The sequence below is a fragment of the Periplaneta americana genome, chromosome 3 (assembly GCF_040183065.1).
Source record: "Periplaneta americana isolate PAMFEO1 chromosome 3, P.americana_PAMFEO1_priV1, whole genome shotgun sequence".
NCBI classification, from domain to species: Eukaryota; Metazoa; Arthropoda; class Insecta; order Blattodea; family Blattidae; genus Periplaneta; species Periplaneta americana.
In genome coordinates, this window is record NC_091119.1 from 20673694 (window position 1) to 20745782 (window position 72089).

Below are 72089 nucleotides of genomic sequence, written 5' to 3' on the forward strand. Positions count from 1 at the left end.
AGATACTCTCTCTCGAGCCAATACTGAAGAGAACCACGCATGTAAATATCTACACCACACCGCCATTAAATATATGAAAAAGACCCAATCCCACTTGATTAATAACTATAAATATATTTGATTTTTAATAATGTTATTATCTTACGTCAATTGTATAGCTTTCAGTAACATATACTATATATACCTACTATATAGCTGCCACTCAGTAAAATATAGAAATCAAAATCTAATTTAAGTTATTCTCTACATCTACTTATATAACCCCAAAACGTTTCACTTTCATATCATCAATATAGCATTAATATGTATAATTAATGAAAAATAGTCACATCATGGCATTAACTGCAATAATATTTCATTTCTAATGGTAATAATGTCATCAAACCACCTCAAGTTTTCTAGACTTTAATATCCAATACACAGCTGTACCCAGAAAATTACACACCACAGAATCAGACCTGTAAGTTATTTTTAGTAAGTTAAGTTTTTAATAACAAAGTTAATTTGAGCATTCTTGCAGATCATGGCCTTCGTGTAATATTGTTTACTTTAGTATGAGTTTTGTTTTATTCTGAAATGCAACACGGCCGACTTGATGATCGCTTCGCTTCTCCTTTACAAAAAAGCGAAAGTTATATCAAGTCGGCCGTGAATGCTATTAGCTAGTTCTCAAAACTGACGACAGATGGATTTTGGAAAATAGGAAAATTATGTTTAAAAATTGACATTTCACTGAAAACTACAATTTTTCCGAAAATCATTGAGTTCCAAGCTTCAAAATGAGGGGTCATTTATTAAAATCCATTCAGCCTTTTTCCCGTAATTTCCATTACCAGTTCAAATTATATATATATATATATATATATATATATATATATATATATATAATGTTACAATTATTAGCAAAAATAAATTCATTTGTATTTACATTTAAATGAATCCTACATTGTACCCCGAGTGGACGCAAAATTTATGGAGACTCGAGGAGGATTGGGCAGGGGCAGTAAAGACCAATGAATCCTAACACTCTAATATTTGGTATTGTGATGATTATTATTACTACTATTGCATCGTATAAGATTCTCGATTTTTGAAACACGCATCTACATCTATGACATCGTGCAAAAACCAAATGATATTGCACGATGTTGAATAGTGCTGAAGACTTAAACCATACTTAATACAATGAAGTTCATGCAATATATAGTTATGTCAACTTCCGAGCATTACGTCCCTTGGTCTCTCTTGTTAATTTTGAACCGAGTTTGGCCATACATAAGTAATGTAGTTCTCTGTTTATGTCGTCAGAGTGGCAGAAGAAGGCAACGCACGAGAAAGGCAAGCGATTCAGACGAAGTTCTTAAAGGAGGAAATAAAATCCTTATACTTCCCTATTGAGAATGTAATTAGCGATTTTTCTCCACGTTCAGTTTTACGGCATTTTACAACACTAATGTTAGAAACACAGTGCACTTAGAACTGAAATTTTTCATCATTCTTGCAAAGGAATGAAGCTAAGTCCCAAACTACAATCAGTGTTCTAGTGCTTAAGACTGTTTATTTAAAACTGCAAAATCTTACATTTTTATTTTTATATATTTAATCTTAAGAAATCTACCGCTGTGGAGTACCGGTCAGCGCGGGCCCAGGTTCGAATCCTGGTTGAGACAAACAACCTGGTTGGGGTTTTTCCCTCAACCAATTGAAGTAGAATTGCTAAGTAACTTTCGGCGTTGGACCTCGGACTCATTTCGCCATCATTAATTCACATACCATCATCCATACCATAGCGCGGGTTAAGTTTACGGTGTGGCGTGCTGTACTTGTACAAGAGCGCTGCCGTTCGGCTACCCAATCATTCACAAAATAGGAGTGGTAAGCACAATAAGCCTTAGGCTGCCTTTGGGTCCCTCAGCCTTATAACAGGAGGAAAAAAATCTTAAAAACCTTTTTCTTTTATAGGATAAGATAGGGAAAAACTGTTTTTACAGCTTATTCTGTGTTATTTTGGGAGTAAGACCAGCGAATAGGAAGTATTATATAGAATGGACACTGAGCGAATTTTCCTGTTATGTTTTTCTGCGTTCATGCTCTACGGCGGCGTTTAGTTCCACTTCCAAGCGCTAGAGGTTAGTGTAATCTAGCACACGCTGATAATAATTGAATATAGTTGAGACACAGGATCCAAACATCGCCTACCTTGTTGCATAATCCATTAAACACTTCGATTCCAATAAATTCAAGTTAACAGCTTTTCCTTATTTCTCAGTGATAAACTAGCTGTGATGATAATTTTTATGTTTCATATATAATAAATTATATTATAAAATAATGTACAGTAATACATAAAAAATTTATGTATCAAATTCGTTTAATATTTGTATACAATAGACATATATGGTTTTATCCTCATAGGAGTTTTGTTTTTCCATTTTCAGTGCTATCAAATCATTACATATTTTAATTGTTGATGGAGTCAACGTCTCAACTCTCATTATAAAGAAACTCTAGAGTCTAGACATTACACATAATGACGGATTTATTATTTCATCGGTCCGATTTATTTTATTTGAGTACATATTGTACATGGGTGGCCGGGTAGCTCAGTTGGTAGAGCAGCTGGCTGCGGACTGGAAGGTCCGTGGTTCGATCCCAGGTGGTGACAGGATTTTTTCTCATTGCCAAACTTTCAGAACGGCCCCGAGGTTCACTCAGCCTCCTATAAAATTGAGTACCGGGTCTTTCCCGGGGGTAAAAGGCGGCCAGAGCGTGGTGCCGACCACACCACCTCATTCTAGTGCCGAGGTCATGGAAAGAATGGGGCTCTACCTCCATGCCCCCCAAGTGCCTTCATGGCATGTTACGGGGATACCTTTAACTTTACCTTTTTACATATTGTACATAGACATATTGTAGCCTATCTGTTATATTCCCGCGGTGTCGACTGCTAGCTGGTGTGATATTAGCGCCAACTAGGGATAAAACAAAATCTCGCGCTCAAGCTGGTTTGAAGGTCATTGAAATCAATCATGATACATCAAAGGTACGCTGGTAAGAGTGGAAGAAATTTTGTTCTAGCATAAAAACTGTGGGCCAAGGACTAAAATTAACAAATTACAGTTGTCGCTTTAAAAATTGCTTTCCTCTCTCCCCCAAAATATTTTAGGGGTTTATTTTGTGTGAAAATTTTTAATTTTTTGTCAAGTAATCGGGGGAAAAAAGAGTATATAAAAACTGGATAAAAATTGCCATTTTTTCTCTTAAGGGTAGATAAGTACCTTAAAGGTTAAATTGTCCCACGAAATGGGAAAAACCCCTTTAAGTTTACTTCATAAAAGCTCATAACAGAAGTTCTCAAACTCGTTTCATAAAATTACCAACAAGAAACAGGACCGTTAAGACGTTGATACTGGCCACCAGTTTTACGTTGAGATTTGCTAAAAATGTCCAACCGGGTCGTGAAATACCAGCTAATGCCAACCCTAATCTTAACGCTTCAAAATAACAACTAATTAGATTTACGTATAGAAATTAACATGATAATTTATGTAGGTACTCAATTATAATAGCCCTATAGAGTCCAAGTAAAGTCATGACCCATTTTTCTACGTCTTAAGACTATAAAAAATAAACTTCATCTCCAGTCTTTCTCCCGTGTTTCACTTTCTATTCAAATGAATAATAGGAATAATTCTCAGCCGAACTCCATCTATGGCGAATATCCGAACTGATTTAAAATAAGTATTGATTTGTTGCGTCAGATACACAATTGGGATTCTTGGAAGCTCTGGACGGGTGTGCCAACGTGATACGATTCATTAAATGCTCCGTGCGTCTTCCCTACTGGACGGAATTAAGTGTATTGCGATGTGTTAGGTTTCCTAAGCCACATTTCTGTCCTTCAGTAAACAAGCGAATTACGCAAAGCGATTATACAGATGAATGAAGCAAACAAAGGACTTCTCGTGCTGCGATAGCTGTTGAGGGGTGGAGAAAGGGGAAATTCAAGAGATTTGTGTGCTGTTCAGTGTTCAGACTTATACATAGATGTTGCTAGTTCACAACTGTAGTACTTTTCTCAAGAAATCGTGCATGAGATGCGTGCTTGTAATTCTTGCATGAGATGCGTGCTTGTAATTCTTGCGTGAGATGCGTGCTTGTAATTCTTACATGAGATGAGTGTTTGTATTTCTTGCATGAGATCCGTGCTTGTATTTCTTGCGTGAGATGCGTGCTTGTAATTCTTGCGTGAGATGCGTGCTTGTACTGTAATTCTTGCATGAGATGCGTGCTTGTAATTCTTGCATGCCATGCGTGCTTGTAATTCTTGCATGAGATGCGTGCTTGTAACTCTTGCATGAGATGCGTGCTTGTAACTCTTGCATGAGATGCGTGCTTGTAATTCTAGCATGAGATGCGTGCTTGTAATTCTAGCATGAGATGCGTGCTTGTAATTCTAGCATGAGATGCGTGCTTGTAATTCTAGCATGCGATGCGTGCTTGTAATTCTTGCATGAGATGCGTGCTTGTAACTCTTGCATGAGATGCGTGCTTGTAATTCTAGCATGAGATGCGTGCTTGTAATTCTTACATGAGATGCGTGCTTGTAATTCTAGCATGAGATGCGTGCTTGTAATTCTTGCATGTGATGCGTACTTGTAATTCTTGCGTGAGATGCGTGCTTGTAATTCTTGCATGAGATGCGTGCTTGTAACTCTTGCATGAGATGCGTGTTTGTAACTCTTGCATGAGATACGTGCTTGTAATTCTTGCGTGAGATGCGTGCTTGTAATTCTTGCGTGAGATGCGTGCTTGTAATTCTTGAATGAGATGCGTGCTTGTAATTCTTGCATGAGACGCGTGCTTGTAATTCGTGATGTCTCAGAAAGAAGATATTTCATCAACTTCCCAGCCTAGTGACACTGATCAGAAAGAAGCATACCATCTTTTGCAGGAATCACATAACAAACGCCAACGAGAATCTAACATTCAGTCTAAGTTGAATGGAAATAAATTCCAATTCCGTTTAAAGAACACGACCATTTGAGTCATAGTAATCTCGAATGAAACGTAGGCGAATTCAGCTTTTCACATTTTTGTTTCATATACACAGTGGAGGACTGTACTCAATAATTCAGTGTCATAGAAACGTATGGCCTGTGTATTATATTTAGGAAGCATATCGATGGCTAAGAAGTGATATTTCGTATCTATGAATTTGCGGGTGATTCAGAATAGTATATCACGATACAAAGTTGGGAAGCGGTGTTTACAAAATCGAGAAAAAGTTTGTTTCCGAGATTTTGTAACACACTTCACAAACGTGTATTGTACAACATTTTTTGCATGATCATATTTTTAAAATTGCTAATACAATACATTTTACATTGAAAATTTAGATTACTTAGTCATACGTTAAAAAGTGTTAAAATTTTAAAAAGGTATATACCTTCGACAGATCGCCCGTTTCGAGTTATGTCTCGTCTTCTTCAGTGTCTCCTGAACTGTCTGTCGAAGGTACATACCTTTTTAAAATTGTAACACTTTTTAACGTATGACTAAGTAATTTTATGTTTTTAACAAAGTGTTAACGCGAACTTTAATCAATGAAAATTTAGAGCAATATCATTCGAAAAAACTTCGCAAAACTGCATTGTAATGGTAACTAAATAACAATAAGTGCACTGCAATGGAGCAGCAAGTTTCTGTGTGAGAATTCTAACTTTCAAGACCTAAGAACAATAGCTGTAAGCACAACAAAAAACACGATCTCGCGAAAAAGGCTTTTAAAAATTAATTTTTCTCAAAATAGATAAACTTTTTGTATACATGTTTGTGTTTTGCAAGATCTCCTACTCGAGAACAAAATATTAGTTAACTGTCTAATTTTGTGAACATAAATGCAGTTAATCTTCTTCTTCTTCCTATCACGTATTAAACCTAGTGGCCTGTTATGGTCTCACGCCATCGTTTCAGCGAACGGCCCACAGATCTTGTTCCTAAAGGTCGGTAATTTAGTGCTTGGCGTGGTATGTTTGCTCTAGGCATCCTGAGTATATGGTATGTCCAATTCTGTCTATAATTTTTAATTTTCTCTAAAATTGGGTCAATATTTAATTCTTTCAAAATATCCAAAATTTTCTTCTTACCTAATCTAGTATAGCCAGCAGTTCTTAAAAACTTCATTTCATTGGCAGTGATTCGGTATTGAACACAATTAGCCTACGTATGGTCCAAGCTTCACTTCTATACATGAGAACAGGCCAATGTTTTTTAGACTTTAATGTTGGTATGTTTTTGAACAAGAGAAGGTTTAAAAATGTTATTGTTTTAACTGCATAGTTGAAGTAGCTAATTCAGTTTTGTGGAAATATATTTTTAGTGTTCATACCTTAAATGATAAACGAGATATTTAAAATATGAGACCTGTTCTACAGGTTCATTATAAAGGTAAATATGGGTTATTTATGAAAGGGCCTAAGTCATTATTTTGTGAAAAATAAGTTTTCAATGTAATAACTGCTCTTTGGGTGTAGATACATCGATTTAGTATGAAGAGAGTAAGTTTCACACTCTAAATGCTTTGTAGAATTTATGATAACATTTTTATTTCAGCCTTAATTTCAAAATTTCGGCTTATAAGCAGTTTTTCTTTCATTCCTAACAATTTGGTATTCAAAACTTAGGCCCTTTCATAAATAACGCATTCAGTGAAAATGATTTTTACCGATGAATCCCATTGCGAACGTTCGAGGCCATCTTCAGAATCTGCTAATATTATTACATCGTCTGCAAACAGTTAATCTGAAGTTAATCTAAATAATAATATAATGATGATGATAATAATAATAATGATAATAATGCAAGTAGTTAAACTAAATGACCATAGATACAAGATATCGCTCTTAACCATCGTTATTTATATATTTATTTACTTCTTTATTTATTTATTTTTATTTATTTATTTATTTATTTATTTATTCATTCATTCATTCATTCATTCACTTATTCATTTGTTCATTCATTCACTCACTCACCCATTCATTCACTCATTTATTTATTTATTTATTTACTTATTGATTTATTTATTTATTTATTGATTTATTGTTTTATTTATTGATTTATTGATTTATTGATTTATTGATTCATTTATTTATTTATTTATTTATTTATTTATTTACTTATTTACTTATTTATTTATTTATTTACTTCTTTACTTCTTTATTTACTTACTCACTCACTTATTTATTTATTTATTTATTTATTTATTTATTTATTTATTTATTTATTTATTTATTTATTTATTTATTTATTATCGTGGAGTTAAGGCCATGAGGCCTTCTCTACCACACCACCAGAATACAAATAGACATATACAAGAAACAAATGCAGAGAGAAGATGAGAGGAGATGGGATGACGGGAGAAGAGAGAGATTGAATGTTTGAACTCGTAGTGGACGAGCGTGAATCGCGTCCCCAGTGCTGGCAACGTAACAGAAGTTTAGAAATGTCCGAAGTTCCAACCATGTGATAAAGGTACGCCGTGTCGTGTGAATCTGAATTTATAATGCAGTTAGTAGCGTCTTGTTTGAGATACAGTCAGAGCGTCAAACTCCATACGGTGTTTGGCAAATTATTATGCAGGGTAAATTAATGTTCACTTGTTGCAAACTTTGGAGTTATTTTCGCTAGAGAACCGTGTTAAATCACTTGTTCTTTGGCGGTAGGTTCAGGGAGTCCACAAAGTTGTAGAAACGGCTGTCGATTTGGAGAAAAGCTGAACAACAGGAACGTATTGATTTTCTGTGTTAATTTGAATAGATTTTATTGATTGGCTTCTATTTTCTTTTCAATAAAATCAGAATAGGCCTACGTTGTCGAAAGTGAATAATGATTCCAACTATTCCTTTTAGTAATGGAGAGCATGAAATCGACAAATTTCGTCCTCATATTGGATTGACAAATTAATTAATTAATTAATTCATTCATTCATTCATCACAGTTTTCTGCACAAGAGCAGTTCTTTTACTGCAAATCCAGCATTCTCCAACTTTTCCTATTTTCTGCCTTCCTCTTTGTCTCTGCATATGATTCTTACATCTTGTGGGGTTAGGTACAGCTTACAGAGTAAAATTTTGGAAATATGCAACTTCTTTTTCTCCATTACTGTATCTTGTACAGTAATGAAAATTGATATGTGTAAAACACTGTCCTTCTGCTATATGAAAAAAAAATTGTACAATAAAAAAAAATTAATTTCCCCCCCCCCCCCCAAAATTCAGTTCACTATGTAGAGATGAAACCTTTTCCACATAACTCAAATAATGTCCAACATTCTGTGATGAAATTTTTTGTGTGCATTTATACATATCATGTCAACAATATGATGCAAGATCACTCCTCTACCTTTGAGAGATAGTCTGATAAAAAATAAATTCGTTTAAAAAATGGTCAAATATCAGTATTTTTTTCTAACACAAATTAAAAAAATATTTATTGAGGAATGTAGTTGAAAGAGCATGATATTGTAAGTATAAGTTTCAGCAATAAAATAAAAGAGAGAACATGAAAAACATGAAAAACATGAAAAAGCTAACAAGTTTATGAGTTATGAGGGAAACGCTTCATCACTGCACAGTGAACTGCCACCATTTTTAATTTTGGAAAAAAAAAAAAAAAAAACTTTTTTTTCTAAATCGTAAAAATATTTTTTTCATATGTTAGAAGAAGTACACATACCAATTTTCATTACTGTACAAGATAAAGTGATGGAGGAAAAAATGTTGAATATTTCCAAAAATGTTACTGCTGTAAGCTGTACCTAACCCCTTAATGTCTTCTATCATCTGATATCTTCTTCTGCCCCCAATACTTCTTCCGTTCACCATTCCTTCCAGTGCACCCTTCAGTAGGCAGTTTCTTCTCAGCCAGTGACTCAACTAATTCCTTATTTCTCTTCCTGATCAGTTTTAGCATCATTCTTTCTTAACCCACTCTTTCCAACACAGCTTCATTTCTTATTCTGTCTGTCCATTTCACACGTTCCATTCTTCTCCATATCTACATTTCTAAAGCTTCTAGTAGCTTTTCTTCATTTGGTCGTAATGTCCATGTTTCTGCTCCGTACAGTGCCACACTCCACACAAAGCACTTCATTAGTCTCTTTCTTAGTTCTTTTTCCAGAGGTCCGCAAAAGGTGCTTCTTTTTATACTAAAAGCTTCCTTCGTAACTGCTATACTCCTTTAGACTTTCTGGCGACAACTTATGTTATTGCTTATAATTCACCCCAAGTATTTGAAGCTGTCCACTTGTTCTACTGCCTCATTTACAATTCGCACGTTTATCTTCTTTGCTCTTCTTCCGATAACCATGGTCTTCGTCTTGTTTGCATTTATTGTCATCCCAGTTATATCAGGGTTTTTGATCCGATGAGAGACCTGGAAATCCAATAAGTCTTTGCCCCCGAAATTTACATTTTACTTCAAAATAGGTTGCAGCCGCCAAATTACTCTGCAAGGAACGACCACTCATATAAATTGAGCGAAAGAAGACAGAGGACGGACACTGGAAAGTTTTCTTTTCTCAATCGTACTATCAGAGACTGGAATGCTTTACCTGCAGACTTACTAAAAGCTTTACCAACAACCAAAAATGTATTTAAAATAGGCTTAAGGACTTTACTAATAGACGGTAATTATACACAGTATTTAAAGGGTGTAAATGATATTTTGTTATTGAAGTGTTGTATCAGTGAAGAATTATGTTGTGTCAGTGAAGTGTGTTGTATCAGTGAAGAAGTATGTCGTGTCAGTGAAGTGTGCTGTGTAAGTGAAACATGTTCCTGTCAGTGAAGCTTTATAGTTTATAGTGGCAGTGAAAAGTATTTGAACAGTGAAATGTTTTTGAAGTGCTAGTGAAATCAGGATAGAATCAGTGAAATGTGGCGTAGTTCCAGTGCAGTGAGTGAGTTGACAGCGAAATGAGTGTAATGTTGAAAGGTACTTGTGCAGGTATGAACATATCATACTCGTGGGTTTTAGTTCGAACTTTGGTTTAAGATACAAATTAGATTTATTTCAAATGTTATTTTAAGTGATCGTTTTATTTAATTTAGGATATTCTCTGTTATTATTATTATTATTATTATTATTATTATTATTATTATTATTATTATTATTATTAATTATTAGTAATATTATTAATTGTATTTTTAATTTTAAGTTTATTATTGTCATTATTGATTGTAATTAGTTACCACTGCCAACGGGTATATACCCATTGCAGTGTGAATAAATACGTACATACATACATACATAATAGGTCAATTTACAATATAAAGAGAACAACATCCTAATATCAATGAAAATTTTTGTCACGTGCCTGTAGATAAAATTAAGTAAATATTCAAGTCTAGTACAATATTTAATTAATAACGTCTTAATGTTTGCAGAGCCTATATTAATCAAACTAGGAACTTGAAGCCGAAATTAATGACAGCCTTCTCCACTTACCAATTAATGTCAACGATATTGGAACCATAAATCCACGTAACATCCGTAAACAACGTCGTGTCACTTCTTATAATCAGTGGAACGCATTACCTGGGAAAGGTAAAGGAATTACATTCTACTCTCACTGGAAAAAAGGTAACACCTGGATTATCAATAAGAAAGGTCTGTCTTGTGGCCAATGGACCGAGGCCATTAAAATGAGCACCAATGTCATCGCAGTTAGATCTCTCCCCGGTAGAAGCCTAGGCAATACCCATTGCAGGAGATGCAATGAGCATGAAACGTTACCCCACGTGCTAGGTTTCTGCCCTCAGGGCGAATTACTGCGAATTGACAGACATAACACAGTCCGCTCAATAATTTCTAACAGATTAAGGGAACATGGTGAATACGAAGTATATGAGGAAGTTCAATGTCTTTCTACGGAAGGATCTACACGGCGTGCTGACATCATAATAATTGACCGAGATAAAAAAAAACTGGTCTCATTCTTGACCCCACTGTAAGGTTCGAAATTAATGAAGATCAACCAAAGCAGGTACATGAAGAGAAACGCGCTATTTACCTTCCATGCTGTGATGACCTCAGTCATAAATATGATATTCGAGATTGGAATGCCATTGGACTTATGTTTGGTGCGCGAGGAACAATTCCCAAATTTATATTGGAGATCCTCAGAAAATTAAAGGTTTCTGAAAAGACTCTTCAGGCAATTGCATCAACCAGTTTAAAATCTTCATTGAACGTCATCAATCACCATCTCTATTCATCTTTATAATATTTAATGTATATTATTTATTTTCAATAAATTTTTTATCGTTTTGATAGCTACCAAATCTTGTCGCAGAATACTCTTTTTTAAAATTTCATTATGTATTTTTTAAAATTAATTTACATTTTCTTTTTTGTTCATTTGAATTGATTAGGATGCCGATATTTTAAACCCAAGATTTGGACGGCTATCATTTCGATCATGTATGTACAGTTTTAATATATTTAGTTTTCTAATTAGTTAATTAGGCCTATCACTTTCTATAAAAAGTAAACTGATATGTAAGACTAAATTTTACGTGAGATTTAATACTGAACTGTTAATACAGAAAAATTAATGTGTAATATACAAATTTTGATTAAATTTTAATATGGTGAAGAATCGGTAGATTTGAGAAAAATTCTCTCTGGCACCGGGACTCGAATCCGGGTTTCCAGCTTTACTTGCAAAATTACTGCCCATTTCATACGCAAGAAACCCTAAGCATTTGCTGGACAAAATGGAAGTTACAGGACAATAGTCTGCAAACGCAGATTAAAGCAAAAACTAAAGAGTAGGCCCACTCTTTTATAAAGACGATCCTATAGAACATTATAAGTCATGTACATCATTAAATAAGTTGATACCACGTTTAGAGCAATGAATGACACGAGTTATGGAGAGTTCAGTTTTTAGTATTTATATGTATGTCGACATTTTGGAAATATTTAAAATCCTGTACGACAGGAGGACAAAGTCAAAGAAGAAGGACATGTCCTTCAAAAGCCGGAAATCTGGCCATCCTTGGCACAAAATATATAAAATAGGCTACTAATAATGCAATTTTCGGCTAACATGTGTGACTGAAAAATCATCTGTTAGGAAACGTTAAAAGAATTGAATAACGTGATGAAGGAAGTATTATGACGTATAAATTTTAAGCTGTTGGTCGTGATGTGCGCAATTTGTCGAGGCGCTCTAACCTCCTTGAAGGTCACGGTCGTCATGATTTGGAATACAGAAGTCTTGGTAAACGGCGCTGATACTATCACCAATAATATCAATCATGGTACTTAACAATGCTCCATTTTACCTTCAACTTTTATAACATACTTGGAACTTCTCAAGTCAGCATCAGAATAAGAAAAATATAACACGTGAATATAAATCATGGGGATCTAGGGCATTTCGTAACCGGACATTTCGTCACCGTTATAGTTTGTCACCTATTTTTCGTCATTAGTTTTTTGGTCATCAAATGCATTTTGTCATATTATTTGTCACTGAGAAGATTTTGTCACCGAAGATGTTTCGTCGTCATATATATTTCGTCATTAATTTTATACTGAGGAGATTTCGTCACTAAAATAATAAAGAAAATTACATTTAGGCTATTTTTGTTATGGGTCGAAAACCATCATGCATATTATTTTAATACTCTGTATTAACATGAATTTTGAAGTTGCATGCATTCTACAAAAATTTCCACTGAAGTTATGACCTATGGCACGTAGGGAACCAAGGATGTTATCTTCTTTTTTATAGGCTTCATACCTATCGATAATTCGTGCAATAGGGATATCTTATGCGAAGTTTTACCGTTAGATGGCAGGAGCGTTCCATGAGGGAAAGGGCTATTTTATGTCATATACTACAGTTGATTACGTACTCTCGCTTGTTGGTTTTCTGTGCGTGTCAAAATTATATTTATAATTATTTTGTATAACCTAGTATAATTTAATATAATTCAGTATTTTCTTATCTCATAATTTAATTTAATTTACAATAAATAATAGCGTAAACTTGTATAATACTTACCGATTTCCCTTTTAAGAGATGGATGGGGAAATCTGCAGTGTGCAGAATATAGATACGAGTAAATTGAATGTTCATGAACCTAAATGAGAACTTTGAGAACGAGGTTCACGAATAAAATAATAAAAAAATAAAATAAATAAAGGAATTTTGTCGAAGATGAATATTATCTCTTTAATCATTAGTATTGTAAGCACCGTACGCTAAAAACAGGATATGCAGCCAGCAATGTGTTTTTTTTATAAAGGAAGAACTGTCGAGATTGAATTCCTCGTACTTTTTTCTCTAGTTGCAGAAAGATCAAATGCAATGTTTGATAAGATGATATAATATGATCACAGTAGCATCACGATTATTCCTGTGTTTTGTAGGTTAAGGACATGCAGTTTTGAATATGTGTAGAATGATTTTGAAAATTTGAAGTAAAAAGATGGTTTTAATAATTAATCTACAGCACATTAAAAACATTACTCACGAAATGGATTTCACTATGGATCGTCCTGGATAATAAACATCCCAGTTAATGGAGAGTTTACTGCAGGCGTAAACTTCGGAGACTCCTATATAATAATCTAAGCTAATATAGCTTGCTGTGGAGATTGCTATATTTTTATTAATTATTCTTTTCCCCTCTTCTAAAATTAAACTGTAGCCAGAAATTCCTTACTTGAAGTAGTTATTTTTGTTTAATAGCTAGCACTTTCGAGGCGGAATTTAATTAGTTAATTTTTTTAAGGTTTAAAGCATAGATTCAGAATATTTCGAGACCTGAATGAAGACAAAAGGCTTTCCCTGGTTTTTACACATAGGAACACAACAAAAATTTGGCATTTTGAGTTGTTTTTAAGAGTATTTAATGTACTAATACACTACGTAAATCCTCAATGTTTATATACCGGAAAACAAATGCACACGCAAAGCGCATCCCTCAAAGTACACGCGCGCTTTCTGTTGGTGCTAGTTCAGGATATCCCTATTCTGTTATCTAAGGACGTGTATTTCTTCTTTTTTCTGGATGAAGACTGACCTGCTTGTAATTTCTCAATGTCTTGATGTATCCTTCCAGTCTCCTCCTGTAGCAACTGAAGGACGTGGTAAAAGGAGTGATTTGCTTTGCCCATTAAAGTATTGAGACGTCTATGCCACGCTTCATAAGCATTTGTTGTTGTGGGCAGGTTTTCTCTGGTACGAATGTAACAATTCAATGTATTTTGAGGGACATGGGCTGCTGCCTATCTCTGCCACGTCTACGACCCATGATATAATTATCCTCAAAGTAATAGGAGATTGGGGTTAGCTCATCCATAACATTTTCTTGGAGAATATCGAAGGCGTGAACTATATCATTCTCTGGTACAAATTCCAATGCAACCAAGGAATGAAACTGGATTCTTAGTTCTTCAAGATATTCTCCTGATAGTCCCTCTGTTAGAATACATAGGGTCTATTATTATATGAATCGTTCAGAGCAGAAGTGATGTAAGTCAAAAATGGGTAATGAAGATTAAAGTAAACATTCTGTAAAGTACAGCGCAAAGTAGGAATTAATAATAATAATAATAATAATAATAATAATAATGATAATAATGGCTTTATTTAACCTGGCAGAGTTAAGGCCGTAAGGCCTTCTCTTACACTCAACCAGGATTAAAACTTGCTTACACAGGTGAACATAAAACTTGATCGGAATTAAGTAATTACATACTGATACATAATGAGATCAAAAGAGGTAGTTACATAGAAATTTACCTCATAAAATAAAAATAAACATAGTAAAATACATATTAATTTGTTAGAATCAAATACGAATCACATAAAAACAGAAGCCGATAATTCAATAAAAAAAAGAAAAATGTACACAGTAAAAATAAAAATAAGCACATTAGTATACATATTAGTATTAGATTACAATTAAGTAGGATTTACATAATTAAACCAGAAACCGACAATTGAATAAAATGTACACAAAAATTAGATTAATAATAAAAAACAACAACATAGTGGGATACATATTGGCATTAAGTGATAAATAAACACGATTTAGATAATAAAAATAAGAAAAAAAAATAATAATAAAATAAAAATAAATACAGTGGAACACATTTGCAACACGTTAGGTCTGACAACTCATCATAATATTTACTTTATTTAAGCTATTAGTAGTCATTGGATAGCACGAAGGACATAGTAATTGCTACTTTGCGCTGTATTTTACAAAATTTTTACTTTAAACCTCATTACCCAATTTTGACTTACACCACTTCTGCTCTGAACGGCTCATATGTAAATATCAAGCGAAGCGACACGAAAGGGAGAACAATTGTGCTGACGAATAGTGATGAAATTAAATTGGTGACAAAATATGGTGATGACAAAAGTTTATTGGTGAGAAAATGTTTCTGGCAAAAGTGAATCGGTGACAAAATGTTGCAGTGACAAAATGTAATATGTGACGAAATCACCGGGTGACGAAAAATCGGTGACGAAAATTCCGGATCCCAAATCATGGTAGGTATAGACACGTATGATTCCTGATTATTTGGCATTGTTTATTATCTAGTTGTCAACAAGTTAAGAATAGAGCTATCAATCATTTCTGCCATTGCAACGCTCTCTACCGACGAAGAATATAACTTCATGTGTCAATTATTCCCCAATAGATGGCAACGTAGTCCCTGTGAGAAACGATTGCAGATCGTTCCAGAAAATTCCGTCTGGCGCCACCAACAGGCCAGCCAGTCAGGTTGAGGCAGCAGTTCTGTAGCGTTTATGTAGCCTTGTAGCCTCTCTCTCTCTCTCAGTGTTGTCAATTCAGCGGTTTTCCCTCTAGATGTTGCGTTTTCAGTGTTGGTTCAGCGGGTGAAATTTGTATTGCTCATACAGGGATTTAGCGGTTTTTTTAACACTCATAGCGGTAAGAGTCTTATTTTGTATTGACAATATATCAATTTAGCGGTTTATGCACCGTTTCTTAGCGGGTTTTTAACAATCGTGTTGGCAGCAATGCTCCCTCTTCAATAAGTATGGATGCTTGCTTGACTTGGATGTTGTGACTTAAGTTAATTGTCGAAACGAAAATAAAAATAATTTTGAATGTAATAAATAATTTCCTCGAAATGTGACTCCTGCTAAAATTGCGAACGCCTTATTTCTCTTTCCCTTTTGCAATACACCACAAAAAATCGTTATCAATTTCGAGTTGATAGCAATAATTGTATCTTTAACTTCGCATAGCATTGTGAATACCCTATTATACACTATTGTCACTAAATATGTCATTCCATAATTTTACACTCAGAATGTGACATCATTTTTTCCCTTTCTTCGTCGAATACTACGCATGTCTTCATTTATTTTGCCTTTCCTTATCGATTTATTTCGTCTTTTGTTATCGATTTATTTCGCCTTTCATTACTTGTTTGTTTTGTTTTTCGTTATCGACTTATTTCGTCTTTCGTTACCTGTTCATTTTGTCTTTCGTCATCTATTTCAACTTTCGTTTCATGTTTATTTTGTCTTCCATTATCGATTTATTTCGTTTTTTGTTATCTATTTATTTTGTCTTTCGTTATCAGTATATTTTCTCTTTCATTATCAGTATATTTTGTCTTTCGTTATCAGTATATTTTGTCTTTCGTTATCGGTATATTTTGTCTTTCTTTATCGGTATATTTTGTCTTTCGTTATCAGTATATTTTGTCTTTCGTTATCGGTATATTTTGTCTTTCGTTATCGCTATATTTTGTCTTTCCTTATCAGTATATTTTGTCTTTCGTTATCAGTATATTTTGTCTTTCGTTTTCGGTATATTTTGTCTTTCGTTATCAGTATATTTTGTCTTTCGTTTTCGGTATATTTTGTCTTTCGTTATCAGTATATTTTGTCTTTCGTTTTCGGTATATTTTGTCTTTCGTTATCAGTATATTTTGTCTTTCGTTTTCGGTATATTATGTCTTTCGTTACCGGCATATTTTGTCTTTCGTTATCAGTATATTTTGTCTTTCGTTATCAGTATATTTTGTCTTTCGTTATCAGTATATTTTGTCTTTCGTTATCAGTATATTTTGTCTTTCGTTTTCGGTATATTTTGTCTTTCGTTACCGGTATATTTTGTCTTTCGTTATCGGTATATTTTGTCTTTCGTTATCGGTATATTTTATCTTTCGTTATCGGTATATTTTGTCTTTCGTTACCGGTATATTTTGTCTTTCGTTATCAGTATATTTTGTCTTTCGTTATCGGTATATTTTGTCTTTCGTTATCAGTATATTTTGTCTTTCGTTATCGGTATATTTTGTCTTTCGTTATCGGTATATTTTTCTTTCGTTATCGGTATATTTTGTCTTTCGTTACCGGTATATTTTATCTTTCGTTATCAGTATATTTTGTCTTTCGTTATCGGTATATTTTGTCTTTCGTTATCAGTATATATTGTCTTTCGTTATCGGTATATTTTGTCTTTCGTTACCGGTATATTTTGTCTTTCGTTATCAGTATATTTTGTCTTTCGTTATCGGTATATTTTGTCTTTCGTTATCAGTATATTTTGTCTTTCGTTATCAGTATATTTTGTCTTTCGTTATTATCAGTATATTTTGTCTTTCGTTATCGGTATATTTTGTCTTTCGTTATCGGTATATTTTGTCTTTCGTTATCGGTATATTTTGTCTTTCGTTATCAGTATATTTTGTCTTTCGTTATCAGTATATTTTGTCTTTCGTTATCAGTATATTTTGTCTTTCGTTATCAGTATATTTTGTCTTTCGTTATCGGTATATTTTGTCTTTCGTTATCAGTATATTTTGTCTTTCGTTATCAGTATATTTTGTCTTTCGTTATCAGTATATTTTGTCTTTCGTTATCGGTATATTTTGTCTTTCGTTATCAGTATATTTTGTCTTTCGTTATCAGTATATTTTGTCTTTCGTTATCAGTATATTTTGTCTTTCGTTATCAGTATATTTTGTCTTTCGTTATCGGTATATTTTGTCTTTCGTTATCAGTATATTTTGTATTTCCTTACCGCTATATTTTGTCCTTCGTTACCGGTTTATTCCGTTTCTCATTATCTGTTTATTTTGTCATTTGCTATCGATTTATGTCGTATTTCTTTACCTGTCTATTTCGTCTTTCCTTCCCTCTTTATTTCGTCTTCTGGTACATGTTTATATCGTCTTTCATTATCGATTTATTTCATCATTCGTTACCTGTTCATTTTGTTCTTCATTATCGATTTATTTCGTATTTCGTTCTCATTAAGTTTCTCATTCCCTTACTTCTGGCATATAAGATGAGCGGCAGATAATTGCTGCCCACTCCGCAACCGTCGATTTCTGTCGCAACTGCAGACTACTTAGGGCGAACTTGTACTTACTGTTGAGAATGAGATCTAATGGACGACATCCGGCTCTACATGAGGTCTGACCTATTCTTCAAGCGCAATCTCTTTTGTGGGCTCACCCTTAACTGCACTCAAGTGACATTGCAGTTCACGGCGCGAGGTGAACTGCAGAATAAAATTACCTTCTAATGCAGCGTTTCTCAAACTTTTTTGAAGTGGGGACCACTTTTTTAAGTCGGAACAGTTCCGCGGACCACCTTACTCTTGTTCCCTTTGAAAGAAAATTTATAATTTTTGTAGTATATTTTAATACCAGTATACTTATATTTTAAAATAAATAGTACATTATGCAACGAACATATAATGATAGTAATTAAGAAGCGAGTATGGATGTTTATGAAACGAGCGCAAGCGAGTTTCATAATTTTCATACGAGCTTCTTAATTACCATTATAGGCGAGTTTCATATGACTTTTTTATGCTCAACCATATTTCTAACTTGAAATTATTCATTTTATTTGTATCTAACTGACCTTGAGCAATACCTCGTAAATTGTGAGATGTGCGCAGACGCGGAAGTATTGATTTTTTCCGAGGAACAGATGTCCACATTGACCTTGATAGCCTATAAGAACCTACAGAGTAAACTAAATATTAACTTTGATATAACATTGAAATTAAATTAGACATTGAAAAACGAGATGACAAATTGAATTTATGTGAATATTATTTACAATTAACGCTAATTATTATAGTAACAGAACATAACCTTCTGCGACAGTATTGGATATCCAGCCTCCGTGACTTTTCGCTAATTCTCTTTCGATTGCATATCCGAGAATAATCGATACTTGCGTTTTATAACGGTACAAAGCTGACTTGTCATTGGCTGAACACCTGTACTTTAATGAGTAGGTGTACTCTAATGACATGCATTAAAGGACTGCTACCAGGTGTATAATTACTACATTTCGGCATGGTCGAGCATAAATTAATTAATTTAATTAAATTAATTTTATATTAGTATTAACTAATTAAGCCAATATTAATACAAGAAAAATCATTTTGTTTCTTTAATAATTCTAGGCTATTAGAGTTTGGATAATCTTTAACTTATTACTAAAAAAAATAAATAAATAAATGTTGGTACTCATATTAATGAGATGGATAAGCCTGCCGATTCTTACACAGTTGTTCTGTATTTGGACGTACGCTGGTAAGCTTAAGTCGGAGATCGTCACATACATCGAGTCGATTTCGGTAGCCTACTTTGTTTTTATTAGAGTTAGTGATGAAAACCCTTTCTCACACAGATACGTACAAGCAAACTGAATTATAATCTCTAAAGCACCATTGTATAGTTCACTATATTCTCTTTTCACTTGTGATGAGATCCAGAAATTAACCATACCTTCCGCTTGGAATTTCATTTTAAGTCGGTCTCATTCGAGAGTTCAATTAACTGTTCTCTTTCACTCAATGAAAGTTTGTTAGTTTCAATTATCGCAATGAAAGTGATCACGAACCCATGAAAATTCGTCATATTTACTTGGAAAACAAGTTTCAAGTGTGACCTCAGAGTTATATTATTGGTGTACGACGTACAGTACGTGACCATTTCAATGTGCAGACTGGGTGTCGGCAAAACTATTAAGAAAATCATCAATATATAAAAAGGTTGGGTCCTCTGTTATGAATTTGGGTGGTCCCTGGCTGGGTTACAGGTGCGGCGCCAGATGTGCAGGGAAATACCACATTCATAGTGCTTTAAATCCCTCTTTTGTTGTTGAGAGTAGAGTGGGAAGTCGGTAGACGGATAGGGTAATAAATTGCCATGTGCCATTTCCAGACTCTGAGATTTTCAGCTATAAAGTGACATGCAATTCGTTTGAATTTTATTTTTTCTTATACATTTTATGAAGGACCACAAGGGCAGACCTCGAGGACCACAGGTGGTCCGCGGACCATAGTTTGAGAAACGCTGTTCTAATGGAACCAATCACGACCACCATCAACATCATCATGATTATCTACCTTTAAGTATTGAGTTCTCTTCAGTGGATTGTGAATCAGTATTAAACATTTACACATCACAGAATGTCGTGATAAACATGACAAAGGCCACCACTTCAGACAATATAGAACATATCCGTTTTCTATGGGAGGCAGATAAGTCTCTACCCGTCCTTGCCCAGAATTGAGAAAGTGCAAGCTGAATTTGTAATCATAAACACTTATTTTAAAACTAATTTTATGCTCGACCATGCCGAAATGTAGTAATTATACACCTGGTAGTAGCCCTTTAATGCACCTCATTAAAGTACACCTATTCATTATAGTTCAGTTGTTCAGCCAATGAGAAATCACCATTGTAACATTATAAAACCGCAAGTATCGATTATTCTCGGACATGCAATGGAAAGACAAGTAGCGAAAAGTCACGGAGGCTGGAAATCCAATACTGTCGCAGAAGGTTATGTTCTGTTACTATAATAATTAGCGTTAATTGTAAATAATATTCAAATAAATTCAATTTGTCATGTTTTTCAATTCTAAATCAATTTCCAGGTTATATCAAGACTAATATTCATGTTATTCTCTAGATTATATCAAGGTCAATGACATTCGTTCCTCGGAAAAATCAATACTTTCGCGTCTGCGCACATCTCACAATTTAGAAGGTCAATTCCGCTCCTCAATTACATAACCATAACATGAATACTTATGAATAATTTCGAGTTAGAAATATGGTCGAGCATAAAAAGTCGTATGAAACTTGCCTATAATGGTAATTAAGACACTCGTATGAAATTATGAAACTCGCTTGCGCTCGTTTCATTAACAAACATACTCGCGTCTTAATTACTACCATTATAGGCTCTTTGCATAATGTACTATAATATGATATTCATTGTGTTAAAACACACGTTATAACGTCTATGTAACTAACATAACTGGAAGAATATGACTTTTGTACTTTTATTTTCTTCGCGAAAATTATAGGGAGTTCTTGAGTCCCTCTAAATCTACAATTCATCAGGGTAAACAATCAGGACATGATATTAAACGCGCAATACTTCATGTAAAACTTGATAATTAGGAAATATTACATCGGTTTCGAACAATTCGTCACAGAAAATTGGTCACAGGGAAATCATGATTGCCTGAACAACATTTCATTATGTGAATTTAAATTGGTTTCAAAATCTATAAATTTAAGGGGAGGCAGAGGTGAAATTTTCGAACAAAACTGAAGAAGAAATGAATTTTTTTTTCATTTTTATTACCTTTATTTTGATATTCCGATGTTAGTTTTTGATTTTGTGCCCTTAAAAGTATGAAATTAAAACCAAGATAACTGTATTACTATATTATTCCCATAATAAACTAATACTTATCATTATTTATATACCTTCTCTGAACTTATAAATAAAAAGAAATATTGAAAATTTCTTACAATATGGTGCATGGAGCATTTTATACCAAACGATATAAAGTTTTATAAAATTATTAATATTTACAGAACTATTGTACTTAGAAAGTAGAAACTTGGTATGTCCATTACTAATAACATACTTAGTATCCATGATCAATTAAAAAAAATCGGATAAATTTTTTGGGTAACAACTGGATAATACCCACGGCAGAGCAATGTCGATAGTCGACGTTGCTCGCTGGCCACTAGTCACCAGGCCGTACCGAGCCATGCCAAACAAAACACAATCGAAATGGTGGTAGTAAAATTCGCGACTATATTCTTAAATAATTCACTGCATTAGTCAAGTGCAAGACTTCTGGCTTCTGTTGCATTCAAACAATTATAAAATACGATAATTTGGTCCAGGGAGCATCCGTTTTTGATGCAAAGATAATTTGTTTGGCTTGTTTCTTAAATAAAATTACGAAATGGTGTTCCTGTGCTAAACATTTAATAAAAAAAAGAAATATAGCAAAACTGTTTTGTCTCGAGACTCTCATCTAAGTCACGTAATAGGTCACGTAATCTACTTCAATATATTTGCGCAAATATATCTTGTAGCTAACAGTTGTGCTATCTATCTGTAATGTTCAGAACGAAGGAGGTAGAGAGAGAAAAGAAACAAATTTCTCCCTCCAACGACGCCACACACCAACGTCGTGTTCTTATGTTGGCGAGATTGTGTATTTACTTAAATTTGGTGCTAAACGTAACGGCACGGTTCAAAGATACCGTGGAAATTCTCCAGTTTAGCGTTTTGTGGATTTTGAAATATTCACCTCTGCCTCCCCTTAAATTGGTTTAAAAATGTCCTGCCTGGTTGTGGCCTGTAGCTCTTAGGTACTGGATGATGGTGCCTTCTGCCTTGTATTGCGGATATTTTTCAACTATACGTAATATTCGTCTGTGTATGTCAACGTACTTTCGTTTCTTTTTGGTAGGATAGTGACCTCCTTTCAATCTCTCAACGTTCCTGTCCACTTCTTAAACTTCAGCTGTTTTCTTTTGTAATTTTCTTATTGGCTCCACTTGTAATCCGCTCCAACTCATTTTAAACAATGGCAACTCTTTGCGGATTTTTTCTGTGTCTTGTGAACATGTAGTCCATGCTTGTCAAACTCGTGCTCCCAAGCCGCGAACGAATACCAAGGGGGTGGTTACTAGTCTCCTGACGGCTTTATATCTCTTGCATTGACTCAACGTAAGGTAGAGCCGTGCGCGTGAACGTAAACAGAGCTGTTGTACTAGTAACTGTGGCGGCTGGTATTGTTCATAGACCTATACTTTGCACCCATATTTTGGTATAGGCTATACTTTATTACTGTAATAATTTTATCATCCTCGTCTTTCTCAGTAGGCCTATTGGTCCGCAAAATGCATACAGGGTGATTCACAAGGAGTTACCGCCATTTACGGAACTTATTTCCGAAGATATTCTTAGCAAAAACTGTCATATAAACATTTGTCCTAATCTCAATATTTTCAGAGTTACACTAAATTTGAACTTGTTAAAAAATACTCTTCTTCTTTAGTTTTAAGAATGAAAGATTGTAACAAATAGAGAATGAACTATTCAGGAGTACAATTTCTTTAATTGGCTAGTGTTCTGAAGCTGAAAAGTGTTAATTTCCTAGTTGCTTTGTACAGAATATTTTTTTCCAGTTTTTAACTAAAAATTACATTATTCTTACACGCTTATCACAACAAATGTTACAGATCATACGACTTCTCGCAACTTGATTCTTTACAGTTCAATTTTGCATTCTAATGTGCAGTCTTAAAGAGTGTACAGTAGTGGCAAAAAAAAAAAACCGGACCGACCCTTCTAGCTAATTTCAGAGCCTTGTCCAATCCACAGCAGGATAGACTGGTAACTAAGACTTTCGTGGTTCGAATCCTGCCTGGGAAGGAAACTTTTTTTGTTCCTTATTCGACTTTATTTCCAATATTTTTCGATTGCTGGTAAAATTCATGTTCTGGGAATAATAAGTTAATTAAGTAGTAAAATATCGCTGCAATCGAAAAGTATTGGGAATAAATTTGAATAAGGAACAAAAAAAGTTTCCTTTCCAGGCAGGATTCGAACCACGAAAGTCTTAGTTACCAATCTATCGTGCTCTGAGTGAACAAGGTTCTGAAATCAGCTACAAGGGTCGGTCCGGGGTTTTTTTTTTTTTGCCACTACTGTACAAGAATGACGTGATTTATAACGAATGTTGTGATAAATGCGTAAGGAAAATGTAATTTTATAGTTAAAAATTGAAAAAAAAAAAAAAAAAGAGGAAAAAGATACCAAGAAACATACAAATAGAGAAAGAAAGAAACGAACAACCATATTTTACTCTACAAATTGTTGTTTACCATATGTAAACTAATTTGATAATAAAGAAAACTTTTATTGATTCGTAGTTTAACCAGTGAAATCCCACTACATCTCATGGTAACACTTAAATCTTAGAGTTCTACAGAGAAATTATATTTTGAAGCTAGAATAATTGATTATAATTTAAAATTTGAATATACATTTTTTGTCACGTTATACAGTTCGTTTCATTTACAGATTAACTGAATCTTCATTGTATTAGACTCGCATAAGTTACAACTAGTTTAGAACTTTCCACACTATGTAGCTCTCTGTTCGATTCCCAGCCAGAATCCACCGTCCACAGTCATGTTGAAGCCTCGCCTTGTGATCTGTATTGGAATTGGAGTCTTGGACACGACTTTGAGGTTGAATCGCGTCAGCAGATGAACAAGTGCAATCTTGGCTTCCATTAGTGTAAACCGATTCCCTGGAATTAAATTATAATGTAATGTTATAATAGGCCAAATATATAATATTACATGTAATATTGTACAGGGACATCATTTTATTTTTACTTCAATTTTTATTGTACCTGAGTTTTTGAATGTACTTCACTCCCACCCCTTCTACTAATGAAGTTCAACCGTCCTCCACACAGATCCAAGACCGCATATATAGTACGTCCGCTCAAATGAGAGCCACTTGCACCTACCTTGAGCGGGAGGCGTCAGGTGTTTCAGTCTTGAAGCACGTGGCTAGTTGTTGGTACGCCAGCGCTGTTGACAGATCTAAGTCGGTGCTCCGAGAACAAGTTCATATAACTTGGTATTTGGTTTCAGACGAGCCCGGAAGTATAATACAGTTAGCTCAGATCGAGGCAGAGGATAGTAAATGTATATTGTGGCTTTTGTGTTCCATATAGGCCTAATATAAATAAAAAATAAAATAGCTCCAACGTTAAACTTCTCAATGCAATGCGTAATAAAACACAAGCTACCCAGTATGAGTTTCCGTATCAAAGAAATACTTTACTGGAACCATTACATTCAATGGGGTTTAAATATAAAATTCATGGATCTCAACCAGCAGCAATGGAATCATTACGAATACGGATGTGGCGTTCCTCGTATTTACTGAATATAGAGTATTATCGACAACTGGGTTATGAAGAGGTATACTTAGACGAAACATGGTATCATACCCATGACGGAGTAAAGTGTCGTTGGTGAGATGGTTCAAGTTATTGTGACGACAATTTTTCTTCCGGTAAAGGACAACGAATAGCAAATTTACATGCGGGGGGGAAGAAATGGTTTCATTCCAGGAGCATTATTCGTTACCCACCAAAGTATGTGTGATGCCTCGGCTGATTACCGTGGGACTATGAATTCTAAAATCTTCGAAGAATGGTTTGAGGAATGTTTGCTAAAACGACTGGAAGAACCGTCTGTCATCATTATGGATAATGCCCCATACCATTCCCTTATTGTAAATCCTGTACCTACCACTAGATCAACAATAGTTGTCATTAAAACGTGAAAATAACTTCCCTTTGCCCACGCCACTCCCAACAACAAAGTTACGTCTGCTACAAGAGATTAAACGTAGCCATTACAGAAAAAAGATGTATGTAATTGACGAACTATCATCAAAATACGGCCATGTTGTACTACGACTGCCCCCCTACCACTGCCATACAATTCGTTTAATCGGAACTGAATTGAAATGTCCGGTCAGAAAATGCATTGGAAAATAAAACTGTTCAAGAAGTACGCGATTTAATAGTAACTGTGATGGACGACATTAACAATAAAAAGCATTGAGTAAAGTATATCCAACATGTAAAGACAAAAGAAAATGATTATCGCTACTTAGAAGCTAGCTGGAATCTTGTGTAATTGATTTAAATAGTGAACTCAACAGACTTTGAATAGGAGGTGTTCGTGTTTTAGTTCTGTATTTACAAGACGCACACGAAGGTTCATTCCAGTCTGCAGAAGGGAGATATGGCAACGCAGCGTTGTTTACATGGAACCTGCTCGGAGTCGCGTGCCTACTTGCTCCCTGCGGTAAGTGTGTCCAATCGCACATTCCAAGTGGCTCTCATTTGAGCGGATGTACTATACAGTCATAGTAGCCTTACGGTCATAGTAAACAGTACGTTCCAAAAATATGTTCGCGTTTTTCAGTGACGATAGAGTTATCAATATTGCATCATTTTCGCACAGATACTGTCGTCCATTTGCCTACGTCGCATTCCGGTTTTCCCCACCTGCTTCTATTCGCCTCTCTGCAAAGGCTAGTGGCTGGGCTGTCTTAGCTCTTTTCTGAGAATATTAATTTCTGTTAGGAATTGGACGTCTACGTAATATTATACCCATACAACTGTTTAAAAAAAACTTAAATAAAAGGGCCTCGTTAAGTAATTAACTATCACGTGATTTCCCCCTTTCTACGACCCTGCGACATAACCACTTGGACGGACAGTAGTTAGCATGTCTGAGTAATTTTATCTTTTCGGATCGGGCAGAAGTGAAGATTGAATTTACAACTCTGAGAGTAGATATAGAATTATTTGAACATGAGTTACTAGTACGAAGGACGAAACTGGTAATTGGAATTACACACATTCGAACTGAAGCCTGTATCTAAATGAACGGCCACCATTTTGAAAATGTGTTTAAATATCCATATTATAATTTTTTTTTTCAATTTAACTTCATTCTCTATATTGTACGCTAATGTGCTGTAGACAGTATAATATACACTGCATAATGAATACGTCCGCATGGACAGCTCAGTTCGTGAGTAAAAAAAAAACTTATTGTTAATACTGTACTGTATTTTGATTAAACAAAAAACCTAATGAAAATGATCAAACTAAAAAGCGTGATATTTCCTAGCTTACGTAAACGGATGAACTACTTTTCTTCCCTCCTATTCCTAGTAGAGTGATTTGTTTGTATATTACGCCAGTATGATCGAACTCCAGTCGTGGAAGGGGGTATCAACCATTGATCCAAAGGTATAGCCAGATTAATGTTAAAAATGTTAGTAAAAATAAAATGATGTCCCTGTACATAGTCTATATTATAAGCGTCATATTCTATTAGCTGAATTTATTTTTCCTTTCTTATTATTATGGACCATATTCTGCTCCAGGACTTTCGGAGATAAGGTTAGTTGTCCATGTACTATATTGACGTGACGTTATATTTGGCGCGTGTCACAGGTACTATCAGGGAACACTTGCATCTTCTTTGTGCTGCAGTTGATGTTCTATCCGTGATTCAAAACTAGACCTCATACAGTGTTTACAATGCATTATAGTGACTATTACATTTTACTACGTTATACTACTTTTTACCAATAAAACGGTACGAAAAGACGTGTCTCAACCAATCATGGTTGTTTATCCTACAATTTTTATTACCTCCCTAGCATTTGTTTCTTTCTTTGTCAACATTGTATCTTCAATAATTGTACCTTTCAAAATGATTCGTGTTTATTTCATCATCCTTAATTAAAACTTTTCTTTCATTTTTTTACTGGCTTTTAAGGAACCCGGAGGTTCATTGCCGCCCTCACATAAGCCCGCCATTGGTCCCTATCCTGAGCAAGATTAATCCATTCTCTATCATCATAGAGGTCTTTTTCCCTCCGGCCTCCCAACTAACATTCAATATGAATTTCTGGATTCGCCCATACGTGCTACATGCCCTGCCCATCTCAAACGTCTGGATTTAATGTTCCTAATTATGTCAGGTGAAGAATGCAATGCGTGCAGTTCTATGTTGTGTAACTTTCTCCATTCTCCTGTAACTTCATCCCTCTTAGCCCCAAATATTTTCCTAAGCACCTTATTCTCAAACACCCTTAACCTATGTTCCTCTCTCAAAGTGAGAGTCCAAGTTTCACAACCAAAAAGAACAACCGGTAATATAACTGTTATGAAATTATACACAAACTATATTTGACTGCTATCAAAGTCATCAGTAACGAATTACTTACCGATGCAGTTCCTTGGTCCCGAGCCAAAAGGCAAATATGTGCCTTGTTTGATACTGTCTTTATTCTCGTCACTGAATCTCTCTGGATCGAACTTCTCAGGGTTGGGGAAATATTTCGGGTCGTGATGGAGACCGTACACGGGTATCCATATACCTTGACCTGGCTTCAGAGTGCAGGATGGATCACATTTTATGGTGTAAGTCTTGATGCATTTCCTGTCTGTTGCCACTGCTGGTGGATACAGGCGTAGGGTTTCTGCAAACAAAAACAATATAAAGTGTTTACTACAACAGTCATTTATTTACTTTTTTTCCTCAGTTCTGCGTTCTTTTTTGTAATTTTTATAACCGCCATGACGGCTCTCGTGTTTGGATTTATAAGCCCCAAGTTCAAATTCCGGATGATAGACTCTGGATTTATAACTTGTGCTGAACAAGCTCGTAGCCCAGGGATTTTCTTCAGATACTACTCTTACCTAATGCCAGCTCAACAATACTTCATCATAATTAATTACGAGTGCAGTGTAGATATCACCACCTGTGATGCATTCTGGATAGTCTCTGACGAACTAAGTGATCTATTGTTCTCGACACTAGCGACATCTAGTGCACCCGTTAGAAATAAATATAAAATAATTACATAACTAAAATAGGACATTTGATCCAGGGAACATTCGTGTTCGATATAAGGATAAATCGTTTATTATGTTACTTAATTTAAATTGTATTTGCATAATTAAAATGCGATCATTTTGATCCAGAGACCACTCATTTGGTCATAAAAATTATTTTAGGAAATACAGGAAACGAATGTACAGAATAGTCTATCAAGCTTTCTGTGCATAAGAAGCTATTTTAATCTTACCTGTCCTCGATTCACTAAGAAGTTACTGTAATAACATTATAGCATTATGTCCATCTAGAGAAACTACACTTTCCAATGGTGAATTAATAATTAATTATACAAATCGGTTAATTTAAATTCTGATATTAATTCATACAAACACAGAAACATTATCTGTAGGCTATCTTTCATAGCTTTCGATTGTTGCTGTCCAAGGCCCCTTATAGACGAAGTCATTTGTTTTTTAATTCATTACACGGCCTTAGATGGCAGTTATCTTAATTTTAAAACTCATTTATCTCATTAAATATCAGTCCTATCAAAATCTTTCAAAGAATAAAACTTATCGGAAATTATTTTCAAAGAAACTTTTGCTATGTAACATTTTTCACAAAAATCAATAATAAGCGAGATATTTCGATTTATTTAATTCAGACCCCCTTATAACCCCCCTTTTAAATAACGTATTTTGAATGTCATATAGCCTAAAATCTAAGTTACAACGAACTTAATTTATATTCCAATTTTCATCGAAATCCGTTCAGCCATTATCGCGTGAAAAGGTAACAAACATACAGACAGACAGACAGATAGACATACAAACAAAAATAAAAAAAAAACGATTTTCGGTTTCAGGGTGGTTAATTGTATATGTTAGGACCAATTATTTTTGGAAAATCGAAAATTACCAGAAAAATTTCGGCTACAGATTTATTATTACCAGGGAAAGGATTTATATGTAAATACATATTTACTTATAAAGCTAATATAATTTATATTTTGCATTATCTTTATGTTTCACAATGTGTAGGGTTGAAAAATCCTACTTTTATTTTCCATATTTTTCCATATTTTAGAGTTTAGTACATATTTTCGTTAATTTCCATATATTTTCCATATTTCATATAAAACAGTCCATATTATATTAGGTTTAACAATAAAACAAAACAAAATTCCATTAACTTTTAAAAATACATTTCAACAATAGAGATTTAAACACATGTTCAGTAATCCCTTTAACATCAGAGTTATTTGAAAATTAGCAGTCCTATCAACAATGGGAAAGTAAGTTACAAAACTGTATTAATTTAATTTAAAATTTTTAACAGACTTCAGTTGTGCAGCTCAACAGTTAAATGCCAGTCAGAGTACACATAGGTTCAGTTTTGTAAATCATACTATAAAGACGGTAAATATGCCAAAAGTACGTCATTCAGTCAATTTAAAATCAAAACTAACAAGTTACATTTCAGAATTTAAAGAAGATGGTTTATCAACTGACAATAAAATATTATTTTGTAATTTGTGTCAGTGTGCAGTATCATCTACACAAAAGTTCCTGGTGCAACAACACATTACAACTAGTAAACATCAGGCCAACAAACAACTAAATTCCAAGCAGAGACAATTGTTTTTAACACAACCAACAACATCGAATGTAAGATCTGAGTTTAACATCGACCTGTGCCGTTCTCTCATCTCTGCTGATATTCCTCTCTACAAACTAAAGAATAAGGTCTTCAGGGAATTCCTTGAAAAATATACTCAACATACAATCCCGGATGAGTCAACACTTAGGAAGACGTATGCTCCATCCATCTACGATGAGACAATACAGAAGATAAGAGATGAAATTAAAGATAGTTCAATTTGGGTTTCCATTGATGAGACTCCCGACAAAGAAGGTAGACTTGTTGGTAATGTAGTTATCGGTTTGTTAAGTGAACAATATTCTGAACGAATTCTTTTACATTGTGATGTTCTAGAAAAGTGCAATAACAAAACTATAGTTAAACTGTTCAACGAAGCTATGGGTATCCTGTGGCCAAAGGGTATTATGTACGATAATGTGTTATTCTTTATTAGCGATGCTGCCCCTTATATGGTCAAAGCTGGACAAGCATTATCTGTTGTATATCCTAAATTGACTCATTTTACTTGTGTGGCGCATGCATTTCATCGTGTGGCAGAAGTGGTCAGAGACAATTTCCCTAAAGTAGATTTGTTGATTTCATCAGTGAAAAAAGTATTTCTCAAAGCTCCCAGTAGAGTTAACGTGTTGAAAGAAATGTACCCTGAAATTCCATTGCCACCAAAGCCAATTTTAACTAGATGGGGTACATGGCTAGAAGCAGTTGAATATTATGCCGAACATATAGACTCTATTAACAATGTTCTCCTTGCATTGGACTCTGAAGATGCAGTCTCAATTGATACTGCGAAAACAGTTACCTGTGACATAAGTGTGAAGAATGACTTAGCTCACATTCAGCATACATTTTCATGCATCATAAAAACGCTCAAAAGTCTCCAAAATAGGCACCTTTCACTATCTGAAAGTTTTGAAATTATAAATAGTACTGTGGAACAACTGAATCGTGGTAGAGGTAAAGTTGCAGATGCAGTAAGAGCTAAGGTGGACACTGTACTTTCAAAAAACCCTGGATATGAAGAACTACAAAAGGTTGTTGCTGTGATGAGTGGTGAATCAACAGTGAAGATTAACTTGGACTTATCCCCAGCAGACATTGTGAAATTGAATTATGTACCAGTTACTTCTTGTGACGTCGAACGCTCTTTTAGTCAGTATAAATCTATCCTCAGAGACAATAGAAGAAGATTCACTTTTCAGCACTTGAAAGAAATGTTTGTAACCTATTGTTATGGTAACAGACAATAAAAATTGTGTTTTGTTGAAACTACATTGGAAGATAAGGTACGTCCATTATATTTTTTGTTTAGTTTGATTAAAATGTACCAATATTTAACGTACATAGTCATTTTTTTATAATTTTAAGTCCATATTTAATTCCATATTTTGGTAAAAATCCATATTTAATTCCATATTTTGGTAAAAATAACTACATATATATTTACATATTTAATATATTTTTAGTCCATATAAATCCGTTCCCTGATTATTACTATAGATTTTATTTTCTCGTGTGTCGAGCTTGGGGGGGTGCAGGTATAAGAGGTAACAGCTACCATCTCTGTCGCTGACGAACTAGGTGCAAGTAGAAGGGGAAAGAAATGCCTTCGCATCCTCTCAACTTTTATGAAATGCCGTTTACATACAAGTGGACTCCCATCAAGGCTCGCTCTAAATTTTAATTCCGTGTCTGTACCTTATTATGTAGACAAGGATAAAGAAAGTTGTTCCATATTTATGTGTAATGTAGACTTGGAGTTTTGTTGATACACCCTTCTGACATCGACATGTATTGTTATAGAGAGTGAATCGTAAGTAAAGCCATTTATTTCAGGGGTTATTCTTTGAGATATTTCAAATAAAAAAGTTTAATACAATTTTGCTCGTTTTTACTTCCTTTTCGAAATAAAAAAACGTTTATATAAAACATTTTTCTGAACTGACCAAGATAGATGTTGCGCAATTAAAACTTTCGACAGTAATTTTCCAACATCGTTCTTGCACATACCTGATACCACCATGTCCAGGTACTTCATGCCGTGGACTGCCTCATACGTCAGCTTCCCTCCGTCTTTCTCAAGCGTCTCGTCTATCTCTTTCTGGAGTCGACTTTGTACGTCTGGATGTGTAGCCAGCAGATGTGATGCAAAGCAAAGCAGCGTGGAAACTGCGTCAAAACCCGCGAAGAAGAAATTTACAGCTTGGGCAGTTAGGTCATCAGCATCCCATTCTGTAATTGGTCAAGAAAAAAGCCAATACATAAGCATCTCTGGTTTTGGGAAACCATGATGGTCTTACATGATGCATTTCAGAATGTTAGGTACAAACTTATGGGGACCTGACTTATTTAATTATAATATTTCAGAATGCTCTGCCTACAAATTAATAATGCCAGCATAGATAACTTGTACACTAACGTTTCAACTAATCTTTCTAAGTTATCGTTCAACCATTTGTTCACAATGTACTATTAACTTACATTCTTCAATACTCCTTTGTACGATAAAAAGCCATAACTGCGGAATTATTTCTGACTGAAACACGTTCTCATTATTAGTAAAAAAAAACAGGAACAGGTGGTGTTAAGGTATTTAAAAAAAGTAGAAAAGTAATAATAATAGTAGTAATAATAATAATAATAATAATAATAATAGAATGTTTTATTTTCGCTGGCTGAGTAAAGCCATAAAGCCTTCTCCTCCACTCAATCAGCCTTAATCAATATAATACATATTTAAATTACGAATATTTACACTACACTTAAAAGATTCGCCAGCAATTTTCTTCAGTTAAGTTTTAAAGACTATAGTCGCGACGCTGTTATTCCCGGCGTGACTCCTCCTCTTTGCTTACGTCTTAGGAAGTGAAGGCTCTATAAAGTCTAGGTAGGTAGTATCGTTCGCCATTTTTGTTCTTTCGTTGCCGAGCTACCAGACGAGGAATCTATTTGCCACACCGTTAAACATTATCATGTCGTAGCTCCTATGATAATAAATCAAACGCAATGTAATTCAGCAAATAATTGAGCGGCAAATAACGTCCTTGTGTGCTTTCTGCGAACGCAAACGAAAGAGCGAAAATGGCGGGCGATTATGATAAGTATTTATCGAGCCTTAAGAAATGAATAACGTCTTCATAAGCGGATCACAAGACGCACACGTTTAAATGTAGCCGACCTGCAACGCGATTGGCTGCCGGAAATTAGAGCGACGGGACTATAGTATATGTTTATTTAAATTTAGGTAAACCTATAAGATAAAGTAATAACTTAATTTATGAGCTAATTTAATGCAGTCAATTATAATTAAGTTGAGACAGTAAAATGATGAGAATTAATTTAATATAAGTTTACTAGAACTTTGTTATAAGGAGAAAAATATAAATCTAAAATATAGTGATATAATGAGAATATTAGTGTAATTAAATTTTGTCGTTAGAGGTTTTGTATTCTATTTAGAGAAATTAATGGTAATAATAAGAATGGACAGATGTTAGTTTCGTTATAAGTAACAAATATTAATCAGTAATTAATCTGTTAAGTAATTTATTTAATTTTGATCTAAATCAAGTTATTATCCAACAACCCTTTTCCAATTTCTAGGAACTGAAACTGTATACTTACTTACTTACTTACTTACTTACTTCCATTCTCTATCATCATATCCCACCTCCCTTAAACCCATTTTATTATTATTTTCCCATCTACGTCTCGGTCTCCCTAAAGGTCTTTTTCCCTCCGGCCTCCCAACTAACACTCTACATGCATTTCTGGATTCGCCCATACATGCTACATGCCCTACCCATCTCATACGTCTGGATTTAATGTTCCTAATTATGTTAGGTGAAGAATACAATGTGTGCAGTTCTGTGTTGTGCAACTTTCTCCATTCTCCTGTAACTTCATCCCTTTTAGCCCCAAATATTTTCCTAAGCACCTTATTCTCAAACACCCTTAACCTATGTTCCTCTCTCTAAGTGAGAGTCCACGTTTCACAATCATAAAGAACAACCGGTAATATAACTGTTTTATAAATTCTAACTTTCAGATTTTTGACAGCAGACTGGATGATATAAGTTTTCAACCGAATAATAACAGGCATTTCCCATATTTATTCTGTGTTTAATTTCCTCCCGAGTATCATTTATATTTGTTACTGTTGCTCCAAGATATTTGAACTTCTCCACCTCTTCAAAAGATAAATTTCCAATTTTTATATTTCCATTTCGTACAATATTCTCGTCACGAGACATAATCATATACTTTGTCTTTTCGGGATTTACTTCCAAACCTATCTCTTTACTTGCTTCAAGTAAAATTTCCGTGTTTTCCCTAATCGTTTGTGGATTTTCTCCTAACATATTCACGTCATCCGCATAGACAAGCAGCTGATGTAACCCGTTCAATTGCAAACCCTCTCTGTTATCCTGGACTTTCCTAATGGCATACTCTAGAAGTCTAGAGCTAAGTTAAAAAGTAAATGTGATAGTGCATCTCCTTTGGTTTAGCCCGCAGTGAATTGAAAAAGCATGAGATAGAAACTGACCTATACGAACTCAGCTGTACGTTTCACTGAGACACATTTTAATTAATCGAACTAGTTTCTTGGGAATACCAAATTCAATAAGAATATCATATAAAACTTCTCTCTTAACCGAGTCATATGCCTTTTTGAAATCTATGAATAACTGATGCACTGTACTCTTATACTCCCATTTTTTTCTCCAATATCCGTCGAATACAAAATATCTGATCAATAGTTGATCTATTACGCCTAAAACCACATTGATGATCACCGTAAAAAAACAGCTTGTTACGAATCCTCGGAACTGAAACTGTATAGGATGAAGAATACAAAGATGTCTTGTGGTAAGGTATAATGAGTAAATTTTTATGATAAGACGTGGTACTTAGCTGATGATATGCGGGTAGAGATTAATTCGTTAATAGTCTGTTGCTTCGTTTAGACGTCAGGTACGTGGATAGTGGTGGATGTGAAATAATTGTTTAGTTATGGATGATGAAATCCGAAAAAGACAGCAGGTTGAGGAGAAGGTGAGGAACAAGTAGAAGAAAGAAGAGGAAAAATACTTGGTATTGGCTGTGATGCTGAGGATGATTGGTGATAGTAGAGCTGATGAATAAGAACAAATTAATAAGCCAGATTTTCATAATATACGTCACTGAACAGAAACACAAATCAAGTCACACAGAGTTTGTGTGCACTCAATGTTGGGTCTTTGACGTCTTGTCAGTCCACTTGAGGTATGTGGATATCAAGTGGAAAATTGAGTCGGTGTCTGGTATAGTTCCTGGGTAGCTCAGTCTGTAGAGCGTTGGCGCGCTCAGTCAAAGGTCCCGGGTTCGATACCCGGCCCCGGAACATTTCTTCTCTTGAAATTATTGAAACCAAGAAGAGGATACGAAGTAAATAGGGAATTGACAAAGGAAACTGAAGAGATGTATAATTCTTGGAGTACTAAATTGAATTACGAGGTTAAAAATAAAGTAAAACTTTATGTGGAATATGACTTTGGAAACACTTCAGCATAAATAATACGAAAATAATAGCGATCACTCACTCGGTTTCGGTGTCTTTCCTTCGATTCCATTGGGATGCACAGTTTCCTTCTTCGCCTGCATGAGTAGGTGAATCATATCTGGCCTATATATATCCTTAGCTTCTCTAGTTGCCATAGTGTCGTGAACCAGCGATCGGAAAAAATTCACCGCATAGTTTGACATGAGTTTTAGATTCAACAACTGAAAGAGATGCACTCGAGTTAAAGAAATACAATTCGTTGTGTGGTGTATTTACAATAATAATAATAATAATAATAATAATAATAATAATAATAATAATAATAATAATAATGATAATAATAATGATTTATTTTAGCTGGCAGAGTTAAGGACGTAAGGCTTTCTCTTCCACTCAACCAGCAAAAAGTGTATATACATATGCATGAACTTACAAAGAATTCAACAATTTGATTTAGATGAGAGTTACATGTATACAAGAGTTATTTACGAATTAAACAACAAAATATTATGAACTATTAATTAAACACTGAAATACAAACTATGTAGCAGAATTAAGCTAAAATACATAGAATGTTAATATATTTCAAATAATATTAGATAATAGAAACAGATTATTATGAGGCAATTTTGAAAATACAGCACTATCAGGATGATGTCTAAAGAAAGAATTAACATTGTAGTCAGTGATAGTTTAAATCAGTATGATTGGAGTGAAATGCTAATAAGGTTATATTTTAAGCTGTTTTTAAAGGTGTTTATTGTCTTGCAGCCCCTAATACTTTGTGACAAGGAATTCCATTGACGTGAGGTGGATACTGTAAAAGATGATGAATAACAAGATGTTCTATGAAGAGGTATACTTAACGTGCCACAGATAAGTGATCTGGTATTTACGTCGTGGTTAGAGTACAGATAAGAAAAACGAGACGAAAGGTAGTTTGGTGTTGAGTTGTGCAGAATTCGAAAGAGTAGAGACAAAGAGTGTAAAGTTCTGCGTTCTTTAAGTCTGAGCCACGAAAGACTTGCGAAGGACGGTGATATGTAATCATATCGTCGGATGTTGCACACGTATCTGACGCACATATTCTGAGCTCGCTGTAACTTGACTGACAGTTGAGAACTTAGGTCACTTAACAAAACGTCACAATAATCGAAGTGCGGCATTACTAGGGTTTGTACTAGGGTAAGTTTTAGTTGCTGGGATAAGAAGTTTCTCAAGCGACTCAAACAGTGAATGGAGGAACAGATTTGTTTATCGTTTCTTTATTTACCACAATGTTTCAGACCCACTGTAGAATACGTATTTCTTGAGCACTACAACGATGTTATGAAATGAAACATATTCTCGCTCAACATATTGTCTCCTCAGGAAATGGCAAAAACTACTACGTTATGTTACTTTACGTTATACTGTATACTGATATATTATTAAGTTATGTAATTTTAGTATACCTTCATAAGTTTTGGGCTCAGCATTAATCCAAAAAATATCAGTGATCGAAGACCTCCAAAATTAGTTACATCTCTGCCCATCTCATAAAATTCATTCTTGGGTTTCTTAAGCGAATCACAGCCAATTCCAAAAGCCGACGTTGCGATCACATCATTTGTGTATCTTGTGAACAAATCTTTCATTTCAACCACCAGCACGTCGCCTTCTGTAAAGCAAAGCGAAATATACATTACAAAAATGAAAAGCCGCAAAAGTTCAAATTGTCTTTAAAAAATTTCGTTACAAAGTTTGGACACACACATCTGAACTTTCTGTTATCGGACTACAGACATTGCTTAACTATATTTTTAATACATTTTCCATACATTTTTTTTTTCCATCAGAAAGCAGAAATACAACATAGCATACAGAATAGAAAACACACTACAAAGACATCTCAACACACAACACAAACAAATAAATACAGGTGTATACAGGAGGGTAGCTGCGAATATATTGAATAAGCAGTCGTGGACAGCCGATAAGGGGTGGTCCTCCAGCTTGGGGGTTGGGCGAAGGGCTAACAACCCATCACCGTAAAAAAAACAGCTTGTTACGAAACCTAACAGTAAGCCTCGGAATGGGACTGATTCTCCGGCACGACCACAACATTCTTGTATATGCGGATGACATGAATATGTTAGCAGAAAATCCACAAACGATTAGGGAAAACACGGAAATTCTACTTGAAGCAAGTAAAGCGTTAGGGTTGGAAGTAAATCCCGAAAAGACAAAGTATATGATTATGTCTCGTGACGAGAATATTGTACGAAATGGAACTATAAAAATTGGAGATTTATCCTTCGAAGAGGTGGAAAAATTCAAATAACTTAGAGCAACAGTAACAAATATAAATGACACTCGGGAGGAAATTAAACGCAGAATAAATATCGTCGGTTTATTGGTAAAAGTGACCAAATCACATTCCAAGGCTTCCAAGCATTATGAAAATTTAAGACATAATTTCATATTAAAAACTAATAATATAGCATATTTACCTTCAAAATAACTTATTACTAACATCTAGAGAAGTACAGTTATCTTTAGATGGATCACTAAACCTTTAAATACCTTTTCCCAACAATTTTGCATTTTGGACTTGGTCACTTTTACCAAGAAACCGACGGTATGGGAAATGCCTGTTATTATTCGGTTGAAAAGCTTTTGTCATCTAGTCTGCTGTCAAAAAATATGAAAGTTAGAATTTATAAAACAGTTATATTACCGGTTGTTCTGTATGGTTGTGAAACTTGGACTCTCACTTTGAGAGAGGAACAGAGATTAAGGGTGTTTGAGAATAAGGTTCTTAGGAAAATATTTGGATCTAAGAGGGATGAAGTTACAGGAGAATGGAGAAAGCTACACAACGCAGACCTGCACGCATTGTATTCTTCACCTCACATAATTAGGAACATAAAATCCAGACGTTTGAGATGGGGAGGGCATGTAGCACGTATGGCGAATCCAGAAGTTCATATAGAGTGTTAGTTGGGAGGCCTGAGGGAAAAAGACCTTTGGGGAGGCCGAGACGTAGATGGGAAGATAATATTAAAAATGGATTTGAGGGAGGTGGGATATGATGGTAGAGACTGGATTAATCTTGCTCAGGATAGGGATCAATGGCGGGCTTATGTGAGGGCGGCAATGAACCTCCGGGTTCCTTAAAAGCCAGTAAGTATACTGTACAAACTCACATGTAATAGTTGCGACAAATTCTACATTGGACAGACAGGCAGATCATTCCAAACACGCTACAAAGAACACATTAAAGCAATAACCAGAAGACACAATACATCTACATATACCGAACACGTAACTAATGCTAACCACACATACAATAACATAAATACAGACATGGAAATCCTACACATACAACCCAAAAACCAAAAACTCAACACACTAGAACAATATGAAATATACAGACACACTAAAACACACCCTAATCAATTTCCCAATACACAGATCAATTTTAGAACACACACACTATTTGACTCCACTCTTCAACACTCAACCGCACCCCTACAACAGGCAGCGATGTCGAGATGACGCCGAGATCTAGTAGGCTCTGATGATGGTGTACAGTATACACCGAAACAGCTGTAAGCCACACGTGCTTATATAATTAACACTAGTAAGTTTGACATTTAATCAATCATTTACATTTTCCATGTAAATATCTTTCTTGTCTGTTCCTATCCTATTAATCTGGTTGTGCAGTTTTATGTGCAAGTATAATTTGCAGTCCACACCTGTGGAGTAACGGTCAGCGCGTCTGGCCGCGAAATCAGGTGGCCCGGGTTCGAATCCCGGTGGGGACAAGTTACATGGTTGAGGTTTTTTTCCGGGGTTTTCCCTCAACCCAATACGAGCAAGTGCTGGGTAACTTTCGGTGCTGGACCCCGGACTCATTTCACCGGCATTATCACCTTCATTTCATTCAGACTTTAAATAACATAGATGTTGATACAGCGTCGTAAAATAACCCAATAAAATAAATACAAGGTTTTGTCCCAGCTGATTAACACGAGATAAGGAAGCAAATGGAAGATAGAATTAAACTTCATATAAAAAAATACTTAGGAATGTTGCAACATTTCTTCAGTATAGATGCTATAAAAATATAAAATGGAAATTAATACTAATAAAACCTAATGTGACAATTCCAAATTTACTAGTGGGATGAAAATTATAACTGGAAGAAATAATATTGAACAGGTATGAGAATTTAATTATCTGGACATTCATGTAACAAATAGCGAACTCACGACAAAGGGAGGAGTACATATTAATTCGCAGGACAAGATGCGACAACTCGAAGTGACAATGTACGATTAAAATTAGGTATACACAATCTACCAACAAGTAATTGGGCACCGTTTTTGCCTCTTTAGAACCTTGTGGTACCGCTCTTGTTGCTATAACAGCAGCCATCCTGTCAGGCATGCTCTCCACTAGTTTGTGTAGGATATCCACTGAAATGCGTCGCCATTCCTCTTGCAAGATGGCACTCAGTTGGACAATGGAAGTTGGCCGCATCTCCCGAGACCTCAATTGCCGTTCCAAATGAACCCAAAGTTGCTCAATGGGATTGAGATCAGGACTCTGTGCAGGCCAGTCCAACAGGTGAGCATTATTGTCTGCCGAAACATGGGGCCAACTTCCATTGTCCAACTGAGTGCCATGTTGCAAGAGGAATGGCAACGCATTCCAGTGGATATCCTACAAAAACTGGTGGAGAGCATGCCTGACAGGGTGGCTGCTGTTATAGCAATAAGAGGTGGTACCACGAGGTTCTAAAGTGGGGAAAAAACAGTACCAAATTACTTTTTGGTAGATAGTGTAGCTTTAAAATTTGTCGTGAATTTGTTCAACTGCACTCTGATCCAAAAAATTATCATTGTTAAAATCTGTCGATTTCACCAAGTTAGAGCTATAATATTTTGATTCAATAACAAGAAAACATTCAGTGAAATTAACTCATGCATGTCTAAGTTTTAAAGTCTTCCAACTTCTTGAATTTCTCCGTAAACTTATTACTTTCTCCATTTCATATAACACAGTTTAACTTCTGGTCATATTGTAACATACTCCACTGGTACTGACCTCTCTCTATCTTGCAGCCTTCCACTGGCATGTTCTTATCCTTGATGCAAGTCTTCAGGAAATCTCCTAGCTGTTCCCCACACTCTGTTATCAGCGTAAACATAGTCTTCATCTTGCTTGACGTGAAGGCAGGACTCAGGGTAGACCTCATGTCTTTCCATTTCTGACCTGTAAATACGTTGCAATGTAGCATCTACAGTGTGATTCCCCCGCTAGAGACCACAAACTTTGTCTATAAAACTGCCATTTAAAGTTTCTCTCGAAATTTTGTATGCACATACCTTCAACAATGTAAAACAGGACCTAACCCCTTGTAATAGGTTTGGACTCTTCCAATGACCTTGATTGATTTTTGTTCCGCTACACTGCATCTCGGTAGTGTTGGCTCGATTGCCTAAGGATTAACAATGTAGGGCCTACACAATCGAAGAGCGCGTGTTCTTCTTTAGTAAATATTGGCAAACGGGTTCATTTATGGCATGTAAAAGGGCATTTCAGATTAAATTTGGTGTGAGACGTGTGCCTTCAAATTATTGTATCCAGAAATTGGTAAGAAAGTTAGAGACAACGGGAAGTCTTGTCACAAAGCATTCTGGGAGGCCAGAAACTGTCTGAAGAGACATTACAGGATGTAAAGGAGCGATTACTGGCGTCACCGTCAAAATCACTGCGAAGGTTTTCCCAAGAAACTAATCTCCCAAATTCCATGTGTCAAAAAGGTGCAAAAAATCAAAAGTACTGTACGCGCTTACCGTGTGTCACGTGTTCAAGAATAGTAATTACAGCCAATAACTCCAACACATTCCAATCTTCAACAGAAGAAATTCTCTTCAAAATATGTGAGTGATTCTCAGTCAATAAATTAGTATTAAATTGTAACAAAACTAACGTAATTCAATTTAAATCATGTCCAAATTCAACCTCACAAATTTCAAGAGCAATAATTAACAATAGATCCCCATTAGAAACAACAACAACCAAATTTCTTGGCTTGAAAGTCGATAATGTATTAAATTGGAAAAAAACATATTAAAGAAATTATCCCCAAACTAAATTCAGCATATTTTGCTATTAGATCTATGCAAAAGATAGTAAATATCATTACCTTAAAAAGAATATACTTTGCACACTTCCACTCGGTAATGAGTTTTGGAATAATATTCTGGGGAAATTCCACAGATATAACAGTATATTCCTATTACAAAAAAAAGGGTAATTACAATAATAGTAGGTGCCAAATCTAGGAAATCTTGTAGGACTATTAAAAAACTACAAATAATGTCCATGGCTTGTCAGTATATTTTTTCATTAATAATCTTCCTCGTATGTAATCGTGAAAACTTTGTAACTAATTCAACAGTTCATAGCATAAATACACGTCAAAAAATGACTTTCATACTCCATCGGAAAGTCTATCGTGTTATAAAAAGGAGTGAGTTATATGGCAATAAAAATTTTTAATAGCCTCCCTATCGATATAAAAATGAAACTCAAAACATAAAACTATTTAGGGCCAAATTAAAGAAGTACCTAATTTCTCACGCCTTCTATTCTGTAGCTGAATTCATGACATTCAATAACGCTTCATGAAATTGTTACTAAAACCTTGTGTTGTACTAGTAGACTATATTGCAAATCTCGTCTGTATATATTTCATCTAGACTGTGACTATAAATTAAGACATTATAAAAGTATTAAGTTTTTTGACTTGTTCCATATTCTAGCTGTGAAGCAATGTATGAATACAATGGAATGTTAATAAATACAATACAATACAATACAAAACTAATGTGTCGTCGTCCAGAAACATAAACAAGTAGCTGATGGAGAAAGGTCTATTACAAACGAGGGATCCTGTGCATTGTAAAGTAAATATAAGTTGAATCACTTAGATTAGTATTTACTCTTATTGCTATTTTCTGAATCTTTTCTTCACAAAGTACAAAATACTGTAGTTATCAAGTTAGACTAATTTGGTTCTTACCTTTAAGGTTGAACAGTCCTTTCCCAAGAAGGGGATCAATTTCTTCACTAAAGGGATTTCTGTGGTCCAGGAAGAATTCAAAATCCTTAATAGTTACAAGTTTTATTAACTCAGGATCTCTAATCATAATTACGGGGTTCAGAAATTCATACAAGCCGCCATATTTATGACCTTCCAACCTTTTGTACAAATCATTGATGAAGTCGGCGAATGAGAGCCTGCCCAAAACCACAGGTGCCATGTTACCGAAGAATGGTATGGGCTTAAGATGGTACACGTTCATCTTATAGAAGTGATTGTGAGTCCATGTGCCAATGACGTAAGCTATTAACGTGACGATGCCTGCAGCCAGGATCCACTCTGACAGAGAATCCAGCATCTTGACGAGGAACTGTTTAAATCAACTGAAATGTGAAAAAATAAAATTACATGTTATACAGAGTGGAAGGGGTATACGTGCAAATATTTTGATATTTGTTTAAGAAAAATGCAAGTGACTTAACGTCCTATTTACGTTTTCTTTTGCCCTTATACTTTTTCCATAAATGTGTCACATATTTTATGGTATGTTGTTTTATGAATGGTAGTACCACAGTCTAGTATATACAGTGACGAAGCTTGAGTTTTGAGGATACTAGGAACAATAGACTGTGCCGGTACTATTTCACATTGTCTGTAATGAGGCGATAGTAGCGATCCTAGTGCATATTTACTACGTATTGAGCTTCGTGACTGTATATACTAATCCCCATTTCAGTTTGGTTGATAGGCTTTCCCCTCTACTCACACTCTTTACCATCCGCGTGAAGGGGAAGATGCTACTGTCTATCTTACTAACGTTCGACTAATTGACTTTGAACATAGTGAAAATTGTTATTATTGAAAACGTTTACCGGTAATTATATTTCGAAAATCTATACTAACCGTTTATATTTCATTTTATTGTTGTTTATATCAACTGGCACATTACTGACAGCAGAAGATAAATGTTTTCTGCACTGCTAGTTGCTACTCGGACGGAACAATCTGCACTGTGTCGCTCCCCCCCCCCCCGACTTCATAATACAAACTAACATCCCTTTATGTAATTAATTATTAGTTGAAAATTTTGTAAAAAAGACACTAAAATATATTGAAACATGTAATTGTCAAATATTTGTGTCACAGTATTTTATATCCATTTATGTACTTCCTTTAATATTTTATTTTCTTGTGTGCACAACTTGGGGGTGCAGGTATAAGAGGTAACAGCTACCGGTCTGTCACTGACGGACTCAGGGCAAGTAGAAGGGGAAAGAAATGCCTTCGCATCCTCTCAACTTGTATGAAATATATATATTTTTTTATTTAAATTTAAATATACAGAATATAATTACAAAACAAACACGAGAAATAGAAATAAAATAATAAAAGCAATATAAAAAGAAGATACAGTAGTATTAACAAAATTTGAGACCGAATGAGCAGCGCTCGTGCTCGGTCGCAGTTCAGATATAATATTAAAATAAAAAATAATAATATAAATAAATAAGTAAAATAAAATAAGAACTAAAATATAATTACAGCGGCAATGGAATTATATAATATAATATTAACACTAGAGAAGAATAATATCGCACGTGAAAAGTAGGACTAGTATATATTTCAAAATTATAGAATACAAATATAATATAGGTTGATTAATTAATACATATAGGCTATAAATTTATTTAATCAACTTGAAAATATTAACACGTTTCTAATTTTCTTGTTGTATGTTAGTGGGTTACATGTTAGAAGTTCTGGGTGTAATTTAGTTAAAGCATTGTACAACCGAGGGCCAAAGTTAATGCTATGCTTTAGACCAGCAGATGTGAGACATTTAGGTTCTATTAATGTTGAATTAATATTTCGTCTTGTGTCATAATTGTGTGCCTGTAATACAAACTTATTACGATTTTTATGATAAAATTTTAACAGCGTATACTTATAAATTTGTTATATGTCGAAATGTTTAGAATGTGGTAGTGCTATGAAACGCCTGTCAGTTTAGACTATACGCACGTCTTTCGACATTATTATACTCAAGCATAAACAGTTAAGGGTGATTAACCTTACAGGAACCTCACTTGACTTAATGGAAGGATTCACTGATGTTGAATTAGCCAATATTCATTGTTAATGTACGGAACAGTAAGGGAATCTGCAATCGTGGCAAGGAAGCTCTGTTAGCTACGATTTCCAAATAGACTATTGTTCGTTGCTGTGAACCAAAGACTCTATCTCGAACCGAGAATCGTGGACCGCAACGTGACGTTGTTTATTTTGTAAGTAAAATCTTTCGTATCCGGCATCCAAATAACCGGCAATACCAAAATAACAACACTTCTGGCTAGGCCAAGAAACAGTCATTCATGCGAAAGGAAAGAGTCGGACGAAGATGTGAGTGGTTTTCGTGGATCGCATATGTCGCATATTGTTTACTCTTTACATTGTTCACGTGTGAAAACATAGAAAACCCCGTTATGTCCCTGGAGTAGATCGGGTAGCATCGGTAAGCTGTCACTTGGGCCTTGCAAACATTGCGCAGAGAAGACATCTTTAAATTTACCACTTGAACTCGCCCGTTTCGAAGGGGTGTTGGACGAGTCTAAATAGGAAAGTGTGAAATTTTCTGTTCCTACAGGGCGTAAAAGTTTAATTCTAGTGGTAGATAGTATATACAGAGTGTTTCAAAAATACGGGGCATGATTTCAGGTATGTATTTCCCACGTGTAGACAATCAAAATAGTTCATTACAACGTGTGTCCGGAAATGCTTTATTTCCGAGTTATGGCCTTCACAACATTGAAATTCACCGGAACGTTTTTCTTTCCGCAGGTCGTTGCCGTCAAAGGAGACATTAAGAGGGCACTCTGACAGTTCATTCCGAGGCGAAGGTTACATTCAGTGTTGTGTAGGTACTTGGATCGAAGGTTTCCTGATCGATGGATAGGTAGAGGTGGCCCAATTGCTTGGCCTTCACGCTCACCTGATCTGAACCCTCTCGATTTCTACTTGTGGGGCCATTTAAATCATTAGTTTATTCGTCTCCGGTGCCTGATTTGGAATCCCTTCGGAATCGAATTGTGGCATGTTCTGAGAACATACGCAATACTCCTGGAGTTTGGGATCGTGTTCGCAGGTCAATGAGACATCGATGTGAGATCTGTATTCAAGCAGGACGTGGACATTTTGAACATCTTCTGTAATGACAACGACCTGCGGAAAGAAAAACGTTCCGGTGAATTTCAATGTTGTGAAGGCCATAACTCGGAAATGAAGCATTTCCGGACACATGTTGTAATGAACTATTTTGATTGTCTACATGTGGGAAATACATACCTGAAATTATGCCCCGTATTTTTTAAACACCCCCTTATAAAGAAGAAGACGTTAAAGAGGTTGAAATCATCGAGCGTTACTTCATTTTCATAGTTGGGACGTTGGCTACACTGCTCTTCACATCACATGGCTGCTATTTAAAATTGTCATAAGGTTACAAAACGTCTGGTATTTTGTACGGTATTATGTATTACAATAATTATGAACTGATGAATGTACATTACCGTATTAAGTACTAAAAATAAACATTTTACATATTTCAAAACTTTACTTTTAAATATCTGTATGAAAATTATTAAATTTGAACAAAAAAAAAATGTTTGTACAGTACAGTATGTATTTACATAACATATAAACGTATTTTCCAATTATCCAGCAAAATCAATTATTCGGCACTGGCTTTGCTCCACAGTTGCCGGATACGAGGAATTCTATTGTATATGTTTATTCTTTAATAGATGATTTTCTGTAGGATTATGAGTATGGATCTGCGAAATTTCTAACTTCTACATTTTTACACCAAATAATCTTGAACTTTTACCGCATATTTCTTACAATGTGTGTGTATGTATGTATGTATGTATGTATGTATGTATGTATGTATGTATGTATGTATGTATGTATGTATGTATGTATGTATGTATGTATGTATGTATGTATGTATGTATGTATTCACACTGCAATGGGTATATACCCGGTGGCAGTGGTAACTAATTACACTCAATAATTATAGTAATAAACACAATTAATAAAAAATACAATTAATAATAATACTAATAAGTAATACTAACATTAATTAAGAATAATAATAATAATAATAATAATAATAATAATAATAATAATAATATCCTAAATTAAATGAAGCACAGTCACTTAAATAACATTTAAAGTAAAAATAGCATTGCAATACACATATTTTCACTTTGATATTCCAATTAGTTTACTTATAATTAATTTTTGTTGTTTTTTAATACTGAATTATAATTGTCCCAATGTTCAAAGTTTACACAATTTTCCTTTTAATTTATATTTAATTTATTCCTGATACATGTAGGTCTGTCCCGCGCCGTGGCTTCGTGGTCTAAGACATCCTGCCTAGGACTTGCGTTACGGAATGCGCGCTGGTTCGAGTCCTCATGGGGGAAGAAATTTTCTCATGAAATTTCGGCCAGTGTATGGGACCGGCGCCCACCCAGCATCGTGATGCACTTGGGGAAGTACGATAGATAGCTAAATCCGATTGCGAATGCCAGCTATAAGGCGGGGGGGATCATCGTGCTAACCACACGATACCTGCATTCTGGTTGGATGATCGTTCACCTCTGCTTCGGCATGTGGGCGTCAGGCCAGCAGCCGGCTGGTCGGTCTACGCCCTTTACGGGCTGTAGCGCCACGGATTGAACATGTACGTCTACGTAAAATATGACGCATGCTTTTCATATTTTTCCACTTTTTGAGAAAAATAGTAATAGGCCTATGCGTTACAAGAGCGGTGTGTTGATGTTTTCAAGTTCGAGAAAAAGATTGAAAAAGCGAAACGTAGAGGAATTTCTAATTAGTTGCAATGAAATCTCCATCTTGGTTTCTGTTCAATGACGGCAACTTTTAAAAACTAAAATATCTATCTTCAACATTGTTGCTATAAAATGTTTTCTGTGTTTACTATATTCCAGCAGGCCGTGATATACGTCTGTCTTTTTTTCCCCCCAGTCTATAAATGCGAACTTAAAACAAACGGTAAGGTTATGTAATGATTTATTTTTCATTTTAATATTTTAACAATATTATTTATATAGCATATTGCAGTAATAACATCCGCATCTGGAATCTTGTTGATTTTTTCACGGCTTCCTTAATGTTACTTGCATTACAAATGCAGTAACTTTTGTGGTGTTGTAGAGTTTACTTAATTTCTGCAAATATTTAAAAACAATAATTAACAGTGCAATTTAGGTGAAATTGCAGTGGTATTGCAATTTAGGTGAAATTGCAGTGGTAAGTTTCCAATTTATAATTATTACTATGTTAAACGTCTCTAAAAATATGTTAAAAGCCTAAAGCAGTAAAATGAATGTCGCGCTTAAGCGGTAAGAAGAGGGAAATTGTTATGTGTGTTACGTTGGGAATAGTGAATGTGGTATTTCACACTTACCGCGTATTGGTTCTGTGCGGAAAACGAGCAAATACGCACGATCTCGCACAAAATTAATTATACATATCTACTGAGACAGTACAGTTTATAAATCAAGACGAAGGACTTCGTTTTTTTTTCTATATAGTTACGTCTATATCTTTCTTTATTCGTTTCACTCGTAGGCACGGTAACAGCTCCATAACAGTAGCACATCCTTAGCAAGATATATCGGTTTAAATGTACGTGCAGGCTTATTGTCCAAATGTAAGGCCAGTGATTGGAGGGCACATAGTTGACCTTCGTGTACCCAAGGTCAATTTATTAGCATGAATTACATAGCTTCATATGTGGATGTACTAGGATGGCAACCCAAGAGAAGACATCCAATCATATCATTGAAACACTTGCAAATGAATGCTGTAAAGAAATAGTCGAAACTTTTGTTTATATTTCTGTTTATAGAACATAACCAAAGTAAATTATTAAAATAAACTGTTACAGGTATTTTAAAGCACTTGCAAATGAATGCTGTAAAGAAATAGTCGAAACTTTGGTTTAAATTTCTGTTTATACAATATAACGAAAGTAAATTATTAACATAAACTATTACAGCTATTTTAAAACACTTGCAAATGAATGCTGCAAAGAAATAGTCGAAACTTTTGTTTATATTTCTGTTTATAGAACATAACCAAAGTAAATTATTAAAATAAACTGTTACAGGTATTTTAAAACACTTGCAAATGAATGCTGTAAAGAAATAGTCGAAACTTTTGTTTATATTTCTGTTTATAGAACATAACCAAAGTAAATTATTAAAATAAACTGTTACAGGTATTTTAAAGCACTTGCAAATGAATGCTGTAAAGAAATAGTCGAAACTTTTGTTTATATTTCTGTTTATAGAACATAACCAAAGTAAATTATTAAAATAAACTGTTACAGGTATTTTAAAACACTTGCAAATGAATGCTGTAAAGAAATAGTCGAAACTTTTGTTTATATTTCTGTTTATAGAACATAACCAAAGTAAATTATTAAAATAAACTGTTACAGGTATTTTAAAGCACTTGCAAATGAATGCTGTAAAGAAATAGTCGAAACTTTTGTTTATATTTCTGTTTATAGAACATAACCAAAGTAAATTATTAAAATAAACTGTTACAGGTATTTTAAAACACTTGCAAATGAATGCTGTAAAGAAATAGTCGAAACTTTTGTTTATATTTCTGTTTATAGAACATAACCAAAGTAAATTATTAAAATAAACTGTTACAGCTATTTTAAAACACTTGCAAATGAATGCTGTAAAGAAATAGTCGAAACTTTTGTTTATATTTCTGTTTATAGAACATAACCAAAGTAAATTATTAAAATAAACTGTTATAGCTATTTTAAAACACTTGCAAATGAATGCTGTAAAGAAATAGTCGAAACGTTTGTTTATATTTCCGTTTATAGAACATAACCAAAGTAAATTATTAAAATAAACTGTTACAGCTATTTTAAAACACTTGCAAATGAATGCTGTAAAGAAATAGTCGAAACGTTTGTTTATATTTCTGTTTATAGAATATAACCAAAGTAAATTATTAAAATAAACTGTTACAGGTATTTTAAAACACTTGCAAATGAATGCTGTAAAGAAATAGTCGAAACTTTTGTTTATATTTCTGTTTATAGAACATAACCAAAGTAAATTATTAAAATAAACTGTTACAGGTATTTTAAAGCACTTCCAAATGAATGCTGTAACGAAATAGTCGAAACGTTTGTTTATATTTCTGTTTATAGAACATAACCAAAGTAAATTATTAAAATAAACTGTTACAGGTATTTTAAAACACTTGGAAATGAATGCTGTAAAGAAATAGTCGAAACTTTTGTTTATATTTCTGTTTATAGAATATAACCAAAGTAAATTATTAAAATAAACTGTTATAGCTATTTTAAAACACTTGCAAATGAATGCTGTAAAGAAATAGTCGAAACTTTTGTTTATATTTCTGTTTATAGAATATAACCAAAGTAAATTATTAAAATAAACTGTTATAGCTATTTTAAAACACTTGCAAATGAATGCTGTAAAGAAATAGTCGAAACGTTTGTTTATATTTCTGTTTATAGAACATAACCAAAGTAAATTATTAAAATAAACTGTTACAGCTATTTTAAAACACTTGCAAATGAAAGCTGTAAAGAAATAGTCGAAACTTTTGTTTATATTTCTGTTTATAGAACATAACCAAAGTAAATTATTAAAATAAACTGTTATAGCTATTTTAAAACACTTGCAAATGAATGCTGTAAAGAAATAGTCGAAACTTTTGTTTATATTTCTGTTTATAGAATTTAACCAAAGTAAATTATTAAAATAAACTGTTACAGCTATTTTAAAACACTTGCAAATGATATATGTAAAGTTATTCTGTTTTTTGCAACCATTATGTACTTGTGTGAATATAACACACACAACACACTCTTCTCCTCGCCTCTAGCCGAAATTAAAGCTAAGCGTCAGATCACTTTCGTATTGCACTGAAATTCAATTGGTGAGAGACAAAGAATATTTCTTGTAGAATAAGCATGATAATTTGACGAGTACTTGGGTTTGTTTTTGTGGAAATATGTTAATAATGTATATACGTAGCTTAGACCTAATTATGTTTTTTTTCTAAAACTTTTAAATCTTTTAGATGTGTCGGATAATCAATTTGTTTATTAAAAAAAATATTCTCCTATTTTTAAGTTCATTCAGGGGAAACACAACATATTTTGGTGTACCTTCCCAATCTATTAGTTGATACTCATTAACCGTTAAATTGGCAAAACTTCATTTCTCACACTAGTTTATTAAACCGTGTCGGACTGTAAAGAAAACAACTATCACAATGTCCATATTTGAGAGAGAGAGAAATAAATCGTCCGGCCTTAATTAAGGATGACCACGATGATCCGGAAATTAATAGCAAATAATAGTACATTATGTAACGAGCCTATAATGGTAGTAATTAAGACGCGAGTATGTTTATGAAACGAGCGCAAGCGAGTTTCATAATTTTCATACTAGCGTCTTAATTACCATTATAGTCAAGTTTCATACGACTTTTTATGCTCGACCATATTAATTTTTTCCGGCAATTGGTGAAATGAATTTGCGGCAATCTGCTTTGTGAAAGGCTGGAAGATGACTGTGAATTGATGTTAATTTGTGTGTTGTTTTTTTCGACTGAGTTTAATATTGTCTAATCTCGCGCTAGTTGTCTTTCGATTGCATATCCGAGAATAATCGATACTTGCGCTTTCATATTGCTACAATGGTATTTTGTGATTGGTGGAACACCTGAACTTTAATGAATCGGTGTACTTTAATGAGGTCCATTAAACGGCTGCTACCAGGTGTATAATTACTACATTTCGGCATGGTCGAGCATAAAAATATAATTAATTAAATATGAGTATTGTTATAAAAATAAAATGTAATAATTAAGCACCACTGATTAGCATATTATAAAATAAAATCATAGAAGATGACTTTAAAATTATACTTATAAATAAAAGATTTTATTTAAAACTAGCATAAACTTATCCTTAATTAAGGCCTTCTGAGTGGTATAAATGAAATTGTATAATCTGCAGGGAGTCTTTAAGAATTTTCGAGATGATTTTTTGAATTTCAAAAGATGATATTAATAGTTGTTTTACAAAATTATATGTAAATTTTAGTAAAGAACTCCGACCACCAAAAAATAAACTTGTCAGTGACCGATTGAAGAGAGGGATGTTATACTTGGCACTAAGGTAGGGAATACAAGGTTCATAAATGGCCCTCTTTTTCCTGATCAATCTGATGAGCTTGGTTTAGATCTCTCTCCATGCGTATAGTTGGATCTATGATACTAGCCTTTTGTTGTTGCCTGTTTATTGCTATTATATCCGCTCTTCTGTGAGAGTCGTCTTCAGAAATACAGTGGACCTCTTCATGAACTTCCCAACCCTTGTTCCGAAGAAGACAGGCGATAGCTCCACGGACTCTATGATGCCTGTTGTTACGCAATAACTCTCCTTTCCGACAAAAGCCCAACACGTGGCCAAGAGTTTCTGTCTCGTTGCAGCCAGGTTGACGGCAACGGGTCGTGCTGAAAGCTCTGCCAGGAACGGAGCGCACTGCAGTAAGGTTGCAGGACATCTTGATCGCATTAATATATTCCGAAGACGACAAATTCTTTTTGGTGCTGACCCATGAATTGGCTCTTGGATATTCTTCATAGATGACTACACCTTTCCCCTTATGAGGTAACTAACACCAGGATTCAAACGATCTCTTTCGCAATTCATCACGGTAGATGTCTGCCAGTAGTTCGAGGTGTTATACTGGCTTCAGGAATTTTCAGGCGCTTGAGAGCAGTTGTGCAATATTATAGTGTTGTGAAATTTTAATTTTCCTACCAATTTTTTTCTATTCTATTAAAATTATAGCATATAACCTATTAACCTGTTGTATCCTATAGGATAGGCTTACTTACTTACTTACTTACAAATGGCTTTTAAGGAACCCGAAGGTTCATTGCCGCCCTCACATAAGCCCGCCAGCGGTCCCTATCCTGTGCAAGATTAATCCAGTCTCTATCATCATACCCCACCTCCCTCAAATACATTTTAATATTATCCTCCCATCTACGTCTCGGCCTCCCTTAAGGTCTTTTTCCCTCCGGTCTCCCAACTAACAATCTATATGCATCTTATTATAGGGATAGGTAACAAGCTGTTTTTTACGGTGATGAGTTGTTAGCCCTTCGCCCAACCTCCAAGCTGGAGGACCACCCCTTATCGGCTGTCCACGACTGCTTATTCAATATATTCGCAGCTACTCTCCATATCTGGAGGCTACATTGCCAATTTAAGAGTTAACTGAATAGTAAATTTCCCCTGAATCGAGCATGGGAAGGTTTTGTATTGCGTAGTATGGCCAAATTACACATTAGGGTAAAGTATTAGTATAAATCTGACTTCCATTCAGTGCAGATCAGTTTACTTCGCGGTATGAAATGCACACGAAAACAGCCAATCTTCATTTATGATAAATTGATAATGTTTGTTGCAAAGATGTCATAGAAATATCATGGCGTTTGACAACCATCTCATTCAACAATCCAGAATTTAATGGAAAAGTCTATGGAACTGGCTCATCTATACTAATAATAAATCAGTAGCCGAAATTGTTCTGGTAATTTTCGATTTTCCAAAAATAATTGGTCCTAACATATATAATTAACCACCCTGAAACCGAAAATCGCTTTTTTGGAATTTTTGTTTGTATGTCTGTCTGTCTGTATGTATGTTTGTTACCCTTTCACGCGATAATGGCTGAACGGATTTCAATGAAAATTGGAATATAAATTAAGTTCGATGTAACTTAGATTTTAGGCTATATGACACTCAAAATACATTATTTAAAAGGGGGATTATAAGGGGGCCTGAACAAAATAAGTTGAAATATCTCGCCTATTATTGATTTTTGTGAAAAATGTTGCATAACAAAAGTTTTTTTTTTTAATAATTTGCGATAAGTTTTATTCCTTTAAAAATTTTGATACGACTGATATGTAATGAGATAAATGAGTTTTAAAATTAAAATAGCTGCCAGCTAAGGCCGTGTATTGAATTAAAAAACAAATGACTTCGTCTATAAGGGGCCTTGGACAGCAACAATCGAAAGCTATGAAAGATGGCCTACAGAGAATGTTTCTGTGTTTGTATGAAGTACGAGTAATATCGAAAGCTGAATTAACCGATTTGTATAATTAATTCTTATTTCACCATTGGAAAGTGTAGTTTCTCTAGATGGACATAATGCTATAATGTTATTACAGTAACTTCTGATATAATATAATATAATATAATATAATATAATATAATATAATATAATATAATATAATATAATATAATATAATATAATATAATATAATATAATATAATATAATATAATATATGTAATGTAATATTATATAATATAATTTAAGTTATTTGAAGGGTTCACAACCATAGTGAGCCAAGCGCCATTTACTGAATACGTAGAAAACAAGGGTTAAAATTAAGTTATTACCATAATTCAATGGAACTTATAACAAGTAAAATAAAATATACACATTAAATCTAAATGATGTCGATCTTCATTAAACTATGGTTGCATGTAATAAAAATTAAGAAACAGATTAAAGAAATTGTCATTGCACCAAGTGAGTGTCTCTGAACCAAAATGATAGCATTTTAATTATTTGGATGCAATTTAAATTAAGTCGCATATTAAACGGTTTATCCTTCTATCAAACACGAATGTTCCCTGGATCAAACGTCCTATTTTAATTATGTAATTACTTTATATTTATTTATAACGGGTGCAGCGGAGCGCACGGGTACGGCTAGTTTTGAAATAAATAAGAAGGCGTATAAATCGCGTTCTAACTGAAGAAAAACTCCGTGACACAGGCTATAGCTTAAAACATTCTTTCACGAATTCGTTAAGAAAGTTATCTCAACAGGCTGGTAAATGATTCTTTATTAGATTTTCTATCGATATGGACAAAAATCACGATCCTACTCGCAATAGTTACCGAATAACGTCATATTCTGAGAAAAGTATGAACTTTCAACACATAAGATATTACATTTTTTTGTTACATAAAACATTTCGTCCTGAGAATCTGCAGGGTTATTTCACTTCCACCCTTTCTAAAAGTTTGCTTGTATGTTTCCACTGGAAGTCCACCAGGGAGTTTATATACAGAAAATAATACCTATAATTCTGTGCCCGAGAAGAAAAAGGTCTTAAGAAAACATGTTATACTTTTCAGGAGAGCAGTAGAAAGATTGAAATTGGTGTCAATTATAGAGTTCTTTTAATTAAGAAGTTTTTCCTGGATATTATTTGTTTATATTTCCTGTAAAATAGGTAATGTTGCTCATTTAACAATTTTCTTGATTATTTCTAAAAGTAGCCGCACTTAAGCCCTTTTAAGACTACAATTGAAACTGAGAAGAAGGGACTATTTAAACATAAGACCTTTTTCGTGTCAAAGTAAATGGAAATGTAAATTATAAAGAATACAAAATAGTTCTTAAGCAATATAGGACTGTTTACCCTGGTGCTTAAAGTTTTAAAAGGAAAGGACATCAGTATGTGATAAAATGGCTAAAATACAAGTTAAACCTTTTTAATAGGGAAGCTTGGAAAGTAAACATGTGATGGTTTGTAAGGAATAAAGTATTAAATATTCTTAAGTCCTTTATTCTGTGTGTGCTCGATTCAAAAAATACTTAGGACATTTGGTAACGCTCTATAAATCCAGTCAGGAGTGTTATTTGACTTCAGCCGTTTAGCAGATTGTAGAGAATTGTTTCCGCTTTCAGAATGTATAAAAATCTCATTTTCACAAAAAATTGACTTAAGACCTTTTTCCTCCCAGCCACAGAATTGAAGACCTGAATTGGAAAACATTCTAAGTCCATTAAAGTAAAGTTTTCACGAAAGCATAATACTGTGTACTCTTACCATATAAGAGTATTAAAATAAATATTTGTATGATTAAAAACAGAGTTAGAGTCGAACTTCGGATATTCTTTTTACAGAATGGCAGCCTATGTAAAACATCACGTAATATGACTGGTAAAAGGTCAATATTGGATTTGGGATGTATGTCAATTCAGGTCTTCAATTACAGTGTTAGCACAGTCTACTATATACAGTCGCGAAGTTTGAGGTGTTTTTTTGCAAATCTCGTGATAAAGCGCTCCAAGCGGTTAGCAACTAGAAACAATAGACTGTCCATGGTCGACTTTGGACTGTGTCGTATTTCTATCGAGTGCTAGCTCGTTGCGTATTTCACATTGATGCTTGTGAAATGTTCGTTATTGGTTATAATGAAAATGTTAATGGCTAAAATATAATAATTGGAATAATAATATGGGACAAGGATGAGATGTTTGTAGTGCTATAAATTGTAGCAACAGTAAGAGAAAGAGACCAGAGTTATCCTTTTTCGGATTTCCGAAAGATTCAGAAAGGTTCCTGGGTTTCCACAAGAATGCTGTGCAGAAACAAAACGGTTAATTTGAAGTTCTTTGTGACTGTTAGAATACATTATATCCTTAAATTTCACAATGAAAATTTCAGTCTAACCGAAAGGACATTAGATACCGGTTAAAGTTCTGTCACTTAGGCTGCTAAATTTCCAGAGAAATAAAGGTTAGGTTTACTTTTTTTTCAGAGGATATATTTTTAATTGTAGCTATTAATTTTGTTATTATTTTATGTGTTATTTTACTAAAGACGTAGAAAAATTAAGTTTGTTTTAATGAAATTTATTGATCACGTTTTATTTCCAATTCTGGTGTGATTATTATTGCTTAACCTCATCCCACTTTGTTAACTACGTAAGCCTACACTACAAGTACCGGTACACGTAAGTTACTCCATTAATTCATATTTCCATTATTATTGTTGTAAAGAGAAATGTAAATTAATATTTACTGGTTTCATAGTTAATTATCGCTATAATCTTGAATGAGTGAAGCTATTATAGTAAATTTCAGTTCGTTTTGAACAAACAAAAATTATATTAACTTATTTCTTGCAGGTATCTTCGAGTTTATGGTGGAATTTAATATACTTCATTAAAGTAATAAATTAACTTTATGCATTTAATATTTCAATAATGGAAGGAAGGTGTTAATTTTTCCAAAAGAACATGACAACGAAAGTGTAACATATTTTGTCGGCTGCTAGGAGAGAGATCTGTGATAATGAGGCGATAGTAGCGATCCTAGTGGTGGGCAACTACCCATGTTTGCATTTTGACTACATATTGAGCTTCGCGACTGTATATAGTAGACTGTGGTGTTAATAGAAGTTAAACTTATTGTACGCACCTTGCTGTGTAGACGAGGTTGAACACCGCCACCGTCTGATCGCGATCTGCAGCTCTCAGTCTACTTACTCTCTACTGGCAACTCGATCTCTACACTGGTTACGCAATCTAAGCCCTCGCCATGCGTCGACCCTGTGTCTATGATAGTAATCCTCTTTTTTATACTACAATAATTTATTGTGACGCAAATTGTATTTTATCGTATTCGTTGTTGAAGTTTTACTTATCTTTATACATAGTGAACAGTAAATAATGTCATTAATTACAGGGGGTTATTCTTTGAGATATTTCAAACAAAAATTTAATACAATAATTGTTATTTTTTGTTTCCCTTTGAAGATAAAAATGTTTGCGTATGAAACATTTCATGGCATGTTTTTGGAAAGCCATTGATTTAATTCCCGATATGCTCAATCAATTTAAGAGGGCATTGTAGTAGTAGGTAGGTTATTTTACGACGCTTTATCAACATCTAGGTTATTTAGCGTCTGAATGAGATGGTGATAATGCCGGTGAAATGAGTCCGGGGTCCAACACCGAAAGTTACTCAGCATTTGCTCATATTGGATTGAGGGAAAACCCCGGAAAAAACATCAACCAGGTAACTTGCCCCAACCGGGAATCGAACCCGGGCCACCTGGTTTCGCGGCCAGACGCGCTAGACGTTATTGCACAGGTGTGGACGAGAGCAGTGTATTATGATAATAAATTATTGAAATAAGTTTAGTGTTATACATCAGTTATTCATAGATTTCAAAAAGGCATATGACTCGGTTAAGAGGGAAGTATTATATGATATTCTTATTGAATTTGGTATTCCCAAGAAACTAGTTCGATTAATTAAAATGTGTCTCAGTGAAACATACAGCAGAGTCCGTATAGGTCAGTTTCTATCTGATGCTTTTCCAATTCACTGCGGGCTAAAGCAGGGAGATGCACTATCACCTTTACTTTTTAACTTCGCTCTAGAATATGACATTAGGAAAGTTCAGGATAACACAGAGGGTTTGGAATTGAACGGGTTACATCAGCTTCTTGTCTATGCAGATGACGTGAATATGTTAGGAGAAAATCCACAAACGATTAGGGAAAACACGGAAATTTTACTTGAAGCAAGTAGAGCGATCGGTTTGGAAGTAAATCCCGAAAAGACGAAGTATATGATTATGTCTCGTGACCAGAATATTGTACGAAATGGAAATATAAAAATTGGAGATTTATCCTTCGAAGAGGTGGAAAAATTCAAATACCTTGGAGCAACAGTAACAAATATAAATCATACTCGGGAGGAAATTAAACACAGAATAAATATGGGAAATGCGTGTTATTATTCGGTTGAGAAGCTCTTATCATCCAGTCTGCTGTCCAAAAATCTGAAAGTTAGAATTTATAAAACAGTTATATTAGCGGTTCTTCTGTATGGTTGTGAAACTTGGACTCTCACTCTGAGAGAGGAACATAGGTTAAGGGTGTTTGAGTATAAGGTGCTTAGGAAAATATTTGGGGCTAAGCGGGATGAAGCTACAGGAGAATGGAAAAAGTTACACAACACAGAACTGCACGCATTGTATTCTTTACCTAACATAATTAGGAACTTAAAATCCAGACGTTTGAGATGGGCAGGGCATGTAGCACGTATGGGCGAATCCAGAAATGAATATAGAGTGTTAGTTGGGAGACCGAAGGGAAAAAGACCTTTAGGGAGGCCGAGACGTAGATGGGAGGATAATATTAAAATGGATTTGAGGGAGGTGGGGTGTGATGATAGAGACTGGATTAATCTTGCACAGGATAGGAACCGATGGCGGGCTTATGTGAGGGCGGCAATGAACCTTCGAGTTCCTTAAAAGCCATTTGTAAGTAAGTACTTTAAATGTGCAGAAATTTGATCCGAACACATGTAACTTTTCGTTCTAAAAAGGAATGTTACAATGTTACTGTTCGGATCATATTTATGCACATTAAAAGGCTAAAAATAAAATTCTTTCAATCATTTATCATAATACTTTGCTCTCTTAAACTGATTGAGCATATTGGGAATTAAATCAATGACTTTCCCAGAACACGCTATGAAATTTTTTATGTGAAACAATTTTTATCTACCAAAACGAAGCAAAAATATGCAAAATTGTGTTAAATTGTTTTGTTTGAAATATCTCAAAGAATAACCCCGTGGAATTAATGACATTACAGACGTGGACAAATTATTAGCAAAACTGACCATTTTTGTTACAATTTTACAAAATTTGACTTTTCAATTTTGACTACAGTTGACATTTTTACATATTTCTGAGTACTATAATCATAAAAATATTAACAGTAGTCTAAATTGGAAAGTCAATTTTGTAAAAAGGTGTCAAATATAGTACATTTTGCTAATAATTTTTCACGTCTGTACTTACTTACTTACTGGCTTTTAAGGAACCCGGAGGTTTATTGCCGCCCTCACATAAGCCCGCCATTCGTCCCTATCCTGAGCAAGATTAATCCATTCTCTATCATCATATCCCACCTCCCTCAAATCCATTTTAATATTATCTTCCCATCTACGGTTCAGCCTCCCTAAAGGTATTTTTCCTTCCGGTCTCCCAACTAACACTCTATATGCATTTCTGGATTCGCCCAATCGTGCTACATGCCCTGACCATCTCAAACGTCTGGATTTAATGTTCCTACTTATGTCAGGTGAAGAATACAATGCGTGCAATTCTATGTTGTGTAACTTTCTCCATTCTTCTGTAACTTCATCCCTCTTAGACCCAAATATTTTCCTTAGCACCTTATTCTCAAACACCCTTAATCTCTGTTCCTCTCTCAACCATACAGGACAACCGGTAATATAACTGTTTTATAAATTCTAACTTTCAGATTTTTCGACAACAGACTGGATGATAAAAGTTTCTCAACCGAATAATAACAGGCATTTTCCATATTTATTCAGTGTTTAATTTCCTCCCGAGTGTCATTTATATTTGTTACTGTTGCTCCAAGATATTTGAACTTCTCCACCTCTTCAAAAGATAAATTTCCAATTTTTATATTTCCATTTCGTACAATATTCTCGTCACGAGACATAATCATATACTTTATCTTTTCGGGATTTACTTCCAACCCTATCTCTTTACTTGCTTCAAGTAAAATTCCCGTGTTTTCCCTAATCGTTTGTGGATTTTCTCCTAACATACTCACGTCATCCGCATAGACAAGAAGCTGATGTAACCCGTTCAATTCCAAACCCTCTGTGTTATCCTGAACTTTCCTAATGGCATATTCTAGAGCGAAGTTAAAAAGTAAAGGTGATAGTGCATCTCCTTGCTTTAGCCCACATTGAATTGGAAACGCATCTGACAGAAGCTGACCTACACGAACTCTGCTGTACGTTTCACTGAGACACACGTCTGTACTTACGGTTATTAATTCTGTATATTGACTTAACGAACTTGATCAAACACTTCTTCCTTGTTTGTTAATGATAATTACTTAAAATACAAATCTTGTATGGATATAGACCAAAATCCTGCATTCAACTTAATTTTACATTCGCCACTATAAAGCTGCAATATAGGCTTCATTCATAGTGTTGGGCAGATATTTCGCTGCAAACCCAGCATTCTTCAGTCTTTCCTATTTTCTGCCTTCCTCTTAGTCTCCGCATATGATCCATATATCTTAATGTAGTCCATCATCTGATATCTTCTTCTGTCCCGAACTCTTCTCCCGTTCACCATTCCTTCCAGTGCATCCTTCAGTAGGCAGTTTCATCTCAGCCAATGACCCAACTAATTCCTTTTTTTTCTTCCTGATCAGTTTCACCATCATTCTTTCTTCACCTACTTTTCCAACACAGCTTCGTTTCTTATTCTGTCTGTCCATTTCACACGCTCCATCCTTCTCCATATCCGCATTTCAAATGCTTCTAGTCCTTTCTCTTCACTTCGTCGTAATGTCCATGTTTCAGCCCCATACCACTCAAAGCATTTCACTAGTCTCTTCCTTAGTTCTTTTTCCAGAGGCCCGCACAAAATGTCCCTTTTTCTATTCAAAGATTCCTTTGCCAAGCCAAGTTTCATAAATGAGAATAGCGTTGATATTGAGGTGAAAGAATTTTTACTAGGATAACGTCGCAAATTTCTAGCGCAATAATTAACAATAGATTCCTATTAGAAACAACAACAACCAAATTTCTTGGATTAAAAATCGATAATGTGTTAAATTGGAAAAATCATATTAAAGAAATTGCCCCCAAAATAAACTCAGCTTGTTTTGCTATTAGATCTATGTAAAAGATAGTAAAAACAATATACTTTGTATACTTCCACTCGGTAATGAGTTTTGGAATAATATTCTGGGGAAATTCCACAGATAGTAACAGTATATTTCTATTACAAAAAAGAGTAATTAGAATAATAGTAGGTGCCAAATCTAGGAAATCATGTAGGACTATTTAAAAAAAACTACAAATAATGCCCATGGCTTGTCAGTATATTTTTTCATTAATAATCTTCCTCGTATGTAATCGTGAAAACTTTGTAACTAATTCAACAGTTCATAGCATAAATACACGTCAAAAAATGACTTTCATACTCTATCGGCAAGTCTATCTTGCTATCAAAAAGGAGTGCGTTATATGGCAGTAAAATTTTTAATAGCCTCCCTATCGATATAAAACTAGAACTCAAAACATAAGATTATTTAGGACCAAATTAAAGAAGTACCTAATTTCTCACGCCTTCTATTCTGTAGGTGAATTCATGACATTCAATAACACTTCATGAAATTTTGATACCAAAACTTTGTGTTGTACTAGTAGACTATATTGTGAATCTCATCTCTATATATTTCATCTAGACTGTGACTATAGATTAAGACTTTATAATAGTATTAAGTTTTTTGACTTGTTCCATATTGTAACTGTAAGGAATGTATGAATACCATGGAATGTTAATAAATACAATACAATACAATTAATTCGTTAATAAAAGAAAAATCACAGATCATTCATTATATTCATTCAAATTAGGTACTAAATACATCTCCGAAAAATTTAAGGATCTATGGCAGTGATGTCAAAGCAAGCGCATTTTTCTGACCTTGACGTCGTGCGCGGGCATCAAGTGCTAGGTATGGAAGGAGGAATAAGCAGCCTGTTGGATTAAGAAAACAGTGGTGCACAAACTTCAAACCGAACGTGAAATTTTATGTCGTTATTTTTATATGGCTTCTTACTGTAAAACAAAAGTACTAACACCAATTTCTTAATATTACAGTTGTGTTTTAAATGTTAATAACATAATAAAGAGTTAAGGAGGAATATTCACATAAATTCCATGGATGAAACACATTATTCATAAAGAAAGTGATGTCCCAAATAAAGAGATTGAGAATGACATGATAAGTTAAAATTGATATTGATGGTATCTGTAGCCTTATAGAAGTAATCAATAAACTAATACAAACAATATTGTGACAGCGACGTGAGATTCGAACTCACGACCAGCGTCCCGCGAGAGAGAGCATATCGCGCGGGCTTCATGAAGCATGAGGGACGGCGCGACGAGGGGAAAGGCAAAGGCCCACGCGACGAGGGGAGAGTGCACGCGCAACTGCTGCATGCGGAGTAAGGGGGAATGGACCTTCTCGACCCTTCCAGAAAATGCGTCGAAGTGGAGATATCCAGATAATTCTCTACACACCTGTAGAAGGTTCTCGCAACTATGATTTTGCTATAAAAGAAGAAGCGCCAGCGAACTAGAGTAGAGTTTTCAGTTATTCAGTCAGTGAGAAAGTCAGAGCAAGCAAGCCAGCCGGAGTTCGACTCGAGTGTGCGTCCGCATCTGCGTCAGCATCCGAAGGCCTGAGTTCGAGTGCAGTGGACCGCAGTTGGAGGGACCTGAGTTCGAGTGCAGTGGACCGCGCCAGGAGGGACCCGAGTTCGAGTACAGTGAACTGTCTCTGAAGGTCTGTGGTTCGAGATACCGTGAACTCGAGTGACTGAGATAGAAGAACTGTGAACTGAGAACTGGTAGTTCTGATTTGTAAATAGTGCTTTGTAAATATTAGTTAAGATTAACAGTTCATTGTTGTGCGTAATAGTCCAAGTAAATTGTCATTGTCGTCGGTGGAGTGCTATAACGAATACGGTGTTGAGTGAAGATCCAATTGTTGACGAGAGCGTTTAAGGTGAATTGTAGAAAGGAATTATTGTTGTGACGAATAAATTACATTGTTGTTACTAATAAAACTTACATTATGGATGAAACACAATATTCATAAAGAAAGTGATGTCCCAAATAAAGAGATTGAGAATGACATGATAAGTTAAAATTGATATTGATGGTATCTGTAGCCTTATAGAAGTAATCAATAAACTAATACAAACAATATTATAGTAGAATCAAAGTTACCTAGGTGCTGTATACTATGTTTTAAGTGTAACCAATGTTCCATAACAAAACTCTTATCGCATTGTGCTTTTAAGGTGAAATTTGTGAGCAACTTCCTGTCATCAGAATATTAAATTATTTTCTCGAAACCTGCTGAAGCTATAGAGCTGACATTTTTACAACACATGGGCACATGCTTTATTAATTAATTTCCTTACAAATATTTTCCATGTGAATATTTTCGAAATTTTCAATACACTATCATCAGTAATACGTAGGCTATTTACGGTATATTAGATTTTTGCGAGATCGTGCGTATTTGCTTGTTTTCCGCACAGAACCAATACGCGGTAAGTGTGAAATACCACATTCAGTATTCCCAACGTAACACTCATAACAATTTCCCTCTTCTTACCGCTTAAGCGCGACATTCATTTTACTGCTTTAGGCTTTTAACATATTATTTTTAGAGACGTTTAACATAGTAATAATTATAAATTGGAAACTTACCACTGCAATTTCACCTAAATTGCAATGTTAATTATTGTTTTTAAATATTTGCAAAAATTAAGTAAAGTCTACTACTCCACGAAACGTATTGCATTCCTGATACAAGTAACATTAAGGAAGCCGTGAAAGAATCAACAAGATTCCAGATGTCGATGTTATTACTGCAATATTTTATATAAATAATATTGTTAAAATATTAAAATGAAAAATAAATCATTACATAACCTTACCGTTTGTTTTAAGTTCTCATTTATAGACTGGGGAAAAAAAAAGACAGATGTATATCACGGCCTGCTGGAGTATAGTAAACACGGAAAACATTTTATAGCAACAATGTTGAAGAAAGATATTTTGGTGTTCCGAAGTTGCCGTCATTAAACAGAAACCAAGATGGAGATTTCATTGCAACTAATTAGAAATTCGTCTTTCAGGTATGTAATAAACGATCTTCGCACAAAATAATGTACGATACACGAGCGGTATGTTTGTTTTCATGTTCTCGGAAATTAAAAAAGCTCAACTACGTTTCGCTTTTTCAATCTTTTCCTCGAACATGAAAACGTCAACATACCGCTCTTGTAACGCATATTACTATTACGAAAACATTGTTTCAGTATCTGTAAGGCTACTAAATAAATAGGCCTATATCTGAAAATTTCACTTTTCTATAAAAGAGAAGTTGAGAAAATATTCCTTTTGAATAAAAAAAAAAAACAAACTTGTGAAAAATGAGCATTAAAATTAAAACTTACATTTTTATAATGCACTTATATTTCTCAGACAAATCTAAAAATTAACAGTAATACAGTTTTAATAAGTTCTCTTCCCTTTAATCATTGAATCAGTGCTGGCCATCCCTGAATATAGCTCGACCAAGCGGCATATACTACCTCTTTCGTCTGTCTCTTTCCTTTCCGTTGTAAAGCGCTCAGGCTCTCCTGAGCTCTAAAGCGCGCACTTGCGCCTATGGGCATCAATTGACATGACTGATCTATGGAGAGAGGATATTTTGAAATTAGAACACTCAACTGTAGACAAAAATATAAATGTACATTTATTGTGTCACGTTATACAGTTCGTTTCATCCACAAATTAACTGAATCTTCAAGTAATCAATACTGCTGTATGTAACAGAAGCTTTCAACTTTCCACACTATATTTCTCTCTGCTCGAGTCCCAGCCAGAATCCACCGTCCACGGTCATGTTGAAGCCCCTCTTCGAGATCTGTATTGGAATTGGAGTCTTGGATACGACTTTGAGGTTAAATCGCATCAACACTTGGACCAGTGCTATCTTAGATTCCATTAGAGCAAAACGATTCCCTGAAATTGAATAATAAAATGTCACATACTATAGCGTACATATTTTACTCAATGTTCTACATTATACACATTATATTTTGTTCCCAGACCAGTCTCATGGGTTAGTGGTTCGAGTTTCTGAAACCCGGGTTCGATTCCCGGTTAGAAAACACGAATTTTATCTTAAAGGAGAATGTTCCTATGTTTGTCCATGGTCTGGAAATTAGGTTAGTCTTAAATTTAAGACCTCTCCTGGCACTTTATAATCATCCTATCATAATATCATCATGGCAGTGTGGCTTCACTTTTTAGGCGCCCAAACCTCAGAAGTGGGTTACAAATAAGGCATTGCCAGGAGAGACCAGAAATGTAAAAGAAGAAGAAGAAAAAGAAGAAGAAGACAACCTGGTGTCATTGGGTCGGGGGGGGGGAAATATTTTGTTCCCCTATTTTGTGTATTTTTTGGTTTTCCATATAAACTTCTAAGTAAAGTGGTAGAGAATAATGACCTCATAAATAAACTTACAAGAACTTCATCATGTATAAGCCATAAAATCACAATTTAAGAGTCCACTGCAAAAATTATGGATGTCACTTTCTCGTCGAAAATGAACCAAGACTGTCAATGCATAGCTTAAGACATATGGGCTGTACATAGAGAGTTATATAGCATTAACACTGACAGTCATTGTCCAGTAATGATCGGAAAATCATAAGTTAAGATTTGAGCGGTAAGCATTTCAAACTTTCAATTGCTTCTCCTGCAAAATGTATTCCAAATGACATCCATCATTCTTGCAGTGGACTCTTCAATTATAATATTAATAAATCTAATAATTGAAGCGTCGGCTGGAACAACGTTATAAGTTACATTTGGTAAAATTTACAGGAGCTGCAAAAATGTGTACACGTACAACGTTGTTCTTATGGGGTAGCAAACTTTTGAGTGGACGAATTTCACGTACTGCACTGATGGACAGTTGCAAGATCTAATAATTGAAGCGTCGGCTGGAACAACGTTTTAAGTTACATTTGGTAAAATTTACAGGAGCTGCAAAAATGTGTACACGTACAACGTTGTTCTTATGGGGTAGCAAACTTTTGAGTGGACAAATTTCACGTACTGCATTGATGGCCAGTTGCAACATCTAATAATTGAAGCGTCGGCTGGAACAACGTTATAAGTTACATTTGGTAAAATTTACAAAAGCTGCAAAAATGTGTACACGTACAACGTTGTTCTTATGGGGTAGCAAACTTTTGAGTGGACAAATTTCACGTACTGCATTGATGGACAGTTGCAAGATCTAATAATTGAAGCGTCGGCTGGAACAACGTTATAAGTTACATTTGGTAAAATTTACAAAAGCTGCAAAAATGTGTACACGTACAACGTTGTTCTTATGGGGTAGCAAACTTTTGAGTGGACAAATTTCACGTACTGCATTGATGGACAGTTGCAAGATCTAATAATTGAAGCGTCGGCTGGAACAACGTTATAAGTTACATTTGGTAAAATTTACAGGAGCTGCAAAAATGTGTACACGTACAACGTTGTTCTTATGGGGTAGCAAACTTTTGAGTGGACAAATTTCACGTACTGCATTGATGGACAGTTGCAAGATCTAATAATTGAAGCGTCGGCTGGAACAACGTTATAAGTTACATTTGGTAAAATTTACAGGAGCTGCAAAAATGTGTACACGTACAACGTTGTCCTTATGGGGTAGCAAACTTTTAAGTGGACAAATTTCACGTACTGCATTGATGGACAGTTGCAAGATCTAATAATTGAAGCGTCGGCTGGAACAACGTTATAAGTTACATTTGGTAAAATTTACAGGAGCTGCAAAAATGTGTACACGTACAACGTTGTTCTTAAGGGGGAGCAAACTTTTGAGTGGACAAATTTCACGTACTGCATTGATGGACAGTTGCAAGATCTAATAATTGGAGCGTCGGCTGGAACAAAGTTATAAGTTACATTTGGTAAAATTTACAGGAGCTGCAGAAATGTGTACACGTACAACGTTGTTCTTATGGTGGAGCAAACTTTTGAGTGGACAAATTTCACGTACTGCATTGATGGACAGTTGCAAGATCTAATAACTGAAGCGTCAGCTGGAACAACGTTATAAGTTACATTTGGTAAAATTTACAAAAGCTGCAAAAATGTGTACACGTACAACGTTGTTCTTATGGGGTAGCAAACTTTTGAGTGGACAAATTTCACGTACTGCATTGATGGCCAGTTGCAAGATCTAATAATTGAAGCGTCGGCTGGAACAACGTTATAAGTTACATTTGGTAAAATTTACAGGAGCTGCAAAAATGTGTACACGTACAACGTTGTTCTTATGGGTTAGCAAACTTTTGAGTGGACAAATTTCACGTACTGCATTGATGGACAGTTGCAAGATCTAATAACTGAAGCGTCGCCTGCAATAACGTTATAAGTTACATTTGGTAAAATTTACAGGAGCTGCAAAAATGTGTACACATACAACGTTGTTCATAAGGGGGAACAAACTTTTGAGTGAACAAATTTCACGTACTGCATTGATGGACAGTTGCAAGATCTAATAATTGAAGCGTCGGCTGGAACAACGTTATAAGTTACATTTGGTAAAATTTACAGGAGCTGCAAAAATGTGTACACGTACAACGTTGCTGTTATAGGGTAGCAAACTTTTGAGTGGACAAATTTCACGTACTGCATTGATGGACAGTTGCAAGATCTAATAATTGAAGCGTCGGCTGGAACAACGTTATAAGTTACATTTGGTAAAATTTACAGGAGCTGCAAAAATGTGTACACGTACAACGTTGTTCTTATGGGTTAGCAAACTTTTGAGTGGACAAATTTCACGAACTGCATTGATGGACAGTTGCAAGATCTAATAATTGAAGCGTCGGCTGGAACAACGTTTTAAGTTACATTTGGTAAAATTTACAGAAGCTGCAAAAATGTGTACACGTACAACGTTGTTCTTATGGGATAGCAAACTTTTCAGTGGACAAATTTCACGTACTGCATTGATGGACAGTTGCAAGATCTAATAATTGAAGCGTCGGCTGGAACAACGTTATAAGTTACATTTGGTAAAATTTACAGGAGCTGCAAAAATGTGTACACGTACAACGTTGTTCTTATGGGGTAGCAAACTTTTGAGTGGACAAATTTCACGTACTGCATTGATGGACAGTTGCAAGGCAAAGATTTTAGCAAGGTAACATGACATACAACATTATTACACGGAAACACGCCGAATGAAAATTTTGTAACTTACTACGTTGTTCCAGCCGACGCTTCAATTACTTTTCACGTTATTAATACCACTGTTACTTTATAAGTTGTTATATAAGAAATACAATTTTCCAAATTTATTTGTGATACAAAAAAAAGATATAGGATAACCCGACATGTATTTGAATTTCATATCTAGAGCCCGGATGTTTAGGCATTTATAGGAGTTAAAATAGGCAGGCAAAAAGAGGCAATAAAAACGTAAAAAAGGCACAATAATCTTTTAAAAAGGCATTATAAATATTAAAAAGGCATAATATATTTCAGCAATAAATTTAAATTATATCAGCATAACTCACATATTTACTTCGTACTTGACTTATAATAGTACATTATGCAACGAGCCTATAATGATAGTAATTAAGACGCGAGTATGTTTGTTTATGAAACGAGCGCAAGCGAGTTTCATAATTTTCATACGAGCGTCTTAATTACCATTATAAGCAAATTTCATACGACTTTTTATACTCGACCATATTTCTAACTTTAAATTATTCAAAAGTATTCAATTTATTTGTATCTGACTGAAGATCGGAAGTGACCTTATGCATAGCTCGTAAATTGTGAGATGTTCGCAGACGCGAAAGTATTGATTTTTTTCCGAGGAACAATAATATCATTGACCTTGATGTAATGTAGAGAATAACATGAACTAATTTTGATATAACCTGGAAATTGATTTAGAATTGAAAAACGAGATGACAAATTGAATTTATTTGAGTATTATTTACAATTAACGCTAATTATTATAGTAACAGAACATAACCTTCTGCGACAGTATTGGATTTCCAGCCTCCGTGACGTTTCCCTTGTTGTCTTTCGATTGCATATCCGAGAATAATCGAAAACCTGAACTTTAATGAATAGGTGTACTTTAATGACATCCATTAAAGGACTGCTACCAAGTGTATAATTACTACATTTCGGCATGGTCGAGCATAAAAAACTTTTTTTTAGTGATTTAAACTTTACATAACAAAACTCTTTCATCGGTTGAAAATACATGGGCACCAAATTCACTAACGTAAGCATGAAGTTTAGTTTTCAATGGTTTACTGAATTTAGGCATTCTAGCTAACCGATCTTATACCTTCCGTCACCCGACAATAACTGTTATGTATATTAAATACATATTTTTCTCAGAAGCAATATTTTTTACTTAATTTATGTTTTGCTTGCAAACTAACATACTTACATAATGTTATAACTGAAAATTAAACCAATTTTAATACTAGGTTTTAATTACATTTTTTGGTACTAGTTTGTTAAGAATATAAAATTATTTAATATTATGTACCTATTTCTAGATGATGATAATGATATTAATGATGATGGTAATAATAATAACAATAAAGACAATAATAATGATGATAATAATAATGATGATAATAATAATAATAATGATAGTAATAATAGTAATAATAATAATGTGACTCCACTCTTTCATAGACGTTTAAAAAATCAGTCTCTTTACTATAACGACGCAACTTACAATGGTTTATTCATTAATAAAGTTTATTAGAAGACCTTGGAGAAGAACCATGGTGACTTTAATGAAACTTACAGTATAAACTACACCTGGCTACTATCGAAATATTCAATAACAAATTACTTACCGATGCAACTCCTTGGACCCAAGCCAAATGGCAAATACGTGTATGGTTTGATATTATCTTTATTCTCGTCACTGAATCTCTCTGGATCGAACTTCTCAGGATTGGGAAAGTATTTCGGATCGTGATGGAGACCGTACACAGGTATCGATATAGCTTCACCTGGTTTTATAGTGCATGATGGTTCGGACTGTAAGGTGTATGTTTTAGTACATTTTCGGTCTGTGGCCACTGCTGGTGGATACATGCGTAGGGTTTCTGCAACAAGTGAACACAAAAATTAAACAGGATTATCACTGTAACTGGTACGAATGTTAGTTCCAGTTCTACGCTCAATATTTAATGACTAGAGACCGGAATCTTAGCTACTACTCTTTGAAGTTAAGTGAGTTCGGAGTTTGTGTAATGAGCCAAATAATTTGACGAGTAATGGCGCGTGGTGTTGTACGATGAAAAACAGATGATTCCCTCTCTCATCAAGGACAACAAACACAGACATAAAAGAATTATTTCAATCGTAGGGCTGTGTTATGTATTACAAGAGAATGAACGTAGTCTTTTGCTGTAAACTTTTAACTTACAGCCTTACTGTTTCACAGGCACTACTATTAATGAAATGTTTAAGCCTATTTTACAACAATCTTTGATGTACCATTTTAACTTAAAATGTTACTGTATCAGAGGCACTACTCTTAACAACATGTTTAAGGACAGAATTTAAGGCACTCATTTTAATCTTTCCGTTTTGACTAGCAATTTGGCGTAAATTGAGTAACAGACTCTCCTTTTAGTTCTCAGGTATCTTTCTAAACTTGCTTGGCAGTCAGCATTTATATTAACTGTTTTCTTTCCCTCGTGTTAATTTTACATGCTACATATTAAGCAAAAAAAAATGAAATAATTGAGAATAAATTTTTCATATCTCTTTATAACAGTTCGATAGCAATTTCCATTATCATTCATATTGTGACAGCGACGTGAGATTCGAACTCACGACCAGCGTCCCGCAAGAGAGCAGATCGCGCGGGCTCCACGAAGCACTGAGGGACGGCGCGCGGCGGAGAGAAGAGAGGGGAAAGGGCCTACGCGCGAGGGGAGGCTGCGCGCGCAGCTGCTACTTACGGAGTGAAGGGGGAACGGACCTTCCCGACTCTTCCAGAAGCCCGTCGACGTGGAAAAATCGCGAATTCGAAGTTTCTCGGTTACGTTGCTGTGGTTATAAATTACGGACGCGAAGGAGTGTGTGTGTCATTCATGATCAGTTCAGTCAGTAAGCCAGTGAACAGAGCAAGCCAGTCTTGTGTACCGGAGTTCGACTCGAGTGTGCGTCCGCAACTGTGTCAGCATCCGAAGGCCTGAGTTCGAGTGCAGTGGACCGGAGTTGGAGGGACCTGAGTTCGAGTACAGTGGACTGTCTCTGAAGGTCTGTGGTTCGAGATAC

At 34.7% G+C, this 72089-nt stretch overlaps 2 protein-coding genes across 4 annotated transcripts in view; both read right to left on the minus strand.

Moving 5' to 3' along the window:
* Positions 1-24272: 24272 nt before the first annotated feature.
* Positions 24273-57670, minus strand: LOC138695833 (cytochrome P450 9e2-like). Of its 2 annotated transcripts, none has more exons than XM_069820102.1 (8): positions 57535-57670; positions 43110-43513; positions 41126-41293; positions 37483-37688; positions 36069-36249; positions 32497-32718; positions 28214-28468; positions 24273-24689 (listed from the first exon to the last, which is right to left on the minus strand). In XM_069820102.1, exons 2-8 carry the CDS (start codon positions 43486-43488, stop codon positions 24520-24522), a joined length of 1581 nt encoding a protein of 526 aa, XP_069676203.1. In that variant the 5' UTR covers positions 43489-43513; positions 57535-57670; the 3' UTR covers positions 24273-24519. The 2 variants fall into 2 exon arrangements, with proteins under 2 accessions (XP_069676203.1, XP_069676204.1); XM_069820103.1 differs by lacking the exon at positions 57535-57670 and adding an exon at positions 46120-46141.
* Positions 57671-65455: 7785 nt separating this feature from the next.
* The window catches only part of LOC138695832 (cytochrome P450 9e2-like), a 47079-nt gene continuing 40445 nt past the window's right edge, over positions 65456-72089 (minus strand). For both annotated transcript variants that reach the window (XM_069820100.1, XM_069820101.1), the window contains exons 7-8: positions 70652-70906; positions 65456-65749 (exon numbers count right to left, since the gene is read on the minus strand). In XM_069820100.1, coding sequence (XP_069676201.1) covers positions 65580-65749; positions 70652-70906 — 425 coding nt within the window. In that variant the 3' untranslated portion in view covers positions 65456-65579. The remainder of the gene's footprint in view (positions 65750-70651; positions 70907-72089) is intronic.

Bases quoted from the DNA above. Each gene is read 5' to 3' on its own strand.
- LOC138695833 (XM_069820102.1), bottom strand. From the start codon at position 43,488: ATGCTGGATTCTCTGTCAGAGTGGATCCTGGCTGCAGGCATCGTCACG. The intron at 36,250-37,482 runs GTATACTAAAAT...CATCTCTTTCAG, and splicing joins TGAGCCCAAAACTTATGAAG to TTGTTGAATCTAAAACTCAT. The intron at 32,719-36,068 runs GTGAGTGATCGC...GACCAATTACAG, and splicing joins AGGAAAGACACCGAAACCGA to AATGGGATGCTGATGACCTA.